The 72,089-nt window shown below is 41.9% G+C and overlaps 1 protein-coding gene across 1 annotated transcript; it reads right to left on the reverse strand.

Annotated features, from left to right (window-relative positions):
• Positions 1-33,237: 33,237 nt before the first annotated feature.
• LOC115359833 (gastrula zinc finger protein XlCGF8.2DB-like) lies at positions 33,238-40,372 on the reverse strand. Its single transcript, XM_030052475.1, has 2 exons — positions 40,199-40,372; positions 33,238-33,858 (listed from the first exon to the last, which is right to left on the reverse strand). The coding sequence occupies exons 1-2, from the start codon at positions 40,370-40,372 to the stop codon at positions 33,238-33,240; spliced, it is 795 nt and encodes a 264-aa protein (XP_029908335.1).
• Between the last annotated feature and the right edge of the window lie 31,717 nt (positions 40,373-72,089).

A 72,089-nucleotide genomic window follows, 5' to 3' on the forward strand; every position in this document is an offset into this window, starting at 1 on the left:
TTTCTACAGATATTTGCCCACTAAATGCCTGGCTGCCCCCCCGCCCCCCTTACACTCCCTTTGAAACCAACACACACTCTCACATTCCTCGTCTCCCATCCAAACACACACAGCTCTCAGCCTGTGTTACCTGAGTGCTCACAAAATTGTGTGTGTGTGTGTGTGTGTGTGTGTGTGAGTGAACAGACTGCCAGAGAGGCAGCTCTTTGACAGTGATGGATGGGACCTGCCCCCCCGCCCCCTCCTCCCTCTCCTCCCCCCTCCCCACTCTCTTGCCTTATTCATGAGATTTGGGGCAGGAAAGAGATTCCAAAAGGTTTAAGAATATATTAAGGAACTCTCTCAGATGTCAAGCGACTTGTCAGCTGGTGTTAAGCAAACAGTCTGAGGTTCAACTCCGCAGCCTGTGGCAGATGGGAGAAGGGACACCCCGCGCACACACACACACACACACACACACACACACACACCCCTCGCCCTCCCCTCTGACGCCCAGGACTGGATTACATGGTGACACGGCGAGCCAGCGTCGCAGCAGACAAGCGGCTGTTTGCCCTTCAACTTGCATTCTTCACATGAAGTCGGCACTGCTTTTTTTTTTTTTTTTTTTTTTTTTTTTTTTTTTGTTTTTGTTCCTCTAACTCAGAAACGCAGGAAATTTAACAGCGTTACACACTGCCGGCCCTGTGAGAGTCCTGTCATCAGATGGCCTTATTTTCCCTCCTGCTCTGATGCATGAGTTACCAGTCAAATCAGAGGGGGATTTCAAAACAAAAGCCACGGCAAAAAAAAAAAACAACAAAAAGCATAAAAACTAAGCGAGACAGTTTGTCCTGAAGTGAACCGCTTTGATGGGTTGATCAGAAAAAGTTGCAGAGACGTGGCGGAAGGTGAGGCCAGGTGAGGACGATTTAAAACACAATTGGATTTAAAGTGATAGTGTTGTGATATTCAGCTGTATTGTGTTTTTTTGTTTTGTTTTTGTGCACAGAATGAACCTTACCCAGCATTGATCCTCCTTTTTTTTAATGAGAAATTCATAAATTGGTGGTATGCTGTAATAAACAGAATCAAACCTTCAGCCGTGTGATGTTCACTGGCTGCAGGATATGAGTCTATTTACTTTTTTTTTTTTTTTTTATCTCTGCATCACTGCTTGAGAATTTTATGATTATACTTGCTTATTTGGATCCCCATTGGCTGTTACAATGAAAACGCTTCTCTTCCTTGGGTCCATAGAAAAAATATATTCTATACACACATTTTTACATACATAAATACATTTACATTACTCCCCCAAACCTAATTAAAACATTATAATCATCACAAAACCAACACCATTTCAATAATCATGTAAAATTTTAAACTCCATGCTGATATACACACACCATTTGCACACACACAAGTATATCCATACAAATAATTGCATCTAAAACCACACATGGTAAAAAGTTAAACAACAGAAATTAGATATTTCACCGGCCTCTACCCAACAGCAGCCTCTTCAGTCGCCTTTTAAAACTTTCTCAGCTTGTTGCCGGAATAATTAAATCTGGCATATTATTTATTCCACAGGGAGACGCTCCATACAAAACCGTTTTCTGAGTAGTTTTGGTTCTAGGTTGAGGCGATGGAACACGACCCTTCGTAAGCTGCCTTGTTTCATGATTCATGTCTGTTCTGAGGAAATGTTACTCTTTGGTAGAGAGACAGTCGGGTTGTTTTGAAACACAAATACTCCTGAATAAATTTAGAAGACTGCGTTTTAATCTGTCTAACCAGGCAAGACAAGAGTGCGTTCTGTCTGGACTTTAATCTTTGAACATGTGATGTCGAGACGTGCTGCTCTGTATTTTAGCAGCTGAGGCTCGTCCAGCTCTTCATTTGCTGCGTTCGACTAAACTGCTGGGCCTCTGCGACCTGCACAACAGTATTTGTATTTAAACAGATTTTAATAGCATTTAAATAGATTTCTGTTAAGTCGATTTAAACGAATAAATAACACGTTTTATGAGTGTTGAATTCCAGCAAGCACAGGTTCTCGGGTGTAAAAGTGTCACTGTTGCATCGGCCATTTTTTCTCCTCTGTAAAGTGTCTTATTTTACCTATAATGCATTGCGCGGCAGATTAAGTCAGTCTTACATTCGTCACTGACGGGTAAGCTTAATGCAACAGGTACATATAGCAAGTCTGACTCTAATTTATATTTAATCAAAGTCTGTTTTTATGCAGCTGACTACAGGGTCTTCGTTTCTGGCAGGACTGTAGTTTTCAGGTTTCCATGTTTATCTGAATATCAGAGTGAATTAATTATGCATGTACCTTTGTATACGCATCTGGAAACATGAGGAAAGTACATTTTCAGCTGGCCCACTTGAGAACCTTTGGTACTGTACACAAAAACACAGAAAACTAGAGGCATTTTAAGCACTACAAAATAAAACTACAGGTCAGTTACATTTTTTGCTCCCTTGTTAAGCAGGATAATAAAGACGCTGTTTAACTTTTTTTTTAGTATTGACGTTTTGGCCCTTCTTGAGACATGCCTTCACCTGTTAGTGATCTGTTGATCTTCTGTGTGGAGGCTTTGCAGTTGTCACACTAAAGCTTTTGCACTATTTTCTCACTACTAAATAAACATCAGAGCATTTAACAATTAAAACAACAACAATAACCTGTACAAAACGCTCACTTCTCTGAGATTTTTATATGCATGAACATCCAGTTTCAGCGCAGAACAGGACAGATGTTATTATGTTGTGTGTAACTTGTATGATTTTGGTAAAGTTTTTGTTCTTTTTAACGGAGCTATTAAAAAAATGTGGGTTTTTGTTGCGAGCTGCAACTGTTTTGCAGCTTTGGAAAGAGGCAGATTGTGTAATTATCACCAGAAGCTTTGAGCATACAGAAAATAATTTGGGAGCTGAGGCAGGGGTGAGCGCTACGGTGAGACTGGTTTTGTAGGCAGATTGTGGATTGGCCTTGAAAACATGTTAAAGTTATTTTCTTCATAGAAAGGAAAAGGTTTAGGGGCAGGAATATTGTCTTAACAAACCCTGAAACAGACATTTCCTGAAGACAAGACGCTGCTTTTGTACATTTTTTTTGAAGACCTCCACAGAAACCTGCGACTGTGTCAGCGGTTCACACACTGACTCTTCCACATTAGTCATGTAAAGGGCTTTAAAGAAGGGTTTCTGGCACAGAGAAGTGTACGCTTTGTATTGATCAAGGGCCCTCGCTGAATAGGCTTAGCAGCGTGCACACAGCAGCTGCGACTGCCCACCTTTTTGTGTTAACATGCTGATGACTGCCAAGTCTGTTAGGAGACCGCCTGGATCCACAATAAGCACTAAGTTATGAATCACACCTGAGAGGAGCAGAGTGGGGAAACAGTTAGCCCACATCAGGTTAAAAAAAAAAAAACAGAGAGGAAAAAACAACAAAACCAAACCCTCCCACATACTATTTCCCCCTGCAGACAAATATGGCTTTGTGAAGACTTATTTGTGAAGACTTTTCATGTTTGCAATGAAAACGCTTTTCTTTTGCTGCATTTTAACAGCTTAGCAAATAATCATTCAAACAGCACAAAATGTGTCCCGGTTGAAGGGAATAAAGGAATCTTGACTGTGTAATTGGATATACAACATGTCCCCCCCCCCCAAAAAAAATGAGAGAGAGTAGGGAAGACATTTCAGATGAAAAGTAGCTTTCATACGTTGCCAGAGGCACCTTGCTGCATGCTGCGCCGCTCTGTCAACACTCCAGTCTGGACCTCAGAAAAGAGGAAGGAAGGGTGAAAAAAACACAGAGTGAGATGAGCAGGTGCATCAGAAAAATCAGACGCAGGGATAAATAAACATGTCGGCGGTGTCGGCACAACCGTGAGCGTCTCGGCGCCGCGGTCTCGCCCTCCTCCTGCGGTAATGTGTTGTGTCAGACACCTGTCACTAGTGAGGCTGCTTGAACAGTGATGAGCGCTCACCAAGCGAGAGGTGCCAGCTTGGAGACGCCTGTGTTTCAGGATATGTAAAATAAATTGTCAAGCAACACTTTTGGAGATGACTTCATAAAAAAAGGAGATTTAACATGACTGTGAAAAGGATGTCGGTGTGAGGAGAAGTCTTGGCAGAAATACACGGTGGGTAAGATCCTCATCTTTTTTATGTGATTTCAAACATACTATAGTGTGTTTTTTCTTTCTCTCTGTGGTTAGTTTGCATGTATCTAGCATCATTAGGACTGAACAGGTGAGCAAAATATTATTGAAATAACAGTACAGCCAAGTGCAGTATCCACAGGAGCTGCATTTTTTAAAGTAAAACATGCCACAAAATCCCATCATAAATGATGTATTATGGCACCACAGAGATGCCCCAGCCCTCAAATCATATTCGTGATGTAGGAAAACGTGTTCTGGTAAAAATTATGATCATCTTCACAGTAAAAATGAAAATTATGATCCAAAAATCCCAGCTGTTCAATAGACAAAAATCCCTCCCCATCCTGCTGAAGATATGAAATGTGATCTGTATCTTACTGTGACCTCTGACCTCATTGGAGATAGAATTATCCCATGGAGGCAACCTAAATATCACATTATTATAATACACAATGAGGTTAAAAAAAAAAATAAATAAAATTAAAATAATCCTACACATTGGATGATTTGGCTGGTAATGTTGCTCCCAAACAGTGAGGCTGATCTTGCTCTGTGAGCTCGGCGGCCATCACAATAATCAGATTCACACCAGACTCATTTTGTTCATTGATTTTCTCTGCCCAATTATTTATTTCAGGGTGGTGGGGGGTCTGGAGGCTTTCCCAGAATTCACTGGGCAGCAGGCAGGGAGACACCCTGGACAGGTGGCCGTTCCACCACGGAGCGAACACACACAGGCGGACACTCGCTTTCAATATGACGGCCGATTTAGAGGCTCCAAGGCACCTGACTGCAGAGACACCATGTAGGCGTTGCACAAAATTACCATTTATCATTAAATTGTATATCATACATTGGTATATTCTGAAAATGGTTTGTTTGTTTGGACTGTGTCTTTGGCCTGAAACCTCATTTGTTGCTCTTGGCCAGGCCACTCTTTGAAAAAGAGAGCAATATCAAAACAGAAATATTTTGGTAAAACAAAAGTGAATTAAATAAATGCATGAAATACTATATGGTTCAGGATTTGTGCTCAGTGTCACAGCCTGCACAGCCTGATCAAACTCTGATTAATATCACAGAGCTTTCTTCTGCTCAATCTGCAGGAGGGAGAATCTATAGCATTTTAATTACTGGGGATGAGATGTCCCACTTTTTGATTCATGCCCTGTTCATGGAGTATAGTCCAGTTTGCCAACAGGAATTGAGCATGTACGCCACATCAAGTCGTACAAGCAAGTCGGGTAAATCAGGATTCTGGATCTAACACAAAGTGGCTGGGTTGTGAAGTTTCAAAATGTCAGCTCAATGTGCGGAGACTTCAGAGCCTGGTGCAGAGTGTCATGATGTGCTGTTCAGCATCTGAGAAGAGCAGGTCACATCCGGCTTTTGAAGGGGATCAGAAACATGAAGCCAGAGGCGAATAAAGACCACAGACTGTCCCAGTATCCAGTTGTTTAAAATAGCAGAACCACAGGGTGATTGTGTCCTCCTGTTGTCAAGAATAAACTCACAGTCAAAGCAGAGTTGGTGTTCCTGGCACAATTTCGCCCACTAAAAGGGTGCATGGAGAACAGAGAACGTCCACAGCAGGGGGGTTCAAACATGAGCCATGGAGGACTGAGAGGCTGCAGGTTTTCATTCCAACCAAAAACTCCACCAGGTGATTTCACTGATCACCTCACCTTCAAGTAGAGAGGAGGAACTAATCAGTGAAATCACCTGGTGGAGTTTTTGGTTGGAATGAGAATCCGCAGTCTCTTGGCCCAACATGGCACATGGTTCAACACCCCTGGCCTACAGAGATCAAACCTCCAGCATGAAACAATATAAAAAAGCAACCAATCATATACATCTGCATACTGGCCAATGGGGCACCAACAAAGGTGGGTTGGGTGTATGGTCATGTGGCTTCAGGCCAGTCGTTGCCTGGGATCGGCAGAGAGGCAAGGGGAATGTCTAATAACGGACACAAGAGACGCTGTGTATGGTCCTCAACTGGAGAAATGCAACAAATGGTGCCTACAGAGTGTGAGATTTCAGCAATCATATAAGTTTACTGCATGCCACACTGTGCAACGTGCATCTAATAAACTTGGGTGCAACATCAAGTTTGATGGATGTCAGCTGTACGATGATCACAAAACTGAATCTGTTTGGCTACAAGTCAATATACAAGAAACTGTCATCAGCGTACGTGATCCATCTGCATCCATCTGTAGTGGTAAACATGACGCTCAGCAAGAATACAGCCTTACCACAGTCATATTAATGTATTAATATTAAGTGGTATTACTGTGTTTGGACAAAAATCTGAAGAGGAGGAGCAAGAGGCATATGTGGATCCGGTCGTTTTCTTTGTTGGAATCACAAACATTTTGTTTTGGCCGTTTTACCTCTGTCATTGGGTTTAGTGCGAGTGTTACATTGATCATCATTTTATGCTGCGTTCCTATTGGTTGGTTAGTAGATGTAGGTTGTAGCAGTGGTCATATTGGAAAAACAACAAAGACCATAGGAAGGGAATATACATCTTAAAAATACATCATAAAAAAAGTCAACATGAGAAAATAAAAACTTAATCATAAAAACCGGTACATAACGATATAATTGAGAGATATTTAGGATGTAAGGAGGAAGAAAGGAAGACAGGAAGATCAATGAGAGATGACAAAATGATGGAGCCAGCAAAACCAGAGAAAGGCTTGTTTTTGACTCTCAGTGTCACGATGTGCTGCTCAGCGTCTGAGAGGAGAAGGTCACATCCATTTGTGAGGGGGACTAAAAACATGAAGCCGGAGGCGAGTAAAGGCCACAAACGGTCAGCACAGCCCATTAGTATCCAGTCGTTCAAGATCTACCTTTTTAGCCTGGCTTTTAACTGCATTTTAACCCTCCTGCTCCATCCTTTTTATTTTCTCAATTGTTTTCGTTTAATACCAGGTTACTCTGGTTTTACTCCTATATATGTCCTCTCTTTTACTATTTTATTAATTTATCTTGCACACTTCACCATACATTTGGGGGTTGTTGTTTTATTGTGTTACTGTGGGAAGCACTTTGTGTAAATAAAGTTTGACTGATTGATTGATTGTTGAAAATGGCAAAACTTGACTATCCACCACACACCATGGGAGGTAGACCAAAAAGTGAATTTGTCATCCTGTTGTCCAGGATACATTCCTATCTATCTATCTATCTATCTATCTATCTATACAATACCATTTCACATTCCTATAGCCCTCGTGTACTTGCATCTCTCTGGTTCAACATCTGTTCGCTGCAGCCTGGAGCAGATAAAGGGCCCTTCAGGGGGATTAGAGGCCCTGCTGTCCTCTGCGGACAGGGACCCTGTTTGCAGGGGCCGTAACCAAGCCGCGACGCATTAGCCTGCTCCCCTTCATTAATTAGGTGACTAATAACAAGATTAAAGAGACTCCATTAGGGAAAATACGGCACACATGTTGTTTGCTAATTTCTGTGTTAATGACCTTCTTCCAGTGGCTGCTGTATCAGTGGTTAGGTGTCTCTCTGTCTGGATGAGCACCAGGATTTCACTAAAATACCCACTGGAGCCTCTTAACTGGCAAGCAGCGGCAGCCGAACACAGAGATGCAAGTTTTTTTTTTTTTTTTTTTTTTTTATTCTATAAACAACAAGCGGAGAAGCGTTTTCGCACTCCTAAAAGATCAGTTTCAGTAGAAATGTCTTTCCAGAACAAAGGAGAGAAAAGTATTTATTGATGCAGACAGAGGCTGTGTATTGTTTAATAGCATTTATGGGCTTATGTGAATCTGAAACCATACAGTTATCATCTATGCTCTGTAATTTGTGCAAAATGTAGTTACTGTTTGTGTTTTATAAGAGTGAAATGGTCGCCTAAAAATCATGGAAGGTGAAATACAGTGTCTTGCAAATGCTGTTATTTTTCCTGATTGGTACATGCATTTAAAGGATTTGCAGATAAGACATTACTGGAGACATTAACCCCCCCATGTTTCAGACCTTTGGTATCCCACTGTATTTCAAGGTGCCAAAGAATAGGATGCACTTCCACTGTCAGTAAGGTTATGTTGGTCTCAAAATTATGGGCTCATGTTTGGTTCATGTTTTAAATTGTATCTCAAGACACTGGACTTCAGTGGCCTTCAGTAGGGCCACGTGTGATGAACGGGTACTTCTGTAAAACAAGTCACCATGAAGATGAACAAATCAGTTGCAGTGGCTGCTGAAAGTTGCCTCCAACCTCTTTTATATTTATGGAAAACAGATCCTTTTTATTCTTTGGATTGTTTGATAAGCAGAGGAGGCATTGGCCCCGCGGATTTTCCACTGGTAGAGTTACTGTGAAGCTTGCCTTGGGCGGTTTTCCTCCCTCTGTGTTTGAGAAACTGTGCATCACAGTACACAGACCTCAGACTGCGATGTTTATCAGTGTGCCCTGTTGTGGCCGGATGGAGTGCAGCACACTGTATGAGGCGACCAGGGGACCTTCAACGCATTTTAGACACGTTCATGTGCACATTTATCCAGACAGACCGCGTCCAGGCTAATTCCTGTCAAGGCTTTTTCAAAAGTCAGGAAGAAGACTTTGCTGTGTGCACACTAAGCCAAACTTTTCCACCAACGAATTTCAAGGTGTGTAAATTTGAAAAAGCTGGTCTGGCATTGTAGTGTGGTTGAGTAAACAGAGCGTTTGCCAGTGGAGGATTGTCTAGGTTGACCTAGGCTCTGCTAAAAATCACACTCTCATACAACTAAACTGCATTCTCAATTATATTTCGAGGGGAACATATTGTTGTGTATTGTGTTTGTAAAACGTCATAAGAGCGTTTGTAATCCCTTGAATTCAAGGCTGTGCTTGTAGGCAGGCAGGGAGTTGGATGGGTTCAAGCCCAGAGTGAATGATTGGTGTTTGTTTTTTGCAAATGTTACGTTATGTTATCATAAGCTAGTGATTTTTATGGCTAACCCTAACCTGTCTTTAACCTTAACCAAGTACTTTTGACGGCTAAAGTGACAAAAATGGCTAATATAATATAATATAGTATACAAGATATGCTGATCAGAAATGTTTCTGTCATATGTCAGAAACAAACATAATCCAAAACAGAATTCATTCACATCAAAAAATATCTTAGCAAGTCATTTACTCTCATATTCAGCTTAAAAAAAAAAAAGCAAAAAAAAACATCCAATTTTGGGTTGCGATACTCCCACTTGTTACTCGTGCAGTTTCATGAGGTTTTCTGGGATCGAGTGTAAATCTGTGGAAACACGGCAGAATAAGGCAGATACGCCTAGAGTCAGAGAAATGACACTTGTTTAAAAAAAATTCAGGAAACCAGTTAATTAGCATTGGAAATAAATGGGATTATTGCATCCCACTGGCTGAGTTTTTTACTTGTTTTAAGAAAAACAAGATTTCAATAGTGAATATGAGAATTCACTTAAGAGAAATTACTTGTTAAGACAGAGGCCTGCCTGGCCAGGCTTGAAAGAGCTGGATGTGCTGGGCATTTCTGGGGCGTTTCAGTTTGAAAAACACCTTAAGGACGATTTGAAAATGCTACTGGTGTTTTTAAATTTACCCTGGTTACTGTGGACATGACATAAAACCAGAGCGAAGGCCTAAACTGACTATAAATAGGGATGCACGTCCTTTTAAATTTAAAAAATAATGAAGTTCCTTAAGCCTTGACAAGATTAGCTCTGCCACAGGAATGCAACCTTTAAAAATGCAACAAATCAATGCATATATGATTTAAAACCAGAACACTGCACACGAAGCTGCTATCCCGTGAGTTTGGATGTGTCGTCACTCTGCAGTCGATAGCAGACACAGTTGGAGGGTTTGTGGCTTTGCAGGTCATGCATCATCCATTTTAAACTGCATATGACTTACATTTTTAATTTTTATTCACTCGTGCCAAACACAAGATATGCAACAGTACTGGTGACTGTTACTGGAGGCAGCCCGTCTGAATTAGCAGTCCAGATCATTAACAAGCCATAGTTTTTCTTCATATTGCTCCCTGGATTCCTCCTTGAGCCTTTCCCTGGATATAAACATTCTTCCTTTTGCACATTAGTGACCAACAAAGCCAATGAATCTGTTGTTAACAGTGCTGCAAAACCAACACACACTGCATTTAAGCCGTTGAACCAAACACACTGCAGTCCAACAGGCTCGGCACATTCAGCACACTTTGTCTGCAAAGCGATGTCGATGCTCAAGCTGCACCGCTGAAATAAAGCAAAGTGGACCAGGTTTGGATCAGCAGAAAAAAGTCAAATCAGCATCCAAGACGAGCTCGAGTCAAAACACGCACAAGGCCATGGCAAGAAACGCGATGGACTCGAGTGCCACGGCCCCCGACGTGCACACACGCGAGCGCGCCCCGACAAAGACAAGGAAACGCACACGCTCAAACACGGCAGTACAGCTGATTTGGTTGCCAAGGGGAGGCAGGAGCCAGTGTTGCGTGCCTGAAATTCATCTGGGGTATAGCGAGGCTTTAAAGTGTAGTGCCAAGTGCCTGGGAGGGCTTCTGGGTTTCAGGCGGCTCCATCCTCTTTATGATTTCACAAACATGTAACTCATTACACATCGCTTTACACAGTGTGATCCGCGCCCCATTCCCCAAACTCTCCCAGATCCCCTAAAAGAAAGCAATTTGTTTCGTGCCGGCGAGAGGAAGAGGGAGGCGGAGGCACACAAACACACACACACACACACACACACACACAGAGTCCGGAGTGAAATAAAAAAAAAAGACAAACATTGTAAGATAAAGTGAGCAGATCCGCCAATGACACACACACACACACACACACACACACACACAGAAAGCGTCCCCCACTGCTTAGTAAGCAAGGAAAAAGATGCAATAACCTCGCTGTTGACTCCTCTTCAGTTGGCCATCAATACTGCTTTATTGTTCAGAGAGGAAATGAGCCAAATGCGACGGAATGAAGAAAAGCCCTGGAGAGTAATTTACAGAGCCGCGAGGGACAATCAGAGCTCACTCGGAGACTCGCTGTTTGTGACAGTTATTTTTCAAAGACAGACATCACTTCGCATTATTTCCCGGTTCTGTCATTGCCAAATCTCTTCCTGTGGTAGCAGATGGAAACAGAGTGGAAAGACAAGTTCTGGGTCTTTTTTTCTCCCTCCCTCTCTCTCTCTCTCTTGCTTTTTTTTTTTTTTTTTTGCCTAGTTGTGGGTGTCAGCCAGAAAACCCTGAGCCCACTTCTCCATTTTAAGCTTGGTTTCCTGTCAGCTCTGGTTTCCCTGCTACAGCTACATGTGAAGTGGGATGTGAAACACCTGCGCCGGCCAGCGAGGTTGCCTTAAGCTCCAGTCTGGAGATTAGCTGCTGGTGAGAGCCTCGCCGCCGGGCTGCTTACTCACACGTCTGACACACACCGCTCGTTTCAGACGGCCGATTTCTTCACTCATCACACCCTTGGGGTGCTTATTTGGTTTATTATAATATTATTTTGGTGATACAACCCATAAAATATAGCCAACTGCAATCTCATTTAAAAGTCTGTAAAAGTGTTTTTTCAAACGCAGTGGTGCGCAAATGGAGGTGTGCGTACCCCTAGAGGTACGATGGAGTACTGCAGGGGGTACGGGAGATTTTTTTCAAAGTGTTAATTTAAAAAATATCAGAATCATTAGCCTATGCTAAGATCAATAAAAAATGTCAATGTAAGTTTGATAAAGGACAGGACAGGACACTTGTTCACTATTAGCAGGAAGACAAGACAAAAAAAATAATTTAGAAAATGGATCAGTGGTTGAATCGTAGCAGCGATGCAGCTGAAAATAAGGAGGAAGAGGAGAAACAGAAGCAGAAACAACAAAATCTGCTCAGTATCAGGTTGTTGTTTCACACACTGATGGAGCTGCGTTGGATCTCTTTATATAGGATTTTTTCTACCAAAATGTGTTTCTGCACTGGTGAGGGGGAACTTGGCTTCAAAAAACTGTCAGCAGGTTGTTAAAGTCAGTTTGGGTCAGTGTTACGCAGGGCCGGATCTACCGTGGTGGCATGGGGGGGCAGCTGCCACCCTGACCAGAGGCCTGCCCACCCAGCAAAAAATAGTTGAAAGCATGTTGAAAATACATCACTGTCATACGTCTAAACAACATCGAGATCTGGTTGAAAAGTGAAAGGTGAAAAGCCGTCATTCTCAAGTCGTTGGAAAGACATCTCTATGAAGACTTCCGTGTACCATCTGCCGACTATTTCTGGGATAAATCAGGTCCAAATCAGACACTGCCCATTTTCAACGGCTGTATTTGGGTGAAATTATGCTATTTGAAATTAGCTATGATGGACCAGAAAGATTTAACCCAAAAAACAACGTCCAAATGTCGTCTGGTGTTTGGTTGGCCCAGTCTGGTCGATCTAAAAGAAAAAAAATGTCGCTGGTTGGAAATTTATAAGACTGAGAGTCCGCTGTCTGAGTGCAAGTGAACGCAGCATGAACTGGCGGAATGCATTTTTCCTCTTGATTTCAGCAGAGATAGAAAGAAAACAACTGATCCAACCAAAACAAACTCATTTTTACTTTTCAACCCATGAACAAAAGTTACCACTAACACAAAATGCTCAGAAAAGCTCCCAAACTGTGATAAATGTTCAAAATATGTGATTTCAGTCTGGTTGGAATTTGACAAAATTGTCCTCTACGGTCTGTCCCTAGACAAGAAAAGAGAATAAAGTTGAAATAAAAATATCATATAATGAGGTGATCCCTTTAAAATGAGCCCAAATGAGACAGTGAGCCCGAAAAAAAAACCCTGAGCTGGTCTCACAACCTCACGTTAAGAAGAAGCTCATCATCCAGGCCTTCGGGAGAAAAAGTCTGTGAGGTGAAAATACAAAAACAAAGGCTTCACGTCTTTTTGCATTTTTCTTCTGATTGTCTGATTGAAACTGGAGGCTAAACACACAAAACCACAAAACCTGACACCAGACCAGCAAACCAGCAACACATCTCCTGCCAGCTCTCGCGAAACTCTTCACTGAAAACTCTCCTGATTTGTACTGACAGCAAACAAATCCATACTTTACACATTTGGATGTGTGTGTGTATGTGTGTGTGTGTGTGTGTGTGTGTGTGTATTTGATACCTTTAAGACAAAACTTTATCTCAAACTGCTGATAAGTTTTGCAGGAGTTGTTTACTTTTGCGTGAGATGTGTGATGTTTTGCTGGTTTGGTGTGTACAGTTCTGCAAAAACAGCCTCTAGCTTCAGAGTTAGTGCCTCAGCAATCAGAAAAAACACGGGCCTGTCAGGTATACACACACGTTGGACAAAAAAATTTAGAAATTATGTTCAAATTTGAGTCAGGTTTGGTCACGTTGATGATGATGGAGGTACTGTCTGTTTTGTGTACAGTACTGGGCTTTACGTGATGACCCTGAAGGCAACACATAGGCTGTTTCAGGCGGTAAATGTAACTTAGTGATGGAGAACAAGCAAAATCTCAGGCTCGGGTCGGGTTCGGACAAAAATATGCTAAAAAATATAAAAAATATCATCTTATTCTCCTTTTAGCTTCTTTTTATTAATTGTTTTTATGTATGTTTTCCTGTGTCGCTTTTATATTGTTTTAATGCCTTTATGCTCTATGTAAAGCACTTTGAATTGCCTTGTTGCTGAAATGTGCTATACAAATAAACTTGCCTTACCTTGCCTTGCCTTGCCTGATCCGAAGTGTTTTTGAGCTTTTGGACGAGCCATTTCCCAATTTTCCTAATAATTTTCCCAGCCCTCCTCATAATTTTCTGTTGAACGTTTGGCCAACAGGGCATAAAATCTAGATACATGTCTGTTATCATGTAAATTATTATTTGTAATTTCCTTGGTAGCTGATAGCGCGGCATGGCCGTCACTGTCTTATACTGTGATGCTATGAAATTTCTTAATTGCAAATATTTGAAGAAAAAATTTTTATTGTACAATAAAGTTTTATTGTACAACAAACAATAAAACAAGTCATAACTTTGCTTCAACAACAATTTGGAAAAATCTAGCGCAGATACTGATGCACTTTATTATGGGCTCTTATCTTAATTATGATGTAAAATAATTAGCGGCAGTAAATACTTTCTGAGGATTTTAAAATAGATTCACTCATTTTCATCTCATTTCACCACATTTTTATAAACTTGCCTCTATGTGATAGTTTTTGATGCTGCCTACTAATCTCATGTTGTGCCTTTTATCTGGTTTCATTTACATATTTATTTATTCTTTTTAATTTTTTTTTTTAATGGACTGTCTCCTCCTCGTGCCTCTTCCTTTTATCTCGTCATTATGTATTTTACATTTCTTGTTTTTGTGCCTTCCAGTAAAGCACTTTGTAAGCTCTTCTTTAAGATAAGTGTGACATATTAACACCTTATTATTATTATTGTTGACTAAAAAATTAATTTGTTCTCCTAATAGTTTCTGAAAAAGCTTTATTGAGGACGGTTTGTAAGCTTTTATCTCTCCCTTCGTTTCGGAGCGACTCCCCTCGTATCTGCACCTTCACCAGCCCACGTCAAGATAAAAGCTAATGCTCTGCCATAAAGCACATCAAGCAGCGCTACCTTATTCTCATTTATTTATTTGATTTTTTCTTAGGGTTTAGGGCTGAGCCTGCATGCGTACATCGCTGGCAGACGAAGAGAAATATGTGTAGGTGTATGAAACATCAACACCTTTTGTTTTCTGATGTTCCAAAAATGACTTATTGATTTTGGAAGAGAATGCGAACATCGAGTCCACGGCGGGATTGCCGTGTTGCCACTCTGGAGGATAAAACTTGGTGTTTAAAAATTCATCAAAAGCAACGAAGAGTCTTGAAAGACTTTGGATGTTTGGAGCCAGATATTTTGGTTCTGCTCCTTTTTCTTTTTCTTTTTTTTTCCAGGTTTTAGCGGTTCAGAGGGGGTTATCTGTTGTGCGAGGCCGGCTGCTACAGGGGCTAATGAGCCAGCTCGCCGACTACCAAGCAGCTGTGATTGCAGTGTGGATCGAAGCGATTCTGCGTCCCAGAGACTGAATGTGTCAAGACCATTACAGCTCGTACCATCACACACATCCACGAGCCGGCGAGCCGCTCGTCAGCGGCATCCTGCGGCCCGGGGCCGCCCGCCGTTGTTGCGGCGTCGAGGCGGCTGACCTCCATACTCCTGATGTGGAGCGACACGCCGCCGCCACTGCCGAGCTTTGTGCTCACTTTCAAAGAATTAAGAGCAGAAGAATTAAGAGACTTGCGTTTGACAGTTTCGTCTGCAGCTCTGCCTCGTAATTAAGTTTGAGAAGTGCTTGGTTTTAGCAGGAGAGAAGGTTGTTGCAGCAAGTCATCGACAAAATGGAAAATGATTTACCAAGGCCTCTCAAATGGGGGCGCGTCAAGGTTATTGCAGTTAAGTGAAGCTAAAACATTTTAGTCAGCGGAAATAAAGATAAAAAAAATAGACTTTAGAAAAAACCTAAAACTAACTGAAGTGACTTTTTTCTTACAAAATGAAGTAAAATAAAGTGAATTCAATTAATTTTTATTGAGACTGGGACGTCGACATGACTGGGAGTCACTGCCTTCACAAAGTCAATACCTGTTCTGACAAACAGCGCCCAGATTAGAGTAAAACAACTGAAACTGACACTGACACAAAGAAAAACTCAACTCAAACTAAACCTTTTTAAAAAGTAAAAACTAAACTGACACCAGCAAACCCACTCTGGAAACTAAACTGAAACTGACAACAAAAATTAGAAACAAAATAAGAAATAAAAACTGATGAAAAATACAAAACTATAATAACTCTGTCAAACATACCCCTACTGGTACGTAGAGGAACTGCAGGAGGCATGTTAGAGAAATCTAAAATTGAAAAGTATAAGAATAAATCCTGAATATAATATAGGATTTTGAAAAAAAATTTTTTTGATAAAATTGTAAGATTTAAGACATTAAGACATTATTTCTGATTTTTAAACATTGCAGCAAGCAGTGCAGAAGAGACAGGAGGTGTTAATTCGCAATCTGAAGTTCACAATGAAGCTGGTAAAAGATGGAGAGGAGCAGCGGCTCTTAAAACGACCCAGACGAACCGGTTCAAAGAAAAAAACCTGAATCTCTGACTTACCTGTTGCACACCTGTCAGGCCAGGAGGCGGCTCTCCTCCCCCTGTGCTCGCTCTCAAGATTTCTTCCATTTTTTCCCCGTCCAGATGGGCTTTTTTGGGGGGGGGGGAATTATGAGGATTAAATTAGTCCCATCACTGGTTCTTGCTGGTGGTCAGATCCTCACAGTTCACTGAATATCAACACGCTCAGTTTAAATGGATCAGACTTCAGAAACTCACAATGCTTCAGTCCCTGAACAGAAAAAACAAATACTCTGATTCTCACATTTTAGGTTTGCAACTGCTGCTGGGACTCTCAGAAACCAAGAACCATCAGCACCTGAAGAACCTCTTTATTTAGGGGCTGGTTCTTCACACACTTTATGTGATTCTTTAAAGCACTAAAGGTTCTTCATGTTTATTGGAGTTATTTGGTGGCGGCAGCAGCTAACAATTCTTTTCATTGTGGATTAATGTGCAGATTATTTTCTCAGTGAATGGATTAATGTCCATGTAACATAAAATGTAATCACATGTAAAAACGTTAATTCCACATGACTTTGTGTAACCAATTTTGTTTTCACATGTGGAAAATTTCAATCTGGGGTTTGTAGCATCCACGTTCTGGCCAATATGGAACAATATGGAATATGTTTCAGTCGCTCTCTATTTTTACTGTTTTTGTAACCTTGTAATGGTGTGCTGTCTTGGCCAGGTCTCCCTTGAAAAAGATATTTTATCTCAAGTGACTTCCTGGTTAAATACATATGACAGCATATTAGGGCCACTGTAGGGGAAAACAAAACAAAAACAAAACTATGGCACCAGGGTAGGCGCCAGAATTTTTGTAGAAGAAAAACTATTTCTTAGTTTTTTTTCTTGTAAATTTGTAAATAAAAAAGATGTATAGAATTTGCTTATGACTGTAGAACCTAAGCATACATACAGTAACGGCAGCGGCCCTGCACGCCAGTCTTTGATCTGTGTTTATCTTCATGGGGAAGCATTGGGCGTGAATACCCAGCGATACCCTCGCTGGATGTGTCCAACTTGCCTCTGCAGGTTTCAATGCCGGCGTTGGCAATAAGTGCGATCCTGATCCTGCTGTTGTCTGGGAAGGGGGGGCTGGCCCAGGAGATAACGCCACCAGGAGGAGGAATACATTATTAACAGGTGGAGTTTGGGCGGATTTCAGCAAAGGCCAATCAAATCAGCCTCTCTCATCCCCTTTAAAAACAAGGCTCTCCCCACTGCATGATGCACTGCTGCTTTCTAATGAAGAGATCAGACTGGCTTCTCTGGTCGTCTTCTCCTCTCTGCATGCAGAACAGACCGATGAGAATATACACAGCACCCAGACATGAATATAAACTGCACAAACAGTGGAGAAAATCCTGCAGGTGCAGAGGGTGCAGCACAGGCGCCAGGGGCCGCCACTGCTACAATTATTATTATTAATGATGGTTATTAAAATCGATACCGATAAATGGTAAATTGATAGTTAATTAACCTTTAGTTAACAGATATTATATGTTAAGAAAAAATGACTTATAATTAGTCATGTTTATTTATTGTGTAAACTATTTATTAACAGTTTAGTATTGCACTCATCATAACATTTTCTACACATTTTATAAAGTATTTGTTAAGGATTACCAAGGATTTGTAAACTTAGGTGCTAGGTAGTTGCTATGGTGTTCCTAATGGTTGCTAGGGTGTTGCTAGGCAGTTGCTATGGTTTTCATGATGGTTGCTAGGGTGTTGCTAGGCGGTTGCTATGGTTTTCCTGATGGTTGCTATAGCGTTATGCAGTTGCTACAGTTTTTCCCGATTGCTAGGGTGTTGCTTGGTAGTTGCTATGGTTTTCTTGATGGTTGCTAGGGTGTTGCTAGGCAGTTGCTAGGGTGTTGCTAGGCAGTTGCTATGGTCTTCTTGATGGCTGCTAAGACGTTACTATGCGTTGTTATGCAGTCACTACAGTTTTTCCTGATGGTTGTTATGGTGTTCCTGATGGTTACTAATGTGTTGCTAGGTGGTTGCTATGGTTTTCCTGATGGTTGCTAAGGCGTTGCTAGGCAGTTGCTATGGTTTTCTTGATGGTTGCCATGACGTTACTATGTGTTGCTATGCAGTTGCTACAGTGGTTGTTATGGTGTTCCTGATGGTTGCTAGGGCATTACTAGGTGGTTGCTTTGGTGTTCCTGATGGTTGCTATGGCATTGGTATGCGGTTGCTATGGTTTTTTTGATCATTGCTAGGGCCTTGATAGATGGTTACTATGATGCGCCTTACGGTTGCTATGGCGTTTATGATGGTTTCTAAGGAGTCTCAAGGTGGTTGCTATGGTATTTGGAGTAGTTGCTAGGCAGTTTTATTATGTTTTCTTCTTACATATTAAACTGAAGATTAACAGTTACACTGTCACACACATTGTAACATTTTATTTACTATATTAAGTATTTATTAATGATTACCAATTGATTCGTAAAACTTGTACAAACATTACATATGTGGGCCAGATATTTATTAATGGGTAATAAATATCTTTACAGACCATCTGTATTTGGATGACTATTATAAAGTTGGATAATTTTTGGATATTTTTAATTCTTCTGGGCCTGGACCTCAGCAATAACCGCTTGTGGCTTTATTCATTAACTAATTATTACAAGCTGTAGCTGCATCTTTACCACAGCCATCCAAATAATGCTCAGAAATGATTTTCAAAGTATTTCTTAACCTGTTAAACAGGGTATTATAATCATCAGTTGCAGCTTAATAATAACCATCCAAATACTGTTTATTGACTCTCTATAAACTATTTAGAATCATTGTTTCTAAGTGTAAAATAACTATTAAATACAGTCAATTTACTATTTATTAACGATGTTTTTTTATAAAGTAGCACCATATTATCTACTGTCTCTCCAACTTATAAGTCATATCATTACAGATGTCTTTGATAATTGTACTAACTGAGAATGAATAGTGGCGCCTTTGGCTGCTAGCGGGTGTGTTTTGCGTCATATCAGTCGTGACAACCTGAGAGTGAGGGTGTGTCTGTGTGGGAAACGCTGAGAAATATCCTTTTTATTTCATTAAACTGTGTCCTTTTTGTTTCATTTCATTCATTTATCAGTCTTTACTCATTCATTCTGACAATTTAATTTACATTGACACCAACACTTTTTCAAGTATTTGGGGGAAAATTCCTCTTGTGTTGCCTTGACTGACGCCTGAGCCGCTAGCCTGGAGGAGGTGAAGGCCGGACATACGTCGTCTGGAGAAAGTACTGAGCCCTCTCAGCTTCCTACGGGCTTAATTGTCTCACTGGTAGGCTAAATATTTGTTCAGAGTGGCATTTAATATATTACTCATGCTTAATCACCAGGTTGTAATTGAATATCTTGGACAGGGTTTTCACAGATGGCCGGTCTGATGGCTGCTGCAGTCGCCGCCGTGGCGTGACGACCCGGCCAGCCGACGGCGAGCAAGCGCCGGAGAGTCCCTTTACACTGTGGACACTTCTGATCGCTCCCCCCTTCTGTCTTCATGTGTGTGTGAGTGAGCAATACCAATAAGTGCTAAAAGAACTGATCAAAATCCCTCTTATTAATGTGTGAATTTGGGATGCACCACACCACCTGGACACAGCCACGTTTCATCATTATTATTTCTTTCTTTTTTTTTTTTTTGCATGCCGACTCTTCGTCACAGCCGTCCACAATATAATATAAATGTAGAGGCTGCGAGGATGTGCAATCACTTGCCATCCATCTTTTGTATGCAAATCAGGCTTGAAACGGCCCATTATGTATCGCTGATTGAAACTCTAATGAAATTCAGGCATTTTTCACATCCTATAAAAAGCTGCCTCTCGTTCGCTTGAAGTGACTGTCATGTTAACAGGATTTGGAGGCATTTAGAAAAAAAAAAAAAAAAGATAGATCTTCAAGGTATATCACATCATGTCGGTGATGTGTGTGTGGTGGCGTCCTGGGTGTGGAAATGTGACGTGTCCACAGAGTCACCAGTAGATGGAGCAAACAAGTTGCACAGAGCAGTTAATTAAAATATCTGGCATAATTCAAACAGACATTGCTAGTCAGTGAGTTGGAATAGGGCTTGGAGAGAGAGAGAGAGAGAGAGAGAGAGAGAGAGAGAGGGAGAGAGAGAGAGAGAGAAGGAGGGGGGGGAGAAAGAGAGGCAATTTCTTTTTTTTCTTTTGTCTCCTGGATTCCCGCAGTGTCCATGGCTTCTGCAGATGCCCTGTAAATAAAGACAAATACACTATATTACCAAAAGTATTCGCTCACCTGCCTTTACTCATACTATGAACTGAAGTGCCATCCCATTCCTAACCCATAGAGTTCAATATGATGTCGGTCCACCTTTTGCAGCTGTTACAGCTTCAACTCTTCTGGGAAGACTGTCCACAAGGTTGAGGAGAGTGTTTATAGGAATTTTTGACCATTCTTCCAAAAGCGCATTGGTGAGGTCACACACTGATGTTGGTCGAGAAGGCCTGGCTCTCAGTCTCCGCTCTAATTCATCCCAAAGGTGTTCTGTCGGGTTCAGGTCAGGACTCTGTGCAGGCCAGTCAAGTTCATCCACACCAGACTCTGTCATCCAAGTCTTTATGGACCTTGCTTTGTGCACTTGTGCACAGTCATGTTGGAAGAGGAAGGGGCCCGCTCCAAACTGTTCCCACAAGGTTGGGAGCATGGAATTGTCCAAAATGTTTTGGTATCCTGAAGCATTCAAAGTTCCTTTCACTGGAACTAAGGGGCCAAGCCCAGCTCCTGAAAAACAACCCCACACCATAATTCCTCCTCCACCAAATTTCACAGTCGGCACAATGCAGTCTGAAATGTACCGTTCTCCTGGCAACCTCCAAACCCAGACTCGTCCATCAGATTGCCAGATGGAAAAGCGTGATCCATCACTCCAGAGAACGCGTCTCCACTGCTCTAGAGGCCAGTGGCGGCGTGCTTTACACCATTGCATCCGACGCTTTGCATTGCACTTGGTGATGTGTGGCTTGGCTGCAGCTGCTCGGCCATGGAAACTCATTCCATGAAGCTCTCTGCGTACTGTACTTGGGCTAATCTGAAGGTCACATGAAGTTTGTAGCTCTGTAGCAATTGACTGTGCAGAAAGTCGGCGACCTCTTTGCACTATACGCTTCAGCATCCGCTGACCCCTCTCCGTCACTTTACGTGGCCTACCACTTCGTGGCTGAGTTGCTGTTGTTCCCAAACGCTTCCATTTTGTTATAATAGAGCTGACAGTTGACTGTGGAATATTTAGGAGCGAGGAAATTTCACGACTGGATTTGTTGCACAGGTGGCATCCTATGACAGTTCCACGCTGGAATTCACTGAGCTCCTGAGAGCGGCCCATTCTTTCACAAATGTCTTGTTTCACAGTCTGCATGCCTGAGTGCTTGATTTTATACACCTGTGGCCAGGCCAAGTGATTAGGACACCTGATTCTGATCATTTGAATGGGTGAGCGAATACTTTTGGTAATATAGTGTACATAGCATAGCATAGCATAGCATCCCCCCAACACACACACACACACACACACACACAAATTCTTCATTAGCAGAGGTCCCATGTTATGTGTGTGTGTTGTAATGAGCAATGCAAAAGAGCCATTTAAAGAAACACACCACATCTAATTTGGGAATATAATTTCAGCATCTTGTTTTAGGAATCTCATTTACAATTGTGTAATTTGTATGATTGTTTGGACTCCCCTGAAAAGATGATTTTTTTTTATTATCCTGGTAAAATAGATTGATAAAAGGTTAATAAAATAAAATAAATCACCGTATAAATGGCTTTGTGTCTGTTTACTATCAATTTGGTGAATAATAATCTCAGCTGAATAGTCCCAAACTCAATTAATCTGAAATTAAGAGACACACGACAGTGCGCTAATTCTGTCAAAACGTGAAGAAAAAACAGTCGCAAACGTTTTACACTGAGAACAGCGAGACACTGGGACCAGAATCACTTGCTTTAATAAGGCAGATTTGAAAATGCAGCATATCAGCGCTGTCAGCCTGGATAACTAAACGCCATATATTGCAGATATTTATTTGAAGATCTGGACGTTTATAGAAATGTAGAAATCCACTTGGATAAAGCCACTAATAATGAAATGTGGGCTGCGTGGGGCCCAGCCAACTGTGCATCAGAGCTCTGTCATTCACTAACTGCCTCCTCACTGTGACAGATTCCTCTAATCATCTCCCTCCATGAAGCAGGTATGAATTATTTTTAAATTCATCTGCCAAATTACCAGATAAACCCATGAGAACCCTGATGGGTGATGTCTGCACAGCCTCTGTGCAATTACCAAAGTTAACAAGCCAAGAAAGTCTCTGTGCCTGAAAACAACATTTAAGACACGCTATTAAATCCAACATCAAACACCGCCAAAGCAAAAGGGGGCTATGCTGTTGCGATAAAGATAATAATCTATGGATGATGATATCGTTTTCCGTCCCTCGCCGCGGTAACGGGACCTCTGAGCTCCATCCTGATGACTAATTTTCATTTCGTGTGGCAGGTACGTCGTCTGTATCTCCGCAAATGGTTTTTGGGTTAGCCCATGTCATTAATGGTGCATTTCTGCTTATGGTAATTTATGCTAAAATGATGTTGAAGGTGGCTGTTTAACAAGTTGCTCATCATGTGAAATTACGAGCAGTTACTGAGACAGAGCCACTCGGAGCTGATTTCAGTGCTCACCTGGCTGGAAGAGAATCACCGGCAGAAACAGGAGCTTCTGCTGGATTGTGGATCCACGTCGTCTCCACTGTGGAACTGAATGGAGACTGAAATACCAGCCTTTAAACAATGTCCAGCTGCCGTTCTTCACTTTCAACAGTTTTGATCATCACTTTCTGCTGGTGTTTGTCAATATGGTGCCTCCAAATGTATCTATCTATATATAGATATATACATATATATACAGATTTAAACACGATTTTGGCGATTCAGCTGTTAAAACACTGCTGAATTGACGTTATCAGTCGTCAGGGTCAGGGAACAACTGAAAAGACGATGTGAAAATCCCAAGGGACATCAGCTCATATTTCAAGATTAAAGAACAGATTTGATCACCTGCACTGCAGCTAACGTTACCATTTGATACAATAGGAAAGGCACAAATTAATTCTGAAATATCAGTTTGAAATATCAGCGACATATTTTTAGTGAGCAGCTGCAGTCAGATGTTTTGAAAAGCGACAAGGCACGGTCAGAATTGTGTCCCATGAGGAAACGTTGATTTACGTGTTTTCCATGCTGGTTTTGCTTCCTGACTGCTTACCGACATAACACTGCTATTAACAAATAATTTTTTATAAAATATATTTACAATTAAAATATTACAAGTACTATTAAACTAGCCGTGCGTTTCAAATACAGGATACATTTATTTATTCACTTTGACGGAGCCAGGCTAACGACTCCCATAGACTTCAAGTGTTTATGCTAAGCTAACAGGAAATGTTACCCACAGGAACTGAACCACTGGGCGTACAGTGGAGAGAATGGTGTCCAACATCTGGTCTCAGTCTGGGGAAGTCGAGAAAAGGGGATTTCGCACAAAACATTCAAGTATTCCTTTGATTAAAGCCTCTTCTGGGCTTCTCTCCTCTGGGCTGGATGTGAGCAGGTGTATAATGAGGAGTGTAACATGTTCAATGCACACACAGCTGATCGTTTCTACACTTCAGTCCAGATCTCTCTTTTCTAATCCATTTCTAACGGTAAGACCTGATCACTTCACACTCCTGCACTGATGCTCTGTGTAAATATTGACCAGTCGCAGGGCCCAGGCCGCCTCTGGCTGAGTATCCCCACGCTGCATGCTTGAGTTTGAGTAATGACTGGATGTGGAAGTTGGACAACGTATGGGGATTTTAGTTAATTAACTCAAATCCACCAAAGCCTCAATCATCAATCAAACACCACTTAGATGAATTCTGTAAATTTCATGAATGTAGAGATTAGAGGTACTGCATCTACAAACGACTCTCGTAATTAGATGATCTACAAAGCAGACTCGTTGTATAAGGATGATTTTTTTTTTTTTTTTAATTCATTTATTTTTTTAATTTATTTTTTTAGAGGCAAACGTATTCACATGGCCTGGTGGGACGATGCTGGGAATAGCCAAGATCAGAGAAACAAGGCAGATGATCAGAAAGCATTCAGGCCTTAAGGTTTTGATATATAATCAAAGTTTCTCCATTTTGAGTGTGAATTTTTGGTGGAAACACACACCTTATAATGTTCTGCCTCAACATCGACAATGTTCAGAAACCACACCGCTGATAACTGGCTGTGGGAGGCAAACATTTCCAAGGGGACTATTTTCCCTGGCGGAGGAGAAGGGAGCGTGTAACTCCTCACCCAATTTGAAAAAGTCCTGAAAACACAACAGTGCTGCTGCTTTTAGGAAAACTAACACGTAGGATTTTATTCTTGAGATGAAATACTGGTGTGAAGAAAGCTCATTTTCATATCGTAGTGGAATGAATGGAAACCAACGGCTGGAGAAAAGGGAGGAAAAATGATATACAAAATCTAAAATATATAAAATACAACATATTAACAGAAACCTGGTGATTGTAATATCTGCAAAATGTATAATCGCTAACTATGGTACTTAAAATAAACAAATTTGGACTTTGGAACCAAGAGAATCACTGCAGACAAACTGAGCACCACTGTCTGTAAACCCCAACACAGATGTGGTCGAGCTATTCAAGATTAAGCGAAACACAAATTATTAAATCTGAACGTTGGTTCTGGCAATACGGGATGTGCTGAGAACACAACAAAATACAGCAAGGTTTGTTTGACTTTAAATTGAGCAACAAGGGGGCAACAGATTCCCTGAACTTGAAAATTTAATAAGAAAACCTTGAAAATGTTATTCTGTATTAATGAGAGGCAGGTGGAGGGCTGAATTTGAAGTGACTTGGAAGTCAGATGAACCCATGCGTTTAGTGATTTCTCTGCTTCAAGAAAAATTGAAAAAAAAGGAAGAAAAATTTAAAAAATGAAGTTATTTCCACCATGGGTTCCCTCAGCAGATTTCCAGTGGATTTTTCATCTTGTTAAATCCTTAAGTAGATGCAGATGACTCTGTTATTAGTGTGTATGGTTGTAAACACACTCATGGCCCAGTGTTGCATGAATTAGTTACCAGGTGCGACCGGGCCTTCCTTCAGGTGAATGTGGCCAAAACCAAAGACAGGTGTGTTGACTTCGGGAGGACGTCCTGCCCTCGTGGCTCCTGTGTGGTTCAAGGCGAGCCAGCGACAGCAGTGCAGCAGTTTAAACATCTGGGACGGTCTCGGTCCTGAGTGACCATCTGAAATTTGGTGCAAACACTGACGGCATCTGCAAAAATGAATCAGCGTCTGTTGTTTTTAAGCGAGCTGCAGACACTGATGAAGACGTTTTATTGACTCTGTACTTTATTTTAATGTCATCTGGGGCTCACGGGATGAGAGCGTGCACCGAGGCTGAGTCCTGATCGCAGCGCCCCGGGTTTGAAGCCGACCTCAGGCTCTTTGCTGCAGGTCATCCGCTCTCACTACCCTCCCTTTCCTGTCTCTCTCTCTCTGCTGTGACTGAAGTCAAGCAGAAAAGCCACAAAAAAATCTTAAATGTCATTTGCTGGTTTGGACATCTCAGTCTTAAAAACAGAAACAGACTGGAGAAAATGGTCAGGCAGTGTTGTAAGATCTCTAGTGTCAGCCTCAGTAAACTATACGAAGAGAGGCTCATCTCTAAAGCGGCTACACACCGTGCAGTTTCAGCAATCTTCTAAGTCTAATGCAAGAAAGACACAGCCGACAGCAGGCGCTCACTTCTTTGCTCACTGTTCTATTTCCACTGCAGTCCATCAAAGTAGCTTTACAAGAACTAGAAACTCAAAATAAGCTCTAAAACTAGAGGAAATACTTTGAATAATCCAACTACATCAAACTATTCTTCAAAAAACAGATTTATTGTGGTGTCAACAAAAAACAAAGCAAGATATGGCATCAAATAGTGACATACAGTTCATGTTTGAGCCATAGGCGGCGCCAGCAATGGGCCCGGGTGGACCTGGGCCCACCCATTTTGAGCCAGGCCCGCCCAATCAGAAGAAAATGTTTTCGGGATTAAAATGTTCATCCTATTGCCAGCCTTAGCAGAGCTCATGTGAAGCTCGCTTCTCAGGCAATCAGCAGCTTTCTATCATACGTGAGTGCCCGCCCCTCGGCTGCGTCATCACCATGTGACCCAATGAAATGAATGAGTTAGTTTGCGCGCTAACGGTCCCGCCCACACTCCGGAATAAAGAAATGTGTACAGGTAAAGAGAAAAAAGAGAGACGGAGTTTATTATGGTGAAACAGAGCAGCTTACTTGGCTTTTTCACCAAACGACACCGTGTTGACCAGGAGGAAACTCCTGCGGCCATTCCACCTGATCCACCTGCCTTTTATCTCCATCCAAAGCGGACACAGTGTGACAGCGCCGATGTATGGTAAATTAACAGTATATTTTTATTATTATTGTTATTGTTACATCCGACGTTATAGGCATACGTGTGCGCAAGAACGCACCTGTTGCGAAACGCACGCCACCGTCCCCGCAAAGAAGAGTCCAAACATAGTTGAACACTATTTTAACAACTGCACTTCAACATTAACGAGCCCAAATAGCCTCATGTGACATGATGATGGCACTATAGGTGAAAAAGCGATCTTAGCGTCTGTGTTGTTGTTTGGCAACCATTCTGTCCACTCTATCTTGCTTGGTGGAAGAATGAATAGTTCTCAGTTTTATTGTTGCATTTTCTTGTGTGTTTTTTTAATGGCTATATGTAGGGTAACCATTTTATAAAAGCAACAAACCCCTTGAAGGCATGAGTTACAGTGATTTTACAATGGCAGACTGCGCTGCGCGTCGTGCCTTAGAACGCCCCTCAGCCGTTGTAAAATCACTGTAACCCACGGATTCTCGGGGCTTATTGCTTAAATAATGTTGCACTTTCTGTTCGATCTGAGTAGGCTATGTTGTAACAGTGTAGCTTGGTTGGTTAAATAAATGGAGGAAGAGAGACAAAACCTTTAAAGATATATTTCCGTTTACAGTTTTGTGCAGTCAATAAGAGAGAGAAATGAAGTCTGCTCAGTTAAACGTCTTTGTCCAGTTCAGCACTGAGGTGAGGACAGCGACACGATAGCCACTCTGGTGCAGACACGGCTGCTGTAATGCAGGTGGCAGTGCGGTGCTGTGTTTTCCCCTTTTTTTTTTTTTTATTGGCCCACCCGTTTTTCTGTAGGCCCACCCATTCACAAAATCCTGGCGCCGCTAGGGGTTTGAGCTGTACACTGTCCCTTTGAGATAAAACAAGAAAATGAAATGAAACTATGCCACAAAATAATGCAATTTAAAATGCACAGCCCTTATACATTTAAATTATAAAGTGTAACTGTGGGCCTCTACAACATCAAACTCAAAGTACAAATAGCCTACTTTAAAAGTAAAAAAAAAAACAGATATCTATCCAGAGACAAATTCAAAATATCAGTAAAATATGAACTATTTCTTTATGGATGGAGGGGTCTCTGTCCCCCTCCGATCCCCCCGGGATTTCCGCCTATGCTGATGTAACCCATGATTGGGAAACAGCAATAAATATATAATAAATATATAAATATAACATTAATAACCATAAAACTATAAACATATATTATATGCTTATATCATATCCCATTTGATATTAAATGTTTCCCCCTCCATTTACTGTGATACTGTCTCTTTAAGAGGTGAGATACATAGTAAATACTATGCGCGAGCCGGCTGAGCTCAACTGACAGACACCAACGGAAGAAAAAGACAGAAAAAGTTAACAAATGATCCAACGAAAATATAAACCCCTTTAAGGAAGATTATTCATGTCAAAGCAGAGAATATACCCTGCTACATCCCAGTGGCGATTTATGAAACCACTGAAGACGGTTTTGGTGAGTTTTCACCTTTTACTTCTACTTCTAAGTCTTAATGCTCATGTTACACAGTAATGAGTCAGCGGTGTAAATAATCAACCAAACGAATTATAAACGTGTAAATCTGATAAGTTGTATTTGTTTTGCTATCCGAAGGTGTAGCTTTAACCTTAATAATCTCTGTATTAATATCTGTTGTTTGATTATTTTATACTGAGTGATCGTTTTTTTTTTGCTGAATAGTAGTAACATTTTGTTAGACGCTATCGGGTAACCATGGCAACACACAGCAGTGAGCTGAGCAGTTACTCCCCAGCAACAGCCATGTAGCCTTTATTGATTGAGTTACCCATTCCTTTCGGATGGAAAGACAATTAATTATTTTATGTATTGTTTATGGCCATTATACAGGCCAGGTTTTTTTGCCCGACCTGTGAAGACAGCCCGACGACGGACAAGGACCCCACCTTCCTCTTCTGTGGAACTGAAATCAGCATACACACCCCGATAGGATTCGATGGCGAGCCTACCCCAGGACCTGTAACCCGTTCGGCACAGCCGGACCCTAACCCGCACGGTTTGGATAACTAACACTGAACTGATAAAAACTGGATTGGATACGACAACAGAACCGAACTGAATTATATAATATATGAGATATTTGTGTCATAGAAATTCCATTGATCAGACTGAACTGAATATTAAGTGAACACTGAACATTTTGGATATCCTGTTTATTTTCAATGAATGTATGTTGTTTTATTTTAATGTAAGGTGAAGAAAACTGTTTAATGAAAAATAACAGAGAAAGAAAGAGAGTTAACTTAAGAGTAAGAAACAGATAACGTTAGAATTGAATAATTAGAAATTAGATTAAACAATTAAAAGACCGGTCTTATATCTAATTTCTAATATATATATATATATATATATATATATATATATATATGTGTGTGTGTGTGTGTGTGTGTGTGTGTATATATATATATATATATATATATATATATATATATATACAGTACAGGCCAAAAGTTTGGACACACCTTCTCATTCAATGCGTTTTCTTTATTTTCATGACTATAACTGAAGGAATCAAAACTATGAATGAACACATGTGGAGTTATGTACTTAACACACACTCTATATTATATTACCATATTACTATAATATCGATACACATTACTGTATATATACAATTACTTTGTATATATATATTTATTGTACATATTTTATTTCATTTATTTATTTTCCAAATTTATTGATCTATAAAATTTTTATTCTACTTCAGTAAACAGCCAATTATTTTTTATAAAAAAAAAAACCTGTCTCTGGTCTTGTTATTTCTAGTTGATGCCACCATTCCCTTCGAGCCTAGATACTGGTCCAGTAGCCAAATAATTGTTTTATTGCATAAATAGTGACAAAAGTGCTACACTCTCAGCCGCCTGGCTCTGTCCCACAGCCCCCAGCAGCAGCAGGAAGCCCCAACCCTGGCACCGGATTGGAAGGAGGACTACAGTTATACAAAAATTATTTATTCAAAAAAGTGAGTCAAACTGTATCTGGTTCGCACTCAAACATTTCTGGCGCACAATGTAGTAAAACGTGGCCTGGTGTGTTGTATTGTTCTCTCTATGGCCCCTTCGTGGCTCCGTAGTACACGAATATAAAACAAGAGAAGAAGAATATTTACATTTTTAATCCAATCAAAGAGGACGTCACACAATTCAAATACATACAGTGTACTGTACATCAGCCAATCAAATTGTTTCATTGCTGTGTGTTTTCTTGCCTCCCAGAAAACTGTAGATCTGCTGCGACTCTCAGTTCTTTTAAATCACAGCTGAAGACTTTTCTGTTTGCCGCTGCCCTCCATTAAACCACATTAAGGGTTAATATTTTACACTGCACTGTAACTTTTAATGTCCTGCTTTATCATCTTATTCTCCTTTTAGCTTCTTTTTTATTAATTGTTTTTATGTATGTTTTCCTGTGTTGCTTTTATATTGTTTTAATGCCTTTTATGCTCTATGTAAAGCACTTTGAATTGCCTTGTTGCTGAAAAGTGGTATACAAATAAACTTGCCTTGCCTTGCCTGTTTGAACTGACCGCGTGCATCTGCAAACATGTCTGAACTGGAGAATAAGAAAACAATGCGCATGCATAGTCTGTTCTCCCGCTGTCTTCAATGGGCAGCGCTTCTCTGCCTCTGAGGTTTGGCTTCCCGAGTCGGGAATGTCGGGAATCCTGACAGGCCCTGAACCCCCCACAAGATCTCGTGATGCTGCCGTCACCGGCGTCACAGTGCTTTGGCTAGCAGCGAAGGTGGAGATTTCCCATGAAAAGACTTTCTAACTTGATATTTGAGGGACAAAAACGTAATATTAACTGGGAAACCAACACCTCAAGGATTTAATCCAAAGGAAGGGACACAAATTGTGAGGACTTTTCAACCGGAATAGATAGATAGATAGATAGATAGATAGATAGATAGATAGATAGATAGATTTACTTCAAACGGAACGGTACAAAAAGAAAGAGCGGGTTGTGTGGATGTGGTCAAGCTCGCAGGTTGTTGCTTTCCGAGTCTCCTTTTCTTGGCAGGTCGCGGCAGCGTCTGGCTGAGAGAGGTGGACTGCGACCTGCACAGCCTGCCGAGGCTTTGCTGGAGCACCAAACCTCCACAGCCCACATCCGCTCTCAGATCCTCAGATCCACCTGAACACCTTTGGGAAGAGCCGGACAGACACAGCTCTGGATGAGCAGCTCAGGCTCCACATCAGTGCACACAACGAAAAGGTAAAAGCTAACGGGGAGATTTAAAAGCCTCTCTCTCTCTCTCTCTCCCTCTCTCTCTCTCTCTCTCTCTCTCTTTCTCTCTCTCTGTCTCTGCACTTTAACACTGTAAGTTGTTGATTTATGTGTTTATACTGTCCTCTGTGATTTCTGTATTGTACTGTAGTTTATGTTTTATGTTTTAACGTATTTTATGGTTTTATGTTACTGTACAGCACTTTGGGCCTCTGTGGTTATTTTAAAGTGCTTTATAAATAAAGTTGGATTGGATTGGATTGGATATGGTCGGGCCAATCACAGGCAAGTTATCAACGGTAGTAATGAAAAACTTTACAACTTCTGGAAATGTTTTCGTCCTGATGAGACAGAGACAAAAAATCACTTATTGGTCGTAGAGTTGACGTTGGTCCAGACAATGTGGGGACAGCAGCATCCTTTACAAAATGTCTTTGTGAAACCGGCATTGTATTGTGTCAGGTTGATAAAAGAGTCGGCGCTGAAATGAGCCGAACAGACGAGCAAATTTGGACTAAAACCCAGCGGGACCCGGGAAAAAATGACCGTCAGCCGCTGGTCTGTCCCGTGTGTTTCTTTTGGAAGAGTGTGCAGAGAAACATGAGTCTCCTTGCATCCGTCTGGGGGGCAGCAACGTTTCTTCAGCATGTGGCTAACTTGTTAGCTTGTTACCTGGGGAGTGGAGGCGGGCCGGCTAGTTTAAGTGGGCGGAGTCGCCTTATGTGTGACATCACAAAAAAGGGGGAAGTGCTGTCCACGCATTTTAAAGAGAGAGGCTGTGTCCGAAATCACTCCCTAATCACTATATAGTGCACTATATAGTGATTACGCCATTTTGGGTGTCTGAATGTTTAGTGATTATTAATGTTCATTATATAGTCCACTGGATGTATCCCACAATCCACCGTGAAATGTAGTGGACATCCGATGGTCACTAACCAGGCAATATATCCCGTCATGCATTGCGGACAAGCAACGCGACGTAATTAACGGCGCCAAACAACGAGCGAAGTAGAGTCTGAAGCGTTCCCCTATTGAGTTCACTATATAGTCCACTACATTGAATTCCCTATATAGCGAGTAGGGAGTAGTGAATGAGTGAGTGATTTCGGACACAACCAGAGTTGTGAAAACAGGCTGTTTGCATTTCTTCATTTATCACAGGTTTAATGCATGGGACAGTATTTATGTGGCCTCGAGACCTTCCCATCACCAAAAAACAACCAAAATTGCATTTTTCATGCCATTGGGCCTTTAATATGGAGTTGGTCCTTTGCAGCTGGAACAGCTTCCACTCTTCTGGGAGGCTTTCTACCAGATGTTGGAGTGTCTGTGGGAGTTTCTGCCCGTTCATCCAGAAGAGCATTTGTGAGCTCAGACACTGATGTTGGACCAGAGGGCCCGGCTCACTGTCTCCATTCTAGTTGATCCCAAAGGTGTTGGATGGGGTTGAGGTCGGGGCTCTGTGCGGGCCGCTCAACTTCTTCCACACCAAACTCAGCCGGCCACACCTTTATGGAGCTGCTCTGTGCTCTGGGGCTCAGTCATGCTGGGACAGGAAAGGGCCTTCCTTCCCCAAACTGGTCCCACAAAGCTGGAAGCAGAGAATTGTCCAAAATGTCTCGGTGAGCTGAAGCGTTCAGATTTCCCTTCAGTGGAGCTGAGGGGCCGAGGCCGAGCCCAGAACCAACGGGTTCTGGGCTGGCAACAGGACTGAACGAAACACCTGAATTCAATGACTGGAGTCAACTTTGGGTGACTGCTGCATAGGAGACCACAAAAACACAGGAAAAGCAGCCACACACACACTGTCTGCATTCTCACATGAAACAGTTTATTTAGTAAACAGGCATTTATTACAGTAAACACTTTGCTGGAACTCTAATTCTCTCTGTATTAACACAAGATATACAACATGTGTTGGGATGTGCTGCATCTCTAACATCAGCATTGACTCTGAAACATCTCACCGACACACTCGTGTTTGCTTACATCTGTATGATGCTCAGTGAAGCTTCTCCCAAACACACACACAGAAACACACACACACACACACACACACACACACGCAGGACTGCGTCTCTACAGGTTCTCCCCAACGTGGGTTCTCATGTGTTGGTTGAGGTGTCCTTTCTGTGTAAACGCTTTACCACAGACGGAGCAGACGAATGGTTTCTCTCCAGTGTGGGTTCTCATGTGTTGGTTGAGGGTTCCTGTCTTGGTAAACGCTTTACCACAGAGTGAGCAGACGAATGGTTTCTCTCCAGTGTGGATTCTCATGTGTTCATTGAGGTGTCCACTCGTGGTAAACCCTTTACCACAGATGGAGCAGACAAATGGTTTCTCTCCAGTGTGGATTCTCATGTGTACCTTGAAGGTTTCTTTCCTGGTAAACACTTTACCACAGAGTGAGCAGGGGAACGGTTTCTCTCCAGTGTGGGTTCCCATGTGTCGCTTGAGGGTTCCTTTCCTGGCAAACCCTGTACCACAGACGGAGCAGACGAATGGTTTCTCTCCAGTGTGGATTCTCATGTGTCGCTTGAGGGATCCTTTCTGTATAAACCCTTTACCACAGAGTGAGCAGACGAATGGTTTCTCTCCAGTGTGGATTCTCATGTGTCGCTTGAGGGATCCTTTCTGTGTAAACCCTTTACCACAGAGTGAGCAGGGGAATGTACTCTTTCCTGTGTTCTTGGTCTTGGAGCAGGAAGCTGGTTTCTCTCCCACATCAGGACTGTCATGACTGAGAGGGACGTCACTCAGTGGGTTTGAACCTGACTGGACTTCACTGGTCTCATCCCAGTCATCACTGTCCTCAGTCTCAGCCTCAGAGGAGGGTTCTGGGTTCCTGGCTCGTTCCTCTCCACCATCTTCTGCTTCCATCTGTCCAGTGGAGCAGCAGGCGTCTCTGCTCCACTGAGCTTCCTCTTCATCATCCTCACTCTGCGCAGGGACAGCAGTGAACGGCAGCTTGGTGATATCCTGAAGCTGCTCTCCTTGCTGATTGGTGCAGAGTTCCTCCTGTTCCTCCTTAATGTGTGGGGGCTCGAACTCCAGACTGGGGGTCCGCTGAAGCTGCTCAGGGGGAACCTCCTCTTTACACACCACTGGAAAAAACACAGACACACACACACACACACACACACAGAGAGAGAGAGAGACACACAATTATGCTTGGAAGCTGACCTGAGCCTGTCAGCATCACTTCATGTCAGCATAATCCCTACTAAAGCTTTTGTAAAAAAAAAAAAAAAAAAACAGATATGGTGACAATCAACACTTGCTTTTTTTGTTTTTTTGTTGGTTTGTTTTGTAATTAGGTGAGAAATAGGTTGTTCCTTATTCTCACCTAATTCCAGTTCCCTCCATGATTGCTTGGCGACCAAAGATCGGACATCCCGTAACTTCGCCCACCAGAGCCCCAATAAAAACTTTGTTTTACATGGTCCTGATAACCTCACCGCCTCAGTTGATGAGATTATTGGCCGACTTCACTCTAACATCAAACCTGCCTCTGAGAATCTCTTTGTCATCTTTGACCAGTTCATGTCTTCATGTCTCAAAGCTAGCCCAGTGTTTTCTTTAATATATACACTCCTGTATAGATCATAAAGTTTCATCTGTATCAGACACGAAACAGGTTTCTTCTTACCTTACATGTTTCGGTGGTAAGCTTCCGCCTTCATCAGAGGTGTCACTAGGTGGTGTGTGACGTGTCTTTATCAGCTGATGTTACACATAAAGACACGTGTAACATCAGCTGATGAAGGCGGAAGCTTACCGCCGAAACATGTAAGGTAAGAAGAAACCTGTTTCGTGTCTGATACAGATGAAACTTTATTATCTATATAAAGTGTAGACACTATGAATCTTCATGGACTATATACACTCCTGATCATTTTAAGACCAGTTGAAAAATTGCAAGAATTTACATTTTGCACTGTTGGATCTTAAGAAGGTTCTAAGTAAAGCTTCAAAATGCAAAAAGAAGAAATGGGAGTGAGACAAAAAAAAAAAAAAAATGAGTAAGCAATTTATTGCAAACAACCATTAAACTGAAATAGGCTGTTCATCAGCTGATCAAAAGTTTAAGACCACAGCCTTTAAAAGCCCAAATCTTCACAAAAATGTGGATTCAGTGTCATTTTCTGTCAGGTATCCACACTGTCATGACCTCCTGATGGCAAAGGCAAAAAAGTTTTCTTGTTAATCGCCTCAAAAATTCATTTCGGCATGCTTGATGCTAGTGTTTCCAGGAGGCTAGTGGGAATGTTGCTCCAAGTGGTGAAGATGGCTTCACGGAGGGCATCCACTGTCTGGAACTGGTGTCCATTTCTGTAAACTTCCCTTGCCATCCAACCCCAAATGTTCTCAATTGGATTTAGATCAGGGGAACACGCAGGATGGTTCAAAAGAGTGATGTTATTTCTCTAGAAGAAGTCTTTTGTCAGGCGGGCACTGAGAACTGCAGCGTTGTCCTGTTGAAAAACCCAGTCATTACCACACAGACGATGGCCTTCAGTCATGAGGGATGCCCCCTGCAACATCTCCACATAGCCAGCTGCCGTTTGACGCCTCTGCACAACCTGAAGCTCCATTGTTCCATTGAAGGAAAAAAAACCCCAGATCATGATGGTGCCCCCTCCACTGTGCCGTGTAGAAAACATCTCAGGTGGGATCTCCTTGTCATGCCAGTAACGTTGGAAGCCATCAGGACCGTCAAGGTTAAATTTTTTTCTCATCAGAGAATAAAACTTTCTTCCACCTTTCAATGTCCCATGTTTGGTGCTCTCGTGCAAACTCCAAACGGGCGATTTTGTGCCGTTGAAGGAGACGAGGCCTTTGAAGACGTTTTTTGCTCTTAAAACCCTTCTCTCGCAGATGCCGTCTGATGGTTATGGGACTGCAGTTGGCACCAGAGACAAGCTTAATTTGGGCCGAGGATCGTCCCGTGTCTTGACGGACAGCCAATTGGATCCTCCAGGCTCAGGGCCGGTAAAATTTTTTTGGGTCTACCACTTGACTTTTTTGTTCCATAACCCTCAGGATCTTTTAAGAAGTTTAAAATGACTGTCTTACTGCGTCCAACCTCAGCAGCAATGGCACGCTGTGAGGGCCTTGTTGTTGGGCCTTGCTTATGCAGCTCAACAATCCGACCGCGTTCAAAGAGAGAAAGCTTTTTTGCCTTTGCCATCAGGAGGTCATGACAGTGTGGATACCTGACAGAAAATGACACTGAATCCACATTTTTGCGAATATTTGGGCTTTTAAAGGCTGTGGTCTTAAACTTTTGATCAGCTGATGAACAGCCTGTTTCAGTTTAATGGTTGTTTGCAAGAAATTGCTTACTCAAATATTTTTTTTTTGTCTCACTCCCATTTCTTCTTTTTGCATTTTGAAGCTCTACTTAGAACCTTCTTAAGATCCAAGAGTGCAAAATGTAAATTCTTGCAATTTCTCAACTGGTCTTAAAATTTTGATCAGGAGTGTATATAAACTTTATTCCAGACTCAGGTCCATATAAAATACATACAAAAGTACAGACAATACAATAAAACAACAACAACAACAACACAACAAGTAGGTTTAAAACACATACAGGTATCTATTCCAGTGCTTCCAAAAGTATGACAGATATTTTGTGTCACTTTGTGCAGGCACCACTAGGGCCATAATGACTCCATTCTTCGACTGGCTAAGTCGACACATAAAACTGTACATAAACTTTCTAAGGACAGCATGAAAAGTGGGTACATCACTGCTTACAAACATATGGCTTGCACTTGTCCATCTTGGGTGCCTAAGTAAAATCCTAAATGCATCATTATATGCCACCTGGATTTTTCTCATTTTTGCAGCACTGTACCTGCACCACAGGTGTGCAGTATATGAGGTACAATATGACCTAAACAAAGCTATCTTGACATCATCAGTACACTTACAAAATTTTCACGCAAGCATGTTGGCTTGTGCATAGAGTTTGCAGCACTGACACTGGATGTTGTCATCATCACACAGATAATCTCTGATTATTTAAATAAGAAACATCACAAAAATAGCATATCTTCTACAGACCTTGAACTTCTGATTCACACTTTGATTTAGTCCTGTCTAGATTATTGTAATTCCCTCTACACACAAGCCTCAGTCAAGCATCGTTAAATATTTTACAGTTGGTTCAGATTATTAACTAGAACGAGCTGCAGGTCCCACATCACCCCTGTTCTGGCTTCCTTCCATCGCCTCCCTGTAAAATTCAGAATAAACTATATGATTTTATTGATTGCAGCTTCTAAACACTCATCTTTAGGCCTTTCAGTACATCTCTGTCAAAGATCTATGGGATGTCTTAGGATCTACAGTATTTTCAGAAAGTATTCAGATCCCCTTCACTTTTTTCCACTTGTCTTATGTTGCAGCCTGATACTACAATCCTTTAAATTAATTTTTTTCTCTCATTAATCTACATTCGTTTTTGCAAATTTATTAAAAAGGAAAAATTTAAATATCACATAGATATGGAACATGGAACAGCCACTTTAATCTCAAAGAGTTTTTTTCTCTGAATTTTAAAACTTTAATCCAGAAAATTCTGTAGTACTACTACGATTATTACAGCTATTGCTACTACTATTACTACTACTACTACTACTACTATTACTACTACTACTGCAATTGTTACTATGACTACTACAACTACAGTTATTAATATACTACCACTACTACTACTATTGTTACTACTCCCACTACAACTACAACAATTAATATACTACCACTACTACTACTACTATTGCTACTACTACTAATACAACTACAACAATTAATATACTACTATTGCTACTACTACTACTACAACTACAATTATTAATATACTAGCACTACTACTACTACTACTATTGCTACTACTACTACAACTACATCAATTAATATACTACCACTACTACTACTACTACTACTATTGCTACTACTACTAATACAACTACAACAATTAATATACTACTATTACTACTACTACTATTGCTACTACTACTACTACAACTACAATTATTAATATACTACCACTACTACTACAACTACATCAATTAATATACTACCACTACTACTACTACTACTATTGCTACTACTACTACTACTACAACTACAACTATTAATATTACCATTACTAAAAAAACTATCACTACTACTACTACCACAGGTACTACTATTACCACTACTATTACAACTATTACTACTACTACATCTACTAATATACTACTACCACTATTACTCTATCCGGTCTTTAAGTCGTGACGTAACACCTTTTCAAAATACTATTTCCGGGTCCAATCCTCGTCATTTCAATATGCCACAGTGCTGTGTTCCTGGTTGTTCTAACAGATCTGAGTCTAAAAAACGATACCATTGTCATTCTACCGCTTTCCTAGCGACGAGAAAGAGAACATATATAAATATTAAATTTTTCATCTTCATTTACGTCAAAAGTTATAGCAGTCCTGGGGTCCGTTTCACGAAGCAGGTTCAACAAACTCCGAGTCTTACCCTGAACTCTGAGCTGATCTACTCTGAGATAGGAAACTCTGAGTTTTCGGTTCCAGAACAGCTGATTTGAGTTAGTTTGATCAACTTAGTAGTTTCACCTGGAGTTAAGTGTGTTACCACAGCTATAGCACCACAGCTATAAAAAGAAATGACAGCGTCAATGGAACCCCGATTTGACGAGTCACCAGGGCAACGGGGAAGCGTCGGGCTGCGTTTTTCACCCCAGCTGAATTAGACATCTTAATGCATTCATACAGCGAGTTTGAAAATGTTAAAAAAAAAAAAAAAAGTGCAACACCGCTGCAGCGGCAAAGGAAAAGGAGACGGTGTGGGAGAGCATTGCTGCTCCGGTCACTGCGTAAGTTTACATGTAGTCCGTTGCAATCACAATAATATTACAGGGGAAAACTGCTTGAATGGTAGCCTATTAATTTATTTCATTTAGGTGCAATCCCGCGGGGGAGAAGCGCACTTGGCGGCAGTTTAAGATGAAATATAAAAACATTGTTCAAACAGGTAAGACCTCGGCATAAACATCTATGCGCGGTCTTATCTCCCGACGAATATTTAATTCTCTACGCAGTAACACTGCACCTTCATCCACGGGATCGTTGTTGAAAGGACATGCCATGTTCGTGAAAAAAGTCTCCACCTAACTACTAATGGACTTCTAATAAAGGCAGACTGACAGTTTTTTTTGTTTTTTTTTTAATTATTATTTTTTAAATAACAGACAGCAGAACTAATACGCCACGCCAAAACCCGCCTGTTGACTGAATGAATGAGGAAGTTAAATACCGTGTGTGGCTGAAAGAGGGCGGACACAGAGAGAAACTCGAGGTTTCATGAGAAAAACCTGGTCCCAACCAGGTTAGTTTCATGGAGTCTGTTACTGCGGTAACCGACCGAGAGCTTCAGTTACCTCCCTCTGTGAAACAGACTAGAGTTACCCCTCTTTCTCTCAGTTTCCCTCATTTCAGGGTTAACAGACTCAGAGTTTTCACTAAACCTGCTTTGTGAAACGGACCTCTGTACGTTTTTTTTTTTTGACATATCATCTTAAGATGTCAACTAGCTAGCAAGCTTACTGCTAACTTCTAACTCACCTCAACCTCGTAAACTGTCTTTTTTTGTTGGAATTGAAGGAGTTTTAGCGTTTTTTCATTCTCGCAGGTACCTCACTGAAGACAGAAGTGATTGTAAACAAGTTCACCGGTTAAGCCATTGTCGTTTGTTTTGAGTATCTGTCAGAGCGTTTGGACCCGGAAATAGTATTTTGAAAGGGTGTTACGTCACACTTAAAGACCGGATTGTTAGTAGTACTAGTAGTAGTTGTCTAGAAAATTCAGAGTTTTTTGTTTTAGAATGTTGATGTAGATGCTGCAGATTGTCTCAGTGTTTTCTTTTGAATCTTAACTGACGGTTATCCCCGCCTGTCAGGGTCCAGGTGAGTCGCTGATGTGAAAATGGCGTTTAAAACTTACGAACCTCTGTGCAGTCGCACCTCCGGCAGCAAGATGGCGTCCAGGAGCCTCTGCTGCCTCTCCACCTTCAGTTTCAGGCGAGAGTTTTTCAGCTCGTACTCGGCCAGCGTCTCCTCAAGCAGAGCCAGCGTCTCCTCGGCGGCTGCAGTCTGTCGCCGCATCACCTGCGATCTCAGCTCGCAGAGATCAGACATCTTCACAAACTATAGATCCGACTTTTTGCTGCTTTGACTCCAAGAGAAAGTACTCAGATATTCTCAGATATTATTTTTGTATATTTTCTTCTTCGGCTGATGATTCCGATTCTGAGAATGTTGTTCTTTAAATCTGTGACTTTGGCTGCTAATGGTTTCTATGGCAACTAACAAAAACTGGTCCTGTCTTTTGATGATAGCCCTATATTTGTGAAGCTTCTGTGAATCTAGGTTGCAACCAGAGTTTTTATAGTTTTTTTTTTTTTTTTTTTTTTTAAACCACTGAAGGAGTCATGGCTGTTATGCACTCAGAGGGCAACTGCTCTAAAATAATAATAAAAAAAAAAATACAAAATAAAAAAAAAAAAATCATTCGACCCCCCCCCCCCACCCCACCCCCCCACCCATTTTCTTAACTGCCCTTTACTTTGAAATTAAAAACAAAAACAAAAAACAAAAAAAAACAAAAAAAAAACAGACTCTTATCTATGGATGGGTGCTTTCTGAGTGCATAACAGCCACTGAGTGTAAATAAATAAATAGATAAATAAAAACTTAAATAATAATATAAAAATACGACAAATAACAAAAAATTAGGGTAAAGAAAGAAAGATAAAAATATAAAGTCAAATAAGAATAAGAATAAATAAATACAACAAATAAATAAATACAAATTAAGATAAAGTACACAATAAGATAGAACACAATCCAAAAAGCACTCCCATTTTTTTTCTCATGTTTTATGTTGATCACAATAAGACGAGAAGATCAAATACAGAATTCTGTTCGCCTACAGGGTGTCCCTTTTTTTTTCTTTCAGCCTCTCAATTAACTTTATTTTGAAATTCCAGCAAGGATCCTGAGATTCCATGGATCCCAACATGAGCTGCTGGTTTCCAGAGAGTAGAGTCTGAACGTTATGGAGATCTTTTCTATGTGATGTGATTCTGCAGCTGTAAAACGACCGAACGGCGCCCCCTTCCTGTCGTGACTCGACCACGCTGAGCGCTGACGACGAGTGGCCGGCAGGCCCGACGCTGCCGCTCTCACTTTGTTTTTGCGCTCATTACGCTGATGTCTCAAAATTGACACTTTAACCCCGCCGGCCAAAGGGGGCTCATCCTCCTCAAGTGTGTCGCCATGGAAACCGCCGAGCATCACGCCACGCCGAGAGGTTTCTGCTGCAGGCAAACACCGAATCACACTGGGATCATGCTCAGAGCAGAGGTCTCTCTCTCTCTCTCTCTCTCTCTCTCTCTCTCTCTCTCTCTCTCTCTCTCTCTCTCTCTCTATTGTTGTTGCTCTTATAGACTGCACTGGAGCTGGAAATCCTGTGTTGTTGAGATTCAGCTGATTTCTTGTTGTGATCTTGTCTTTGGGAGCTCCTGGGCTGTAAATCCTGCAGAAATGCAGGTGGATGTTTGTCTCAGATTATTAATTGGCAGTAATTGTGTGCGCACTATAATCCGCCGATATCAATAACTACATTTTTGACAGTGGCAGCTTGATTGACTTTGCAGTGGTTTTAATATTGAGTTCTACTTAATATATATTTTTGTATGCATGAACTTTGCGATTTAAGCTCTGGCTGATCCTGCCTACCCAGCCACGGACCTCACTGCGCCTTAATTCATGATATACATTGAAACGACAAGCCCAAAGCATTAATTTAATTAATTAAGACACCTCAATCCTGGTGATGGATTTGGGGCATGTGTGTCTGAGTTAACAGGAACAAGCCAAACGTTGTTTTATTTTTTATACCGTAAGTGTTGCAACATAGGGGCATGGATGAGGTGCACGGAATAGAGGCACAGTGAATGAGCAGAACTCACAACACGGCACTTCTTGGCCCCCCCACTTCTTAAGTGAATCCAGCGCTGCTGTTACGACATCCGAGTTTGATGTATGTAGACTGAACGATGATCACACCAACTGAATCACAGGCAAAGATGCAACGGAAAGGCAAAGCTTCCCATACTGTTGCTACACGGGTTATGACTTCTCCAACTGTTCATGCTACGTTCCTATTGGTTGGTTAGTGGTCGTTGGTCGCAGGAGCTGGTTATCCCAAATTTCTGACACTAGGTGGGTTTCCATCCAACTGTTTTTATTCGCATTTTCAGTTTGCGCTATAAAAACCCGAATGGAAACACTGAAAATTAGCAAAAATCGCAAAAAAAAAAAAAAAAAAAGTTTTTACGCACGGGGGAGGTGGAAAAGTTGGTGTATCGATAAAAGGAAAATGCAAATAAGTTGCTATGGAAACACGCTTTGCGAATAAACGCTGATGTTCATCATCATGTGACTTCCACTCCACTGGACAGAGGAAAAATGGCAGCAGACGACAACAACAGCCGTTACGTTTGGACTGAAGATGAGACTTGAACTTTTCTTGAACTTATTTAAGAAAACAATATTAATGCTGTACTGGATAGCAAACAACAAAGATTTGATTTTTGACTGACGCGGCTGTAACACATCATCACGTTGCGCCCTCTTCTTCTGCAGTGGTGTAATTAGCGCCACCTTTTGCTCACCTCGATGAACCGACTCCAAATATCCGCAGAACAGAAGTGAATGGAAACGTGCATAAATTAGCATTTTGTGTTGCCGGTTTTCTGAAAATTCGGTTAAAATTTGTGATATATTTGGATGGAAACCTGACAACAGAGACAGCGTCTGTCTCTGATCCTCTCTCACCGAGCGACGTAGGACCGCCGATCGGTCATCCCAAAGTCGCACAGCGTGTACCGGGCATGAGGCTCAGCCCATCATGCCTGAGCTCCAGCTGCCTCCTTCAGGGTCGAGGTTCCTGAATGCAGCACCAAGCGGCAGAGACGCCCCTTTGTCCCGTCCTCGCTCGCTGCTCTTTGGAAGCCCTGGTGTCAGCTGATGTCTGTGTTTTCTGATCTCTGGCTCCCGTGTTGTGTGTTGTGCGAGTTGTCCCCATGTGTGTGTTGTGGTTTTTGCCCCACAGGGACATTAAAGTTTTACTTTACCTTACCTGACCTTCGCCGTGGGGTTTTTAAAGATGAAAGAAAACAGGATCTGTCATACTTGTTCCACACAATAATCTGCCACCAACACTTTTTGTGACTTTTGAATCCATTTTTATTCATATGTGCAGAAAGCCAGCAACCGGTCACGCGCCGCCATTTTGTCTCCGTGTCAGTGTGCTAATGAAGCTGCTGCTTTGTGACAGCCTTTCCAAAAGTGCTACCAACATCATCATCATCATCATCATCAGTATTGTTGTTCTCCTCCTCTGGGGTCAAATGTACAGAAAGGTGGTTTTATCATGGATAATGCTAATTTTAAACTTATTTATCCAAAAAACAAATCAAATCAAATCATGATGTGGGAGTCCAAGCTGCAAGCTCCCTCAGATTTCATGTCTATCTGTCATTTTATGGCTCTTATTTCCTGAAATTGGCTTATCCTGTTCCATGAATTAATTCTTCAGACTGTCTTTTTTGCCCGTCATTCAAGCTGTTCACATTTTCAGCCTTCATTATGTCTTCCACGTGTTGATTGGCCGGAGCAGAGGACATCTTTGTGTGGCCGGAATGAGAAGAGATGAAAAAAAAAAAAAAAAAAACAGCAGATGGAGGAGGAGTGGTGGCCGTCAGTGAGACGTCAGCAAGCAGAAAGTGATGTGAGAGCTGAGCTGGTTCTCAGTGTTTCTGGTGACGGTGTTGAAGAACGTGAAACATGTTGCTGTTAGCACGTGAACAGCAAGAACACAGGAACCACCTGCAGCATCAGGAAATCATCTCCATAATCAAAATTGGTGTTACTTTTTGAACATAAAATAAATAAATAAATAAATAAAATAAAAAATAAATCCAACATTATTTGACATGCTACCCAAAAATTAAATAATAAATAAATTAAAAAACAAAATTAAAATTAAATTAAAAACAAAAACTAAAACATTATGATTCCACTCAAAAATTAAATAAAACAATTTTTAAATGATTACATTTTAAATAATAAAATAAAAATAAAATAAAATAAAATAAAATAATAAATTAAAAATTAAATTACATTTAATTTACATTATATTTGACACAATATTCACCTTTTAAAATATTTCTTTCATTAGTCACCCCTTCAAAGACGTTTTATTTCCTCTAAATTGATGCACTCTCTCCACTGATCTCTATTTTTGATGAATCTGAAGTCTGTTTGCTGTTTCTTTTCAGATCCGTCCTGTGAACTTATGACTCCGCCATATCCTATATATGAAATATTTTGACTGAGTTCTTGGAGCCGCTCTCAAAGTAAGAATACCCCTTCAGCTCTCCACTTATTATCAATTTTCCTCTCACTCTCGAGGCTGTGTGCGGCCGTCCTGCAGCCTTGTTGGGCCGGCCCTGTGTTTGTTGGGGGCCAAAATAAAAAGGCGAGGCCGTAACGTGATATTAAAGTTATGGCAGGCAACTTTGTAGAGAGGGAAGAATCTAAAATCGTAACTTAAACAGCTCAAATAGCACGACCTGAGATTCAATTCCTCGTCCAAGTCGAGTCTCTTCGGTGAGGGGAAACGAGCGTGCATGGCAGCGGTGCACATGCACGTGCACAAGACGCGACTGGACGGAGGGAGCGGTGCCTCCTTAAAGTAAATCGCATGAAAATCAATTGTAACAGAATCAGAATCAGAAAAACTTCATTGATCCGTGAGGGGAAACTGGGTCAGCTGCAGCTTTTCAAAATCTCAAGAGGAAAAGAAACAGAATAAGAGATAAGGAATATAAAAATGTTTGCATTAGAAATCTGTAACAAAAAAAAAAAAGAAAAAAAAAAGTGTACATTAAGTGGATGATGTATAGATATGTGTGTTACTCCTACAGAAATATTACATCAATAAATATAGAGGAAAGAAACTGAGAATATGTAAAAAGTATTCCGATATACACCATATATACACAGGGCTGTTACAGTATTCAGTTACTGCAAAATCCCAACAGATGAGATTAAAAGTCCAGGAGCACAGAAGACCAGATTTTCCTCAGAGCGAGAAGTCTGGTTCGGACTTCTCAGTTGTGTAACGCCGACTTGTCAGAATTATGAAGAAAACCAGTTCCCTAACTCTAACCCATCAGCCGAACTCTGGACTCAGTTTAACACCTTGAACTCTGATGTTTCCTCAAAGCGGCGCTAAGTCATTTCTGACCGCGGTAGATCTGCTACAGTAGATCGCTTGTACAAAACCAAACGATAAGGTGTAAAAATGTGTTTTGAGGATAGAAATGAGAGCTACACTTCACTCTCACCAGGCTCCTGTTGGATTACTGGGATTATTTTGTCTCTGAGCTCCAGTTTGAAAATTCAGCTGCAAGGTAAGCTGCTCTGAATGGACCCGCTCTCCTGTTCTGCAGATCGTGACGTTTCAGAGAAGCTTTGAAGCTGAAGAGGCGAGGAGGAGGAGCTCATTCAGGCCGATACATTTTTCAGAAACCAGGAAACAACACCAGGCTGTAAACTGTCTGGTGGAGAGAAGATGCACACTGCAAGAAATAATTTTACTGTAAAGAATGCATGTAATATTGTTTAACGTAGCTTTAAATTTCTTCTTAAGTAGCTTCAGATTTGGGAAAACAACAACAACAACAACATATATTAGGACAGTGTGACATCCATATTGTGCATCTGCTGGTTGTAACGCTTCATTAAAGACACATCAGCTACTTACACCGAGTAAAATATCCAAAGCCGAGATGTCATTGTTTTATGGCTGCAGCATCACATCACATCAAAAATATCTACATGTCTTGTGCGTCATTTTACACCCAGTTCCCTGAAAATCAGCAGCACATATTTAGGCTCCATGTAGGACCTTGAGATTTCCACTAGAATTTAACCGTCCTGTCACTGCACATTCAAATTTACCAACATTTTTTACCCTCGGGGTCAATCTGACCTCCAGAAAATTGTTATAATAAAAATTGTTACCTGAATTTATGTATCTTGTTGACTAAATAGCCCTTTAAATAAAATATAACCTGCCACACTCGACACTTCATACATCAAATTTCTCATGGGAATCATGTTTTCCATCCCAAATGTCACAATAACTACCAGTGGTTCTGGCACTGATACAGGTGTGCTGATGTTTAATGAGGGCCGTAAAGCAGAGGGAAGGTTTTTGAAGATTATAAATGTCATGTTTTAGTTCTTTTGTGTCTAAAACTGCTAAAACTAATGTGTGTAAAATGTTTGTATTTGTTATATATATATATTATTCAGCTAAAACAGCCTGGAGGTCAAATAGATGGGTAGCAAATATGTGCAGCACATTGAAAACATATCATCATGTTAATTTTATGTTTACCCGCTTGTCCGCATTAAATTAGATAAAGTCATGAAATATGACTGAAGGAAAAAGATGTTAAACATTGAATGGTGTCAAATTGACCCAGGTTTGAACAAAGCTCGGTGTGAAGCTATGACACACACACACACACACACACCCATGGGAGGCTGAGGAGGTTCACATTTCATAAACAACACGCTGGAGATGAAGCTAACAAGCTATCAGGTTCCTGAACCGTCCACCGGGAACCCAGTTCTCCGCCGACACCAGCGCCCCCCCCCTGAACGTGGACTCTGACTCTGGTCATGCCGCTGCCGTCTCAGCTGTCTCTCTGCACGTTCTGCTTGAGGTCTTCTTTGACATCTCAGAGACCAGCCTTCATCTTATTTAGCCTGCAGTGTGAACTCTCCCTCGACTCGCTCTGCCCCGTCTAATTACTTGAGTATGAGCTCAGAGAAAACAAATCAGCGAGCACGGTTAGAGAAAACAATATAGTTGTTTTTTTTTCACCATGTATTCTTTATCCCTGTCTTCATAACTATGATGAATGCGGCAGTTAAAACATTAATAGAAGAGATGGAACGCTTTCATTCACCATCTTCTGGGTAAGATAATTGACCCACTCGCCAGTGTAAAGGTCACCGAGAATCAATGGATGTATGAAATATTAATCAGAGCTCTCCATTTGTTTAAAAGAGGATCAAATGACCTTTATGCAACATCAAATTGATTATTGCACAGTGTTTGGCCACTGCAGGAATAAATCCTGTTTAAGAGACTCTAAGCCCGAGGCATGGCTGGATGTGCCTTTGCATGTATTGTGCAGAGCAACAATGGTTGAGAGGAGAGATAACAAGAGTGGGAGGGGCAGCGAGAGAAAATAAATTGCGCTCGAGCATGAAGTATAAATGATAACCTCAATTCGGCGCCGTTAATGAGTGGAACATGTTCATCGCGGCCTCGGCTGTGTGCGTGCGGCAATTGGAGATTTAGCCGGGGAAGAAAAGGGACAAAAGCAGGAGGCAGCAGAGAAAAGAGGCAGTTCATTAGGATCGCATTAACGGCATGAACCCCCGGTGCCGCTGCAGAGGTGAACGGGAACGCATTTATAAAACCTGCTTTGACTGTAAGCGTCGCAAGATCAGGCCGAGGTGCGGCGAGGCAGAGCTGCTGGAGAGGGAGGGACAGACGATTCCTTTGCTGTGCTCCGTATTTTGATGATTTAAGATGCGGTTGGCAAAGATCCTCCGACTCGCAGGGGAAGTCGGCCGTGGTGATTGACATGTGTGACCTCGGTGAAATTGAAAAAAGTCCTAGATTCGGCGCCGCACTGCCTTAAATCCTTGACCTTTCAATCGTTTGTATATCCTGTGAAATAGGTTTGTGCCGCTTCCAAAGGAATGGGAAGAAGACATGTTTATGCATCAGGCTGCGGCTCAGACAGTCGAGACGCGGGGAGTCAGACCTAAACGCCTCTCAGCGCAGTGGAGGGCTTTGTTTTTCAAAATGAAAGAAGTGATCTGCTGTACCTGAGCTGACAAGGCTGGGTGAGGTTAGTTCAAATGGATGGAAAACCAGCAGGAGCCTCGGCTGTTGTTCATGAGGGTTCATTGGATGTGGGCTTTTGAAGATACCCGTCCAGGTCCCTACGGGCATCGGACAAAAATGTAGAAATTCTGATATGAAATTATGTTATCGGGTCTGGTTCGGTCACGTCGGCGTTATTTTAGGGAAAAATACTACACCTGCTGTCTGTTCCGGCCAGCTTCCAGCACAGTGCTGGAGTTTACGTGACGACACTGAAGGCAACACGCAGGCTATTTCAGGTGGTGAATGTAACCTAGAGATGGAGGACGAGCAAAATCTGAGGCTCGGGTCGGGTTCAGTCACAAAAAAAAAGCATACCTGTCAGGATCGGGTCGGGCTAGGACAAAAATATGTGGCCCAAACAGCTCTCCAACTGAGAGTAGGCAAGTTTGTATTAATTCAGTATTCAATGTGTTTGAATTTGACCGTTTCATGCCAAAAAAAAAAAGAAAAAAAAAACCTAGTTCAATCAGATTTCTGTTCTTGTCAGTGTGGAGTGAAATTTCCATTACTGGGCATTATAAAATTGTTTTTAAATAGTTTGACAGTATATTTTTTCTTGAAGAGTTGATGATGGATGAGTTTTTGACTGCCTGTATTACAACAGGCTGGTGGAGAGACACACCACAGTGATGACTCACACATTTCACTGTTGAAAAATGCACGCAATATTGCTTAATGTGGCTTTAATATTTGCTTATAAGATAAATAGGGAAAGTGACAGCGGCAGTGACAAACTGCTGATTCACAAACCGTGGAGCAGATGGGGATAAATAAAGTTGCTCGTAGCAGTAAGAGATACATAGATAGATGAACTTTATTGATCCCAAATTGTGAAATTCTTGTGTTGCAGCAGCAGGCTGTCCACACGTCGCCCAGGAGCAATAACAGAGTAAACAAAATCTAACTCTCAGCACTAGAACAGAGAAATATATATCTCTGGAAAAATAAACAGATCAAGGAAAAAAACTAAATAAAGTAGATTGACACAAAGAATATGAGAAAAAAAATAATACCATATAAGTATGACAGCATATTAGGGCCATTGTAGAGAGAAAAAAAAATACGGAGCTGGGGAGTGGGGTGATATTCACAAAAAAAAAAAAAAAAAAAATCAGAATTTCTGAGATTAAAGTGGTAAAATTACTTGAAAAAAAATGTATGAGGAAAAACTACCTTGAAAATCGGGTCGATAAACTATCTTAAAAACCTGAAAAATTTTACCTCCTACAATGACTCTAATATGCAGCTGTATATAAGGGTATTTAAAAAAAAAAAAAAAAAAAATGTATTATTTTTTTTATAATTTCCATGTGGCGGTCACTGATGCCCGGGGTGTGTCCAGTGGTCACAGATTCATTCAACATTCATTCAAGTTGGGCATGTTTTTCCCCATCTACAGTTTTTAATCTTAAAAAACAACAAACGCAAAATTAAAGAAATGAAGAGATTTCCGTTCAGATGGTTAAAAAATACTTTTCAAAATAAATGCCCATGGGATTCAAAGGGTTAAAGGACAGTGTTTTCTCTCTCAGTGTAATTCCAGCTGATTTTACATGCATGTGCTGCAACAAAATATTTTTTTTAACCAGTTTTGCCCAAACCTCTCTGGCTGCCGTACTTCAGTTCCAAACGGAGCAGAAAACAGCCTCGGGGACGCCGGCGTAGCAGCCCCGTCTCGATCCTTCAACACTGCAATAACGCTGTCACGGCGCCACGTCGAGCCGCCGCTCGCCGACACGCACATCAAAGCGTGTTGAGTGACATGTCAATCTAAAACGAATGCACTGCAATAGGCCGTATGCAAATGAGCTCACTTGCTGATGTAAGGGATCGCCTTTTCCCTAAAAGTTGCTGAAAAACAACAAGGGGAGGTTGTGGTGCACTTTTTATAAAATCACCACAAAGAAATGCCCTTTCTGTCACTTTAAACATATAAATTTCACCTATTTGACTATACAGCAGACAGTGGCTGTTTTGCAAAAAAAAAAAAAAAAAAAAGTAGAGCAAAATTTCTAATATTACATGCCATTTAACCCTCCTATCATGTTTGTGGTCAGTTGGACCCCAGCCAGTGTTTAATGTCTCTAAATAAATGATTAACATGATTTTTTTTTTTTTTTTTTGCTTCATATTTAATGAGTTTTCTTAATGTAATGGGTACTACTGGGTAAACATGATCTCCACCTGGCCACCTGGGAGATGAATATCATGTTTTGTTTGAATGTAAAAATTTAACCTTGTCCGAGAACAGAAATAAGTACTTGCCTAAATATTTTTTAAACCGCCCATCTATGTTTAAATGTATAGTTTTATTGAAGACTGATAATTTACAAACAATATGTAAACTGGGTGCTTTCTTGAATAAGGTTTTGCCACTCTTTAAATGATCAAGTGCAGGCTTGTTTTTTCTGTTTATTTCGACCTGTGATGACTCATTATGACTGTTCATCATTTATTTTCTGTTTTGTCTTGTTTGTACTCCATACCACAATTCGTGGTGAAGAGTTAATAAATATGACTATGACTATGACTATGAAATTCACAATGATATGTTTTCAATGTCCTGTGCACACTTTGTAACGCATCGGTTATAAATAACAAAAATCTGTACTTAGAAATAATATAAAGCCATTAAAACACCAAAAATTAATATTTCTTTCCAATTTTAGGTCAATCAGTGAGATTTTATGGTGATTTGCATATTTTTCTATAGTGGCGTAATAGGAATACTGGATGTATAAGTGGGTGTGGGGTTATGTTTTATTTAAAGAGCTATTTAAGTCGTCAGCAAAGAAACATAAAGTACCTGACACATAAACTTTGGTAACAATTTTAGTTATAATAATTTTGTGGAGGTTTCAACTGCTGGGGTCAAATCGGGCCCAAACATAAAAGATGTTGGTAAATTTAAACATAACAGGAGGGTTAAACATGACACTCGTGTGAAATGTCATCAAAATGTTGCACAAGAATCCACTGCGGGATCCAGTCGGCAGCCAGTGCAACACTGATCAATACTACATTAAATACAGTATGTGCTCAAATAACAGCTTCATATTTTTTCATATCAGCGCGTGAACCAGTGTCTGGACCACATCAGATTTTCAATAAAAGGACAATATCGGCCCCATAATCGGTCTAACCCTATTTGCGCTCTCACTGCAGCGTAAGCAAATGCATTTTATCAAGGTTATCTTCCTTGAGGGGGTCCAGCACATAAAACTGCGTTATTGATGGCTCACATTATTGGATCAGTAATAATAATAACGCTCCAGCGGCAAGACCGAGTCTGAAGTGAAATCGACTTGTTGAATCTCGTCATAACTCGGCAGTTGGCAGAACGAACAGAGGGAAGATACACAGCAAGATGTCATATCTATTCCATTTTGTGCAACAGGGCCGAGGCTCACCGGATATCTGAAAATCCCTTCCCAAACATTCATTTCCAAGAAAATCAGCCACGGAGCCACAAACAGGGGAATAAGAGAGATAATGTGATGCACGGTGCCGTCCTGGGCTCACTGAGGAGACGGCTGCGAGTCCCTGAAACCATCTCGGCGATCAGTGTGTGTCCCCCGCCAACAGAGGGGGGAGGGGGGGCTGAAGATGTTAGGAGGGAGGGGGGTTTGGCTGAAGACGTTAGGAAGGAGGTGGAGGAGGAGGAGGTGAAGACATTAGGAGGGAGGGGCGGTTGTAGATGTGAAAGGCGGAGGCGACTGAAGAGGTAAGAGGGCGCAGCTGAGGATGTTAGGAGGGGGTGGTTGAGGATGTTAGGAAGGAGGGGGGCGGGTGAAGATGTGTGTGTGTGTGGGGGGGGGGGGGGGGGGGGGGGGTTGAAGATGCTGGGGTGGGGGTGGTTGTAGACATTAGACGGGGGTGGGATGGAGCGGGTTAGGGAGGCTGGAAGGCAGAGAATATGGCCCTGACAAACAAACATTATGTGTGTGTGTGTGTGCGTGCAAGTGTGTGTGTGTGTGTGTGTGTGTGTGTGTGTGTGTACGTGCGTGTGCGTATCTGTGTGTGTGTGTGTGTGTGTGTGTGTGTGTGTGTGTGAGAGAGAATCGTGGGGTGGGGGTCTAGAGGTGGGGGTGGGGGGCAGGGGGTGTTTTTAACATGTAAAGCACTTTGTGCTATATCTCATGTATGAAAAGTGCTCTACAAATAAAGTTTTTATTGACTGATTGACACCATTTGGGGTGGGGGGGTCGGGGGGGTGAAAACACACACACACACACACACACACACACACACACACACAGCAAATGTAGAAATTCTAATACTGTATATATATATCAGCACTAACTGGATCCATTTCCTGTTGAGGCTCCCTGGATATTTTGCAGATTTAAATGATCTTGATGTTTGTTAAGATGTAGCCCTAATGCAGGACGCTCAGGATTTACCTGTACAGAGCACCACAGCGCCCCCTGCTGGACAGAAGTGACACTGCAACACACGAGGAGCGGAAACAAGTCATGTTAGTAACAGCCGCTAGCTGCTAAACCTTTACACACACTAACTAGACTTTCACTCATACTAGCTAATGTTAGTTTCTGATAATACCTAATGTTGGCTACTTATATTAGCTAATGTTAGCCACTCATAACAGCTAACATTAGCTACTTATATTAGTTAAAGTTAGGTACTCTTGTTAGCTAAAGTTAGCTACTCATTATAGCTAACATTAGCTACTTATATTAGTTAAAGTTAGGTACTCTTGATAGCTAAAGTTAGCTACTCATTATAGCTAACATTAGCTACTTGTAATTGCTAAAGTTGGTAACTCATAATTGCTAATGATGCTTTCTCATAATTACTAATATTAGCCACTCATTATAGCTAATGTTAGCTACCCATAATTGCTAATGATAGCTACTTATATTAGCTAAGGTTAGGTACTCCTAATAGCTAAAGTTAGCTACTGATGATATCTACAGTTAGCCACTTATATCTATTGTTGGCTACTCATTATAGCTCACTTTAGCCACTCATTATAGCTAACGTTAGCTACTCATAATTGCTAATCATAGCTACTTATATTAGCTAAAGTTAGCTACTCATAACAGCTGCAGTTAGCAACTTATAATAGCCTACTTAATGTTGGCTACTCCAGAGAATGTCTAATACAGGAAGAAGTGCCACTCTCGTCTAACTTCCGGGTCTCGGAAACACGTCTCTGTCCGTGTGAGGGCGCTGGCGGGTGAGTGCAGAATGAATGGGAGTCTATGGGGCTACACCCCTAAAAATCCACTTTTCTCTGGAAATAATTTTTTGTCCAGTAATTTGAATACTGTTTTCAAAAGTGGGGGCTAAAAAAATACACTCAGCTGAATATTGGATTTTTTAAGTTCACCTATCTGTTCTAAAAAGCCGTTCAAAAAGTGTGATGACGTCACACATTGAGAGGTGCTGCTTTATGGCGATTTCCAGAGCCCGTCTCCGGAGAGCAGACGGAGACACTGCAGAGAGCCCGTCTGTGCTATATTAGACATTCTCTGTACACACAAATATCAACTTTGATGGAAAAGTCCTCCTTAAGAGTGGTGTTTCCCGTTTCTCTTGGTCTTCGGGTGCCATCAAGTGGGATCCCTCGTCGTAAACAGCCGCAGTCCGTCACTGACCAATCAGCATTCATTAGCAAATGCTAGCGTGTTATGGCCAACAACAGCCCAAACTGTAGGAAACTGAAAGGATATAAGTTCTCGCTAATTTCACTTTTAACCTATAATCCATACTGGACTTTCAGAAACTACAACAGTATTTGCGATTTTTCAACCATAAACAGGAGTAAGAGACAAATTTAGCCGTTTAGCTCCATAGAGCCCCATTCATTCTGCACTCGCCCGTGATCACCCCCAGTGGATTACGGTGGAACTGCAACCAAGTTTGATACAATGGGGGTTAATGGAGAGTGGCAAGGCTCGCCGTAGACGGGCTCTGCCTACTCATTATAGCAAACATTAGCTACTCACAATTGTTAAAGTTGGATGCTAATAGCCAATGTGCGCTACCCATAATAGCTAACATTGGCTACTCATTACTGCTAACACAAGTTACTCATAATGGCTGTAGTTAGCAACTTTTAATAGTTAAAGTTGGCTACTAACAGCTGATGTTAGCTGCTCATAATAGTACACGTCTTTTTAAAGTAACTAAATAAAAATAACAGCTAACTAACTTTTGAAAAAAATTATATGGATATCCCCGTGCTGCTCTGACTGCCTCACTTTGGACGACCAGGAGGCCAATTTTTTCTTTTTTTCCTAGGATGGCGAAGACATTTGAGTGCTCATTTTGGCTTGTTGGGTAAGGTCACAGTTAGGAGTTAGGCTTACGGTTAAAGGTTAAGGTTAAAGGTTAAGGTTAGGCATTAAATGGTTAGGGCTAAGATTAGGAAAATAGAATGAATGTACGTCAGTGAGGTCATGACTTCACCATCCTAGGAGAAAATAAAGCGTCCAGTACAGAGAGACGGCAGGCTGGATGAACGGCCTTTTGGCAAGTCCTCCGCCTCCCACCGCCTCTCTGCCCAAAGTGTAATCTTTGCACCCGCAGTGTGTGTGTGTGTGTGTGTGTGTGTGTGTGACTTGTTCTCGTGCCAAAGTCCACATTGTGTCTAAATGGAAAGGATAATGCAGCACCGATAGCATCTGTTTCAGTCCATTAATCAACTCCGTGTGCAGGGAGGTAAACACTTTAACGCTCTCTCTGACCTTGGGCGGCGCTCTCATAAAGGCCGATTTGTAATCTGATGATGTATTCTGGGTCGGAGGTTTTCAAACTCTGCGCCGCGGCACGCCGGGATGCTCGGAGGCCAGGTCGAGCGTACCGGACGTTTGAATCCTGCGGAGCGTTTCGGTCAGAGCCTCTTCACGGACCGGAGCCGCCGTCGGTTCGTCTGTAAACAAAAGGCGGAGAAAAACGTCCCCGGCTTTGACCCGCCGCCGCGGAGACAAGTCGACCTGACCTGCTGCGTGTTCCGTGTGACCCGAAACCTGAGTCGAACTTGTAAACACCACGGTAACCATGGCAACCGCCTCCCGCATCCCCGCCGGCGTGCATCACCTGCGAGTCAGAGCTTTTAGCGGGGAAACTGGAGGGTCCTGAGCCCAGTGTGACTTTGGTGGATCAGGAGAAGTGACCCGACTGCTCGTTATCAGAGTTTTAATTCCTAACTGTGGGACTGTGATGCACGCCATCGGCCTTACACACAGAGAAGGAAGAAAGAAAGAAAAAGAAATTCAAAGAAAAATGCTCAACTCAAACTCAGTTGAATGAACTGCTGACTTTCCAGGGAATGCACTAATAAAAATTCAAAAAGTATAATCAGAATCAGAAATACTTTATTGATCCCAAAGGGGAAATTGGATCAGTTGCAGTTTTTTAAATTCTCAAATAAGTAATAAACAAATAAGAACTAGAAAAGAAACATATGTGCATTAGAAATGTGTTTAACAACATGGTTTATGTGAAAATATGCGCATTAATGCAAAAATAATACTACAACAATACATGCAGAAATAATAAACTGAAAAATACTGCACATTAGTAAGTTTAACTAAAGTTTGAGTTGCCTAACCCTTTACTGAAATGTTTTTGCTAACATAGGTGAACATTTTTATGTGACAAAATTTAAAATCTTGAATGCAATGAATGTTTTTGTCATCTCGTCTATTTGTGGTGGAGGAATGTCATTTTTACATTTTGCTTGATCGTATCAACACGTCACGAAAACACGGCCTTTTGAAGTTGACGCCCGTTCCACGAAACTTCAGGAAACTGTGTTTGCATGAAAATATGACAAAATGTTTTTTCTTTTTCTTTTTCAATCTAACCCATAGTGACTGACACAGCGTGACCGTGTGGGAATCAGCTCTCGTCTGCGCTCTCAGCGATACACTGAAAAAGTTGTTACTGAGGCAAAAAGGTGTTTGGTGACACAGCTGCGCCTGGGACTTGTGGCAAAACTCTCAAATTTCCCTCTCCAGTGCACAGGCACACAGCGGCGGGGGAGAAAGTAATGAAAAATATGCGTCGGGCTCCATGTGGACGGAGTTCAGCCGACCGGATGTGGATGATATCGCCGGGTTTCGCTCCATCCGTCATGCATGCATGCTCTCTATTTATAGGTGAACGAAAGAGGGTGGCTTCCAGTTCCGCTTTTCATTCCCCGCGTCGCTCCCGGCCGTCTTTACAACTCAGATCACAAGTCCCTTCCGGCGGCCCCTCCGCTGGGGGACACGGGCCCCCGGCAGGAGCGAGAGGAACGACTTGGAAATATGCAACCTTCTGCACTGAACCCTGAGCCGCCGAGGCGCTGGAGTGATAAATGATCCAGCAATATCACCGAGGTTCAAATCATATTCTTCGCCCCTCTTCGCCTCTGCCATGTAGCCGGCTGCAGGAGGAATTACCTCTCCTTGAGTACACAAAGTCACCGGGAGGCTCCCCTGACGAATCACTGATAATGACATTTCTCTGTAAATATGTACCTGTACGCTCGGGCTCCTAACCCCGGGCCGGCCCGCCACAGAGACACTCCAGGCCCCCCCCCCCCCCCCCCCCCCCCGGCCCGTCCCCCGTCCCCCGTCAGCTCCTCAGAGGCTTCACATCAGCAAACGATGCCGTCTGAAGATGAGCAGCTGATCCACAGCACGTCTGAGCTCCTGCCGGTGAGGAGCAGCTTGCAGCGGGACACCAGGCGCAGGCTCACTGTTTACCAGGATCATATGAACTCTGGTTCTCCTTGCACCGGCCTCCAGGGTTTTTTTTTTTTTTTTTTTTTAATTTCTGACAGTATTTCAATCATCAGACTGAATTCAAGCTGGGGTAGGCAGTTTTTTTTTTTTTTTTTTTTTTTTTTTTTTTTTTTTATTTAGGGCAAAAATCCACAATAACCTTTCAGCATTTTGTAACTCAAGATGTGAGAGAAAACAATCAATCAATCAATCAATCAAATTGTATTTATATAGCACCTTTCAAACAAATACATGATATTCACAGTGCTTTACATCTTGATTGACAAATAAGCATAAAATAATAAGTAAAAGGACTAGGAGACCAATGCACACTCATAAAATATGGTTAATTAAAAAAATAAAAGATCAAGAATTAAAGAAAATAAAAATAATCAGACAAGAGAGTGAATAAAAAGATTTAAAACAATAAAAACAAAGGAATAAAAAAACTCAAGAATAAGATACTGAATAACATATAAAAACAATAAAATAAAATGTAGAATATATAGAAAAATTCAGTAAAATAACAATAAAATAAATACAGATAAAAATAATAAATAGAGTACCTATAAAACTATAAAATTATAAGACTTCTACAAGACTACTACAAGACTCCTGCACCTCCTTTTGGCTCCATGTTCACTTTTTAGAAAATCTAGCCCATGACGGGACACTTCAGCCAGTAATGGCTCAATTCAGAGGGAGTGTGTGTGTGTGTGTGTGTGTGTGTGTGACCAATTAGTGTCCGCCCCGCCCCGCTGGTTGTTTGTTTTCCTATTATTAATTAATTTTATAAAAAATAAAATAAAAATTCTCAGCATATCTACATTACATAAATATTATTAACATGAACATCTGTATACACTAGGTCAGAATTTATTTATTGTGTATTTTTATGTGTATTTTCATATGTATTTTTTTTTTTTTAAATCACTGTGTTCTTTATTAGCTTTTGCAGTTGTTGTATGTGCCTCAGGTGGCCGTTATGTTTGGTGAAATATTTTCTTGGTGTGCTGCATGCAGCACTTTGACTTTGTGACCTCTGTCTGTGAAAATCACCGTTCAAATGACTTTTACTGGCTGACTGAAGGAGCGGTGAGTTTTCTGCTGAACGTCTGTGTTGATGTCAGACCCGGTGAACAAAAGCAACACCTTCCTCACCGCCGCCACTCTGCAGCCTCGTCCTCCTCGTCCTCCTCGCTCGGGCGTCTCTGCTCGGGGCGGCGAGGCCTGAGACGGCGGCAGATAAGGAGCGGCGCCTCTCCTCAACACTTTGGCCGTCTCAGCACTTCTGCAGAGATAGAGGACTTAACGTGTCAGATTGGGATTAGAGTTCACCCAGCTTAAATAAAGGGGGGAACAAAACGCATGATTCAAGCTCACATGGCTTTAATTATGATAAAAAAAAGTGCGTTTCAAGTGTCAATCTAATTCTGCGCTGCACAAATGGAGGAGGTTGATGAGGAAGTGTCCTGGCGTCACCTCTGGCGCAGAGAGAGGCGGCGGAAAGTCAGCGAGTGAGAGCTCACCTCGCCGCTGCTCACAATAGTGTGATTACTCCGCCTAGCTCTCAATCACAGCCGGCTAATTTAAGGTTTTCAGATAAGAGATATGCAAGAAATACATTCATATTCAGGTGCTCAACTCTTATTGTGGCGGGGAAAATACTTGCAGCGAACCCCCCCCTTCCCCTCCACCACCGTTTTGGGTCCACAAGGAGATCATTGGTTTGTCTCACAGTTTCACATTTTTATTAAAGGAGAACTTGCATTTAAATCAAATAAATTTAATCATTTGTAGAGCAAATGAGCCAAAAGGGCAGCTTCAAAAAATGTTTCACATGTGGAAATGTGGAAAGGCAACAGGCAAAATAGTAATAATCAGTTATTAAGACAAAATGATGTTTATTTATGATGGGGTTTTTTTATTATTGATGTTTTTATTTGCACTGTGGTCACTGAGCAACAATTTTGTTCTCTTGTGTATGCAAATGCACAGTGAAAATGACAATAAAAATCTTGAATTAAGACAAAAATCTGAAAATACACATATTGCATCTAGACAGCATGGAGATGTTGATCATTTGTTTTTAACAATGATTGATTTGCTCCATAAGTGAAAAACTGATGTTTAAAAATGCCATTTTTGCATTGACTCCAATTGTTCACATGAGAGCAAATCTGAAATTTGCCACACATCATTTACCATGACTCCGAAATTGAAGATTTATTTACCAAGAATTTGCAAGTATATGTTTATAGTACAGTTTACAGTCAAACATTTTGATGCACTGCAGGCTCAATGTTTGATAAATCAAAAATCTGTGTGGATCGTTTGTCTGAAGATGCTCTGTAGCAAGTTTGGTGACATTTGAGCAAAAATTGTTGGAGGTGATAGGTTTAATAAGTTTTACAGTTTTTTTTTTTTTAAAGTGCTGATTTCATAATTTGCAAGAGGTTTAAGCGCACAAAAGTTTCTTCAGTATTGGGGCTGCATTTTGGTGAAAGTTGCAAAGCTGTAGCACATACGGTTGATTTGTTATGAATTTTCAAAGTTTTGAACTTTAGAGGCTTGCTATAGCGCCACCATCAGGACTATTGGCTTGAGTTTGCATCTGAGGTAATCTGGTATGGGACTGGACCTTTGTGCAAAGTTTCGTGATTTTTCACGCATGGGAAGTAGGAGTTCCTTGGAAGAAAGAAAGAAAGAAGTTTAAACATTTCAGAAAAAACCCGAGAGCAGGTCAGGATCCTCACCTCTGAGCAGCAGCTTGACTTTTCCATACGTCCAAAATGTAAAGCACAAACATTTTGTTTGTCATTAGAGTTATGTTTCTGAATGTTTCAACACAAACGGTGATTCTTGAAGCTCCGTCTCTGAAGCCGTGAAAACGCTGGGAGGCTTTTACCACGAGAGTCAGACTGAACACACACTCTCTGCTTTACACTCAGTTTGTCATTTTATAACACATTATATACATTATATTGCTGCACTTTTGTCAATCATCTTTCCACATTTGGACACGTGAAAACACTTTTACATAAATAATGAGTTCACTCACAAATCAGAGCTCGAGCCACAGGGAAACATTTGGTTTGGACAAGAATGAAGGCCAGAGGACAGAGAGGAAGAGGAGGAGGAAGAGTGGAGAAGAAGAGGAGATAAAGAAATAAGATGAAGTCGAGATTCTGTCCAGTTTTTGGTCTTTTTTTTCTAGTACAAGTGTTTTTCTTTTCTTCAGCAGTGATTTTGATGTTTGAGGAGTTACAGTCGTACATTTTGGAAAAAAAAAAGAAAAAAAACTTTCCTCTTATTTGTACTGATAGTGTGTTATGTTCAGAATACACATCCATTTGAATACCTGTGTGTGTGTGTGTGTGTGTGTGTGTGTGTGTGTGTGTGTGTGTGTGTGTGTTTACTATGTGTATGATAAAACCTTATTTCACCCTGCTGCCCTGTGGAGAGAAAAAGCAAAAGCCACGAGTGTTTGTCATCTCTCCTCTCCGTGTGCAGTTTGTGCTTCTTGTTGTTTATTCAGATGATGGAGTGTGTGTGTCGTACACTCTCTAAAAACACATGTTTTTACAGTATTTCTCAATCGCTAAAACACTAAACCCTCTTGTCTGAACCAAATTCACAGTGCTCTGAACCCATTTATGGAATCAGTCATCCTTTTGGCAGAACCTTAAGCACTTTTCGCAGAGTTAGACACAACTTACATACACATTTTCTCACTGTTATGCACTTGTGTTGCATAATTGTGAGCACAGGTGGCAAAAGTCAAACACAAGTAAAGCACTGGTGTCACTGGTTGAACACAACAACTCAAAACTGATCACACTTGTGGCTCATGATGTGAGGGAACATATATAAGCCAGTTCAGAGAGCACTGCTATGTGAGGCACTACAATGGATAATAATCTGAGAGGAGGAGTTTGTGTGAGAGGAGGTCGAGGAGGTCGAGGAGGTCGAGGTGGTCGAGGAGGTCGAGGAGGTCGAAGTGGTCAGTGAAGACAAAGAACAGTAATATCTGATGAAATGAGAGCTACTGTGATTGACCATGTTCTTGTCCATAGTATGAGCATGAGGGAGGCTGGACAAAGGGTCCAACCAAACATCAGCAGATTCACTGTGTCCACCATAATCCAAAGATTTAGAGAAGAGAACAGGTAATTACCTTTTTTGACATTATACTATGTAAATGTTGACAGCAATTACTGTATGACTATACTATATACTGTATACTATATACTGTAAATATATGTTTCAGTACATCACTGTGCCAGTGTACTGTAATATTGTAATGGAGGGTTAGGCTAACTGTTTGTAGGCCTGTATTCCATGTATATTTTTGTAACTGCATGTTCTCTTTTTGTAGAATTGAAAGACTACCACGTGGGGGTGGGAGGACAGGTAAGTTCTCCCCACACCAAGAGACCCTAATTGTCGATATGGTCCGTGAGAACAACACCATTAAACTGCGTGAAATTCAGCAGAAGATCATTGAGGACCATGTAAATTTTGAGGGTATCAACAGTGTCAGTCTCTCTACTGTTGATCGTGTCCTCAAGCGCAACAGACTGCGCATGAAACAGCTGTACAGAGTGCCCTTTGATCGCAACTCAGACAGAGTCAAAGAGCAAAGGTTCCAGTATGTACAGGTTGGTATATATCCAGACACATTCAATGTTGATTGCTGTAAGTAGTGATTTACTGTAGTGGCCTAAATCACTTTTTCTGTATCACTTACAAAACCATATATATTTCTACAGAGAGTTTTTCAACTGGATGCAATGGAAAGACCCCATGAATACATCTACATGGATGAAGCTGGGTTTAGTCTCACCAAAAGGAGAAGGAGGGGCCGTAGCGTGATTGGCCAACGGGCCATTGTTGGTGTCCCTGGGCAGCGTGGTGGCAATGTCACATTGTGTGCTGCCATCAGCAATCATGGGGTTGTCCACCGTCATGCCAACCTGGGGCCCTACAACACTCACCAGCTCCTTATTTTCCTCAATCACATGCGAGATGCTCTGTTCGGGCAGCAGGATGAGCATCCCATCTATGTTGTTGTTTGGGACAATGTGAGTTTTCACAGAGCCCTCCGTGTTAGAGAGTGGTTCAATATGAACCAAGGTTTTATCAATCTTTTCCTTCCACCATACTCCCCTTTCCTGAACCCCATTGAAGAATTCTTCTCCTCATGGCGGTGGAAGGTATATGACCGCCAACCTTACACCAGGGTAAATCTCCTGCAAGCTATGGAACTAGCCTGTGGTGACACAGGTGTGGAGGCATGTGTGGTATATCCAAAATATATGCTTATGGTCAGTGGAGTTTGATAGTAAAACTGATGTTAACATATTGCTTCAGTAATTTTTGAGCACTTTATTTTTTTGCTAATTTTTAATTTATTATTTCCATGTTATGGGTTACATGCAAATATTAATATTAATGCCATAATTGTTTGGAGATGACATGAGCAGATCGCAGGGAAACAGGGAGGGCGGAACCAAAGTTAGTTCACGTTGCGCCCAGGTGATTACAGGTGATGGACTCCGACGGTCCCTCCCTCAGAACATGTTGGCACGCAACACGAGTGGTTCATCTCTCTCTCTCTCTCCTGTGACATTTACCTGCATTTTTCAGGTTAGTACGCCGTGACAACCACAAAATGACTACCTCTAAGGGTAACATATTTTAGCATTAGCAGCATGCTTTTATTGATCTGTATCAGTGAGTAAGGGTGAGTTTGATGCGGGATGGGATCTCCGCTGTAGTGGACGGAGCCGCTTGGCGGGAGTCTCCGTAAAATGGCGTCTGGCTGTTGTTGTAAGCGGAGCTCATGCATTGTGTGTAGCCATTGTTTTTTTCATGTATTTTCCCCTTTTGGGCCCTGCACACCTGACAAATATTGTAGAAATAGGTTGTTTTGTTGGGAATTAATATTATATGGTGTTTGTTTACCATAGGAGTATTATAGAAATTACTCGAAAATTGATGTGTGTTTTTGAATGCTGTTTTCTGTTCGGATAGCTACAGTTTAATGTGTAGATCCGTATTTTCATTTTGTTAAAAGGTGCTAGTTATATTTTAGGTGAGTTTATAAACATTCCCTATGTAAAAGGTCTGCTGTTTACATTGATACCAGTCTGCACTATTTTAAATAGCTTTCAGAGAAATTTGGTATGTCAAATGTGATTCTTGACTTAAACACTATGTATATAATTGTAGCCATGGTAACAGCACAGACGCTGAAATAATGCTTTTGGAGAAAGTAAAACATATGAATCCTTTTGATTCATCTATTTATTTTGGATTTATTTTGAGTTTTATAATGAATGTGGAACTACCTGTGATATGATGTGGAATGAAATACACTGTATTTCTTGAATTTATTTAGGGACAGGTGAGGACCAATGGACACTGATACAGAGACTTACACTCAGGGAAAGAATGTTTGTTTTATTGTGAAAATTGCAAAGTAAAAAGAACATGTTGGCACGCAACACGAGTGGTTCATCTCTCTCTCTCTCTCCTGTGACATTTACCTGCATTTTTCAGGTGTGAGGAGGAAAGGACCACTCTTCATTTTGTTATTTGGGTCACTCAGTGTTAGAGACCGGTAACAAACTGTGGGGGCTCGTCCGGGATCTTTCCTCTTTCCAACCATGGGAGGATAGATCCAGTGATACCAGAACCATAAGACCGAGGTGCTGAGACGCTGCTACAGCCCAGGAGCCAGTCGGTGGGTGTCCAAAGAAAGGGAAGAAGGATCTTCACTTCGTCAGGGAGCCGCACTGCTGAGTCAAGGGGTCCGAGCACGCCAACAGCCGCGGAGTCGCCTCGCTTAATCCAGGAGTCAGCACTCATTTGTTTCCAGGGGACAAAGACACTTGCATCATGGGAACTCAACGCAAAGAACTGGTATGGAACATCAAGAAAGGTTTGTTCAAACTCTCAAGTACTGACATTTACCAGGTTGCCAAGGATATTGCAGCTAACAACAATGACAAGATCCAGCTGGACCAAAGTGATGAAGAGGGCTGTCTTGACTATGTGTTCTCATACATGCAGTCAGGGGCTTTGTTACAGTTAGAGGATGAAGGTATGAGTCTGTTACTTATGTTGAATGATTTGGTATCTAAGCTTGTCTGTGCAGATAGAGGTGTTTCAGTTGGTGTGCCAGTAGAAATGTTGATTGATGTCACACACACTACACCCAGTCCCACCTCACCTGCTGTTACTGGAAAACACATATCTCAACAACATCCTTACTCAGACACACATGCTCACACAACCACACAGTCAGTGGGAGAGCTGAGAAAAGTGTACGAAGAGTTGGGTGAACAACTAAAACGATGTGAAGCTGTCACCGGCTCACCAGCCACTGCCTTTACCTACCAAAGTGAGTCGACACCACACCAAATGCCACAGATGGCATCCGAGAGACTGCTTCCCCTGAGAGACTTTCCTTATTTCCAACGCCGAGAATTTAAAGTGCATGGGGGCCAGATTGGAGACCAGGGTTCTGAAATGGGTTATAACAGTATTGTTAAACAAATTGATGAGGGAGTCAGTGAGGGTTTTACAGAGGCAGAAATAGTCCGGGGTGTGTTGAGAGTAATTAAACCAGGCACTTTCAAGGATATGCTCTTGAACAAAGATGAGATAACCATTCCTGAACTCAAGGGCTTCCTCAGGTCACACCTAGGGGAGAAGGCAAACACAGAGCTGTTTCAGGAGTTAATGTGTGCAAAACAAACAGAACAGGAGGCACCACAGCAATTCATGTATCGCATGATTGGACTTAAACAAAAACTGCTTTTCCAGTCAAAACAGGCCAATGGAGACATATCATACGATCCAAAAACCATCCAAGAGGTTTTTCTCCACACCATTTACCAGGGCCTTGGAACAAAACACACTGAGCTCCGACAGAGAATGAGGCCGCTGATCTCAAACAGTCAAATAACTGATGAGGAAATTCTCAGTGAAGTAATGAAAATTGTAAATGAAGAAAATGAGCATCAGCGCCGACTCGGCCAAACCCCTCGCCAAAAGTCCACACATGTACACAGTACCAAGGTAGAAACAGGAAATGGACATAGCAATGACAAGCCAAGGGCCGCAGCAGCAGATGATAATTCTCAGGTCATACAACAATTGAGTGCTCAGGTTGAGAACCTAACAAAGATGATGGCCTCTTTAATGGAACAACAGGTGACAAATTCCCACAAGCCTAGTTTGTCAACGCCACTAGCCCAAACACAGTCTCACTACCAATCACGTTCTCCCTCTCAGCCAAACTTCCCAACAAGGGGAAGGACCACTCGCTGCCCGAAATGCACTGAACAAAACCTACAGGAGTGCAGCCACTGTTTTGTATGTGGAGAAACAGGACACCGGGCAGTGGGATGTCTGAGGCGAACCAGGTTTCAGGGAAACGGGATCCGGTCTCTGTCGGGGGACAGCCAGCGACCGGTGTTCAGCCCAAGTCCCAGCCAGCAGTAAGTCCCACCCCCCAACCAGCAAGACCTACCTCTCAGGTCTCAGACACCACCCCTAAACAGTCATCAATACAGCCCGAGCAAAATAAAAAGTCAAATGTACTTACCTGTCAAAATACCCCCAAACAGAGAATACCCCTCATTGGTAAAAAGACTAGACTGAAATGTTTGCTTAATGGTAAGCCCATGGAAGTGTTACTGGACTCAGGCTCACAAGTGAGTATAATTGATAGAGAATGGCATAACACTCACATCCCCCATTATGCTGTGAGACCACTGGAAGAGCTACTTGACTTGCCCCTTGATTTCAAAGGTGTAACTGGCCACGCCATCCCCTATGATGGGTGGGTTGAACTCACTGTGAATTTGGCATGTAGTGATAACCCCAATCTTACCATACCCACTCCATTTTTAGTCAGTCAGACGCCAGTAACTGTGCCTTTAATAGGGTCTAATGTGCTTGAAGAGATCCTCAAAGGAGATGATGAGGAGGCAATCGCCCTAGTTGTCAGCCTTCTCCGCCGTGCACTTAAAGTCAAAGAGGAGCAATTGGTAGCCTTTGTCAATTTCCTCCAGGTCCCATCAAAGACAGATTGTGGGCCGGCCACAGTGAGAGTGGGAAAGGATAACATTTTGATTCCCGCTGGTAAAACAGTACATGTGCACTGCCGGATTCCTCCAAACTTTGATTCTTCTGACCCCCTTGTATTGTATGAACCCACAGAAGAGGGCACTGCCCTAGGACAGTTAAGTGTAGGAGAAGGCCTTTTGGAGATAAATAACAGCCAGTGGCCCCGTATTAAGGTGCCCATCTCTAACCACTCTAGACACGAGGTTATTCTACCAAAGAGAACTGCCCTAGGCACTATTCAGCATATTGATAAGATCCTAGAAACAGATGCAACAGAGTCACAACCAGCTGAGCTGACACAGTTAAAGGTAACGACAGTTGAGGCTAATGGCACTCTCCCCAGTGACTCCACCACTGAGCCCTGGCTACCACCAGTCGACCTCAGCCATCTAAACACTGATCAAAAGCAGATAGTGGAGGAAATGCTCCGCACAGAGTCGGGAGCTTTTGCCCGTGACAGTAATGACATTGGATGTATCCCGTCTTTGCAGATGGAGATAAAGGTCAAGGATGATACTCCAACACAAAAGTCCTATGCATCCATCCCCAAACCCCTTTACAAAGAGGTAAAAGAGTACATTCAGGAGCTGCTAGTAAAAGGCTGGATTGTCAAGTCCCGATCCCCATATGCCGCCCCTGTGATATGTGTGAGGAAAAAAGATGGTTCTTTGCGCCTTTGCATCGACTACAGACTTCTGAACAGTAAAACTGTGCCAGACAGACACCCCCTCCCCCGAATCCAGGATCTCACTGATTCTCTAGGAGGGTATAGTTGGTTCTCAATCCTTGATCAGGGCAAAGCGTACCACCAAGGCTTCATTGCCGAGGGATCCAGGTACCTGACGGCGTTCACCACTCCCTGGGGGCTCTACGAGTGGGTCCGTATCCCCTTCGGGTTATCAAATGTTCCAGCAGCCTTCCAAAGAAGCATGGAGGAAATGCTTGACACGCTGCGGGATGAATGTTGCATCCCCTACCTTGATGATGTACTTTGCTTTTCAAAATCTTTTGATGATCATGTCCAAGTGCTCCGCCGAGTCCTCCAAGCCCTGCAACACCACGGTGTAAAACTGAAACCGGAAAAGTGTGAATTGTTCCGTACAGAGGTCCGCTATGTTGGCCGGTTGGTCTCTGCAGAGGGAGTGAGAGTGGATCCCAAAGATCTGGAGGCAGTGCGAGCACTGAAAGAGAAAACACCCAAGACAGTCGGAGAGGTCAGACAGATGCTGGGATTTCTCAGCTATTACCGCACATTTGTACAGGACTTCTCTCGTATAGCCAAGCCTCTCTATGACCTGCTTCAGTCCCAACCCAGTACTCTGCAGCCCAAAACAACACGAGGGAAACTGAAATGCCCTCAGCTCTCCTCCCGAGCACCGGTGGAGTGGTGTGACAGGCATCAGCAGATACTTGAGCAGTTAATTGAAATGCTTTGTAACCCCCCTGTGCTTGCGTACCCAGACTTTAGTCTCCCCTTTACGCTTCATACAGATGCTTCTCAAAAGGGCCTAGGTGCTGTTCTTTATCAGGCTCAGGGTGGGAAACTTAGAGTAATTGGCTATGGGTCGCGTACACTAACCCCAGCTGAACAGAACTACCATCTTCACAGCGGGAAGTTAGAATTCCTGGCATTAAAGTGGGCAGTATGTGAGAAATTTAGGGATTATTTGTTTTATGCCCCTCATTTCACTGTCTTTACCGATAATAATCCACTGACATACATCCTCAGCTCAGCCAAACTTAATGCTGTGGGCCACCGCTGGGTGGGTCAATTAGCTGATTTCCACTTTGACATAAGATATCGCCCAGGAAAGGCCAACATCGACGCTGACACTTTATCGCGTCTACCCCTTGACATGGACACTTTCATGGAGAGATTCCCTGAGGAGCTGCCGGAGGAGGCAGTAAGTGCTGTGTGGGAAGGAACCCGAAGGGCGCAGCAGGGAGACGTAGCCTGGGTGGCCGCCCTTAACATAGTATCCCAAAGCCAGCCTCACACAGAGCCTTTGCAAACATTCAGTCATGATGAGATCGTAAAAGAACAAAGGATGGACCCTGTAATTGGGAAAGTTATGCAGTTGAAAGGAAATGGCACACAATTAACAGAGGATGACAAGAGGGGAGTGGACACAGCCACAAGGAGACTCTTAAGGGAGTGGAACCGCCTGCAAATAGAGGATGGCCTCCTCTACCGGAAAACAGTAGGGCGAAGACAGTTGGTTCTGCCAGCCACTTACAGACAGCTAGCACTCACTCACTTACATGACCACATGGGCCATGTCGGTGTAGAAAAAGTCTTGAGTCTAGCCAGAGAGAGATTCTATTGGCCCTTTATGAAAAGTGAGATTGAACAGTATATAACCAGAAAGTGCCCTTGCCTGAAACAGAAAAAGCCAGCAATACATGAAAGAGCACCCATGGGCAGTATTACATCCAACTCGCCCCTTGAACTTGTGTGTATTGACTTCCTCCATTTGGAAGCCTCTCGTGGTGGATGGGAGTACATTTTAGTAGTGGTTGATCACTTCACAAGGTTTGCACAAGCCTATCCCACCCGAAACAAAGAGGGCAAGACAGCTGCTGACCGGCTCTTTAATGATTTTATCCCCAGGTTCGGCTATCCCACCAAATTGCACCACGACCAAGGCAGGGAATTTGAAAATGAATTGTTCAGATCACTCAGACAGTTGGCAGGCGTTGGTCACTCAAGGACCTCCCCCTACCATCCTCAGTGTAACCCTGTGGAGCGACTGAATCGCACTCTTTTGCAAATGCTACGGACCCTAGGAGAAAAGGAAAAGGAAAACTGGAAGGACCACTTACCTCATGTGCTTCACGCCTATAATTGCACAAAACATGAATCCACAGGTTTCTCCCCGTATTACTTGATGTATGGCCGTCACCCACATCTCCCCATTGACCTTCTCTTTGGCCTCATATCTGACAAAGGAACTGAAACTCCAAGAGGCTATGCTGAAAAATGGGCAGGCAAGATGATGGAGGCATATCGAATAGCAAATGCAAACAGCCAACAGTCCAGTGCTAAAGGAAAAGCTCAATATGACAAGAGGAGCAGGGGTGTAACTTTAGAGCCTGGTGACAGAGTCTTAGTGCGTAATGTCAAAGAAAGAGGGGGGCCTGGTAAGCTCAGACCATACTGGGAGTCGACCATCTATGTTGTAAGAGAGCAGGTGGGAGATAACCCTGTCTATAGGGTAAGTCCAGAGGCAGGAGGCCGCCCCGTGCGCACTTTGCACCGAAACCTGTTGTTGCAAGTGAATGACTTACCAATAGAAACACCTCAGAGCCCAGTTACTAACGCACCCAAGTCACGCAAGAGAGTCAGGGAGTCCTCAGTAATCCCACAAGTTACAGAGCAGAGACTAAACTCAGATACCAGTGACTCTGAAGAGGAAGGTGTGCCTCATTACTGGCTGCGGATACCTGTGGGCAGGAAGGACAGAAACTTACCAGATCACAGCGTCGCCCACAACTTGCAAAACGGACCGGCACAGGGTGAGATCCGCCCAAAAGAGAGAAACAATGCTGGACTGGAACAGGAGATGGAAATTGTGGTGGATGAGGAACCAGGAATACACAGTGAGGATGAGTATGAAATTGGTCAGTATCAGCCTGACAGGGATCAGTCTCAGTCCAACAACGGTCAGGAAGCTCTCCAAATGGTTCACTCAGAGGAGGATCTCCCAAAATCTCATGTTGAACCCCAAATCCCACTAAGACAGTCAACCAGGGAAAGACGGCCTAATTATGTCTTCACATACCCATCCCTTGGCCAACCAGCCTATGAGCTACGCCCCACCGTGAATACAGTTGAAGTCCATCCTCTCCAGTATAATCAGTGGTTTTACCCCCATCTCTATCCTCATCCTTCCCAGCCGCCATCCTTTGTCCCATACCTGTACCCACTGATCCAGTGTTTCTGAGCAACAGGGAAGACTTTTACACATACCTCCGCATGGAGAAGAGACTGTTAACACAAATACACATACATATGGAAGCCGTTCTCATGTACATTTCATACCTATATTGAACACACATGGTTTATGTGAAATCTGAACGTCAGTGGGATTGAATTGTTGTTTTGTTTGTTGATTGTTTTGATCAGGTGTCAGGAGCCACTTCTGTTTCTTGGGGAGTGTGTGGTATATCCAAAATATATGCTTATGGTCAGTGGAGTTTGATAGTAAAACTGATGTTAACATATTGCTTCAGTAATTTTTGAGCACTTTATTTTTTTGCTAATTTTTAATTTATTATTTCCATGTTATGGGTTACATGCAAATATTAATATTAATGCCATAATTGTTTGGAGATGACATGAGCAGATCGCAGGGAAACAGGGAGGGCGGAACCAAAGTTAGTTCACGTTGCGCCCAGGTGATTACAGGTGATGGACTCCGACGGTCCCTCCCTCAGAACATGTTGGCACGCAACACGAGTGGTTCATCTCTCTCTCTCTCTCCTGTGACATTTACCTGCATTTTTCAGGTTAGTACGCCGTGACAACCACAAAATGACTACCTCTAAGGGTAACATATTTTAGCATTAGCAGCATGCTTTTATTGATCTGTATCAGTGAGTAAGGGTGAGTTTGATGCGGGATGGGATCTCCGCTGTAGTGGACGGAGCCGCTTGGCGGGAGTCTCCGTAAAATGGCGTCTGGCTGTTGTTGTAAGCGGAGCTCATGCATTGTGTGTAGCCATTGTTTTTTTCATGTATTTTCCCCTTTTGGGCCCTGCACACCTGACAAATATTGTAGAAATAGGTTGTTTTGTTGGGAATTAATATTATATGGTGTTTGTTTACCATAGGAGTATTATAGAAATTACTCGAAAATTGATGTGTGTTTTTGAATGCTGTTTTCTGTTCGGATAGCTACAGTTTAATGTGTAGATCCGTATTTTCATTTTGTTAAAAGGTGCTAGTTATATTTTAGGTGAGTTTATAAACATTCCCTATGTAAAAGGTCTGCTGTTTACATTGATTCCAGTCTGCACTATTTTAAATAGCTTTCAGAGAAATTTGGTATGTCAAATGTGATTCTTGACTTAAACACTATGTATATAATTGTAGCCATGGTAACAGCACAGACGCTGAAATAATGCTTTTGGAGAAAGTAAAACATATGAATCCTTTTGATTCATCTATTTATTTTGGATTTATTTTGAGTTTTATAATGAATGTGGAACTACCTGTGATATGATGTGGAATGAAATACACTGTATTTCTTGAATTTATTTAGGGACAGGTGAGGACCAATGGACACTGATACAGAGACTTACACTCAGGGAAAGAATGTTTGTTTTATTGTGAAAATTGCAAAGTAAAAAGAACATGTTGGCACGCAACACGAGTGGTTCATCTCTCTCTCTCTCTCTCCTGTGACATTTACCTGCATTTTTCAGGTGTGAGGAGGAAAGGACCACTCTTCATTTTGTTATTTGGGTCACTCAGTGTTAGAGACCGGTAACACATGCCAAGCCTGGATACGGCATGCCAGGGGCTTTTTCCCCCGCTGCCTGGCCAGACAAAATGTGGCCTGTGATGTGGATGAAGTCCTGTGGCCTGACCCAGTGCGGAGAATTGATGCTGTGGCTGAGTAATGCACTTCTCATTTGTTTATTTTTGTACTTTATTTTTACGTAGGCTTACTGTATACAAGTGCTAAATGCACAATATTTCTGTTTGTTTTTGTACTGTGCAAGTGCTACGTGTAAATGCACAAGATTTGTTTTTTGTACTTTTTTTTTTAATATGTACAAGTGCTAAATCCACAGGTTTTTTGTTTTGCAACATGTATGAACAATAAACATTTATTTCTACAGCTTCATGTCCTGAGCATTGTGTTTTCTATTTTTCTATGTAGTGTTTAGTGACTGCTCAGTAGTGTTTTTAATTTTGATTGACT

This window comes from Myripristis murdjan, chromosome 5 (genome assembly GCF_902150065.1).
Source record: "Myripristis murdjan chromosome 5, fMyrMur1.1, whole genome shotgun sequence".
NCBI classification, from domain to species: domain Eukaryota; kingdom Metazoa; phylum Chordata; class Actinopteri; order Holocentriformes; family Holocentridae; genus Myripristis; species Myripristis murdjan.

What these genes read in the sequence shown, in the direction of transcription:
- LOC115359833 (XM_030052475.1), bottom strand. Translation starts at nt 40,372, where the DNA reads ATGTCTGATCTCTGCGAGCTGAGATCGCAGGTGATGCGGCGACAGACT. An exon ending in ACGCCATCTTGCTGCCGGAG is followed by an intron (nt 33,859 to 40,198) that starts GTGCGACTGCAC and finishes CCAGCTTCCTGC; the next exon opens with TCCAAGACCAAGAACACAGG.